Source organism: Lepidochelys kempii, chromosome 1 (genome assembly GCF_965140265.1).
Source record: "Lepidochelys kempii isolate rLepKem1 chromosome 1, rLepKem1.hap2, whole genome shotgun sequence".
Classification (NCBI taxonomy): domain Eukaryota; kingdom Metazoa; phylum Chordata; order Testudines; family Cheloniidae; genus Lepidochelys; species Lepidochelys kempii.
The window spans coordinates 215,790,942-215,848,001 of NC_133256.1; the positions used below are offsets into that span (position 1 = coordinate 215,790,942).

Here is a 57,060-nt window from a genome sequence, read left to right on the forward strand (position 1 = left end):
AAACTCTTGTTAGGGACATTCTTGAGGTTGGGGTGCTTTATCAGTAGCAAAACATTCTTTTTTTTTCTTCCCCCCCCCAGTTTTAGTGGTGAACTCCCTGAGTTTCACCCATGGTTGGTTTAATATGTGGTGGGGGGTTGATCAGGTCTCAGCCCTAGAGAGATGTCCTGAGTTTTAGGGGTATACTGATAACTGAATAAAATCTTTTTTTAGTGAAACAGTTTAGGGAAAATGAGTGGGTGCTCAGCACCCACCGGCAATAGTGGTGCTGTGGCCCCAGCCACGGATCGGCAGTTCCCGGGCAGCCCTGCCCACACTGATCAGCCCGGTAGGCGGCTGTGCTTATCAGCTGTTTGGCGGGCTCCCCTGAATGCAGCCCTGCCCCCCCATCAGCTGTTTTGTGGCCCCTGGGCTGGCTGCAGCAGGGGCTGACCCAGCCCTGCTTCAGCCCTGAGTGGGGCCTCTCCTCCAGCAGCCTCAGGGAGCTGATCCAGCCAGCGGTAGGGGTAGGCAAGCAGCAAGCACAGGACTCCCTCTGCTCTGCAGAAGCCTGGCCTGATCAGCAGCAGTGAAATGCTGCTGACCTGGGTCACCCCACCTCCTACCCAAATCTCCTGGGCAGTCTCCAGCTCCCAGCCTGTTCCAACTACAGGCAGCACTAGATGAATCTCCCTCCAGGCAGAGGTAGCTTGGCTGGGACCCACTGCAGCGTCAGGAGAGTTCACCCAGGGGTGCAGTTTGGGGGGCTCCCAAACAGAGGCAAGGTGTGGGGGGGGGTACATGCAGAGCCACTGTTACTGCCTTTCTCCATTTCTGTGAGTGCTGAGCGGCTCTGAATGAGTGGGGAGGTGTCTGTCCTCAGGGGTGCCACTTAGGGGGAGAAAGGAGGACTGTCCTGGTCCCCCAGGATAGTAAAAATTTGGGGGCAAATTTGTCTCTCTCATTCCTTCCTTGCACCCATGCATCCTTTATCCAAAATACTCATTTGGCACTGAAGTTAAATAGGTGTTAACAAAATCAGACAAAACAAAGAGTTTTTTCAAAGTGTGATTTAAAATCCCTTACCTTCTCCATTGTTCAATTTTCTGTCTCTTGACTCTTGTGATGTTATCATTTCACTAGTTCTCATGTTATCATAGGCTTTGTCTGGACTAGGGTTTGTTTTCCTGTTGTAATTGATTGCCAATTGCTTGTTAAATGATTGTAAATGCTAATCTAGATCCAAACATTTGCAGAGTATCAGGACATGGGAGCTTAGCTCGGACAAACCACAAAACTTGGTGGTCCAGAAACAACATTTGTGGAGAGCCTCAGTTATCAACATAATTAGCATTTACAATCAACTAGCTAAAATTATAACAAGACCACCAATTCTAGTCTAGACAAAGCCAAAGCATGAGTCCTCCAGGCTAGATGGGACATGGATTTTTAATATAAAAGGAGGCAACATAAATGTATCTTTCCTCCCACCAAAAACCCAAACAAACATACAAACAAACAAAAACCCACCTAGGCCCCCAAATCATCATGCCTTCTTTACACATCAAAAGAAAATCAAACAATGGCACAGTCTTAGTTATTGTCCCTTTATAGATCACCTTTAAAAATGAAATTATCCTTTACATTCCTAATTCCTCAAAATCAGGGTAACTGCCGACTTTGTGGGGCTGAAAGACTGGAGCTGGATTTCCACAATTGCATGTACATATAGAATAGCGTGCTGGGAGCACAACAGAATAGGTATGAGTAAGAGAAAGTTGATCAGGGGAAGGGCCCTCAAAAAACCCTTGTCTTGAAAATAGCCACAGGGTTGGTTTAGTAGTCAAGATTTTTTATGTTGTTTAAATGAGATACAGTCTGTCATAAATATAGAGGGAAGGGTAGCAACCTTTATGTATCTAGTAGCATAAAATCCCTCCTTGGCAGCTATACTGGATTGCTTTACCTGTAAGGGGTTAAGCAGTCCAAATAACCTACTTGGCACCTGACCAGAAGGACCAATGATGAAAGAAGATACTTTCAAATCTGGGGGAGGGTGGGGGAAGGATTTGTTGTTGTTCTCTTTTGTTGTTCCCTCTCTGGACAGAGGGAGAAGCCAAGTAGACACAATATCTCCTGAAAATATACCCGGAATTAATGTTCCCTCTAATTTTTGACAAGCCGTGTACACAAAAAATTTCTTTTGTGCAAATTTTTGACATGCCGTCTGCACAAAAACTTTCTTCTGTGCAAATTTTTGTGCACGCGGTGTTTCGTTGTGTGCATGGGGTTTAGGATCTGTGTGCACGTGCACACAGCTTAGAGGGAACAGTGCCTGGAATAATCCATCTAAAACCACAGAAATTGTAAGTAGAGCAAGGAAATGCGTTAGGTTACCTTTTGTTTTGGCTTGTGAATTTTTCTATGCTACAGAGGTAGTTTTATTCCTGTTTTTGTAACTGTGAAGCTGAGTCCAGAGGGGAATCCTCTGTGTTTTAAATCTTTTTATTACCTTCTAAAGTTACCTTCCCTCCTGATTTTCCAGGTGTGATTCTTTTACTTTTTTCTTTATAAATAAAGTTTTTCTTTTAAGAACTTGATTGATTTTTAGTGTCCTGAAGACAAAGGGTCTGGTCTGTGCTCACATTGCTAAGGCAATCGATTGGTATATTAGTCTCAAGCCTCCCCAGAAAAGGGGATGAAGCGGCTTGCGGGGATATGTTGGGGGGTTAGGGATTCCAAGTTACCCTTCCCTGAATTTTTGTGTAAATCACTTGGTGGTGGCAGCAATACCATCCAAGGACAAGGAAAGGAATTTGTGCCTTGGGGAAGTTTTAACCTAAGGTGGTAGAATATAAGCTTAGGGGGTCTTTCATGCGGGTCCCCACATCTGTACCCTAGAGTTCAGAGTCGGGGGGAATCCTGACACAGTACCACTAAAAAAATTATGTAACATCCAAATTTTACACTACTTATAACTTTTTTTTACACATACTTGGGGCCCAAACTATGGGTCTGATCCTGATAATACTCTCTTGGGATCAATCGTGGATAATTTCCACCATCCACTTCCCTTCTGGGAAAGCAATAATGAAAACGTTATTTTGGGGCTGGGTAGAATTTATAGTGCAAATTTAGGTAATTTGATCAAGCAAATATATGTCCTCCCCCCTGCACTTGACCTTCTTTTAATTTTCAAAGTACTCTAAAATCCACATGCATAATGAGATTATCGAGGATATTTGTATGCCACAACAGGGGCAATGCAAGTTTGGAGTAATTTGGTTCAAGCATTCCTCAGATACTGCCCCCCACACACACACACACACTAAAAAGATTTTAATATTCCAAAACTGATATGCATAGTGAGATTACCTTGAACAGTGGTATTCCACAACTGAAACTGAGGTAGAGGGGGACTCCCATTGCGAGGAATGGGTCATTTCACACCACCCACAGCTATTGTGTTAGACTATTCGTCTCTTTGGCATGTCCTAATTCATCTGAGCACACACTACTGAGATGAATGGGCCATTGCACACATCAACAGTTCTCCTGTACTGCAGAGGGCTATGCAGAGCCCCTTCCTTTACACTAGCTCCCTGCTATTCCTCTTGCTGCCTCCAGCTGGTAGATGTGCTCCTAAAAGCCCGTCAGTTACCATCCTCCTTTCTTCCCATGGCCTGTCCAGCCCTACCGCGGGCATGGGGGGGCCAGGAGGAGGGCAGAGCTGGTAGTTAACGTGACAGATCATCATTCCCCTGCCACAGGTGCCCTCCAATCATGCCCCCTCACTAATACCTCTTCCTTCAGAAACAAGGGAAATTAACTTCCCAAAAACGTGGTTAATGCAGGCCTTGTTTACACTATAGCGTCTTTGCTAGTATAGCTATGCCAGCATAGCTATCCTGGCAGAGCCCCCCTCATGGAGACACAGGGAAAGCTGACAGAAGTTCTGTTGACATAGCTACATCACCTTGCCAGACAACATTAGCTAAGCTGACACAGAACCATTCTTCTCATAGCATAATTGTGTCTACAGCAGGGTTTTTGCTAACATAGCTATGTCAGCCGGGGGTGTGAATTTCTTTTTCACACTTCTAGAGGACATAGCTATGCTGGCAAACTTTGTAGTGTAGATTAAGGCCTGCAAAGTTAGGTCAATGTAAATCACCTTGCATCAATCTAGTTGTGCATGTGTCTACACTCAGATTTGTCTCCTGCTGATGTAGGTGCCCTGTTACAGTGACAAAGTAACGCCACCTGTCAGGGTTCCCTCCCCACTCTGAACTCTGGGGTACAGATGTGGGGACCTGCATGAACAACCCCCTAAGTTTATTTCTACCAGCTTAGCTTAAACATTCCCCAAGGCTCAAATCCCTTTTGTCCTTGGATGGTATGCTGCCACCACCAAGTGATTTAAACAAACATTCAGGGAGGGCTACTTGGAGCCCTAGCTTCCCCAGAATATCCTCCCAAGCCCTTACACCTCCTTTCCTGGGGAGGCTTGAGAATAATATCCTAACCAATTGGTTACAAAGTGAGCACAGATCAACCCCCCATGGGTCTTAGGACACTGAAAATCAATCAGGTTCTTAAAAGAAGAATTTTCTTTAAAGAAAAGTTAAAAGAATCACCTCTGTAAAATCAGGATGGAAGATAACTTTACAGGGTAACAAAAGATTCACAAACACAGAGGAACTCCCTTTAGGCTTCGTTCAAAGTTACAAAAAACAGGAATAAACCTCCCCCTAGCAAAGGGAAAATTCACAAGATAAAACAAAAGATAATCTAACATGCCTTGTGTCATAAATATAAAGGGAAGGCTAACCACCTTTAAATCCCTCCTGACCAGAGGAAAAAACCCTTTCACCTGTAAAGGATTAAGAAGCTAAAGATAACCTCGCTGGCACCTGACCAAAATGACCAATGAGGAGACAAGATACTTTCAAAGTTGGGGGGGGGGGGGAACAAAGGGTTCTCTTTGGCTGTGTGTTTTGTTTTTGTTTTTTTTGCCGGGACCAGAGCAGGAATGCAGGTCAGAACTCCTGTAAAGGGCTAATAAGCAATCTAGTTAGATATGCATTAGATTCTGTTTTGTTTAAATGGTTGATAAAATAAGTTGTGCTGAATGGAATGTATATTCCTGGTTTTGTGTCTTTTTGTAACTTAAGGTTTTGCCTAGAGGGATTCTCTATGTTTTGAATCTGATTACCCTGTAAGGTATTTACCATCCTGATTTCACAGAGGTGATTCTTTTACTTTTTCTTCAGTTAAAATTCTTCTTTTAAGAACCTGATTGCTTTTTCATTGTTCTTAAGATCCAAGGGTTTGAGTCTGTGTTCACCTATGCAAATTGGTGAGGATTTTTATCACACCTTCCCCAGGAAAGGGGGTGTAGGGCTTGGGGGGATTTTGGGGGGAAAGACGTTTCCAAGAGGGCTCTTTCCCAGTTATATTTTGTTAGACGCTTGGTGGTGGCAGCAATAAAGTCCAGGGACAAAAGGTAAAATAGTTTGTACCTTGGGGAAGTTTTAACCTAAGCTGGTAAGTATAAGCTTAGGGGGGTTTTCATGCAGGTCCCCACATCTGTACCCTAGAGTTCAGAGTGGGGAAGGAACCTTGACACCTTGCCTGGCTTTACTTACTATTTTTGTAATATTAGAGACTGGTTCAAGATTGGTTGGAGGAGATAGATTTCGGCCTGGCCTCTTTCAATCCCGGGAGAGAGAACACCCAACAAAAAGCACAAACAAAGCCTCCTCCCCACCCCCACCCCCGATTTAAAAGTATCTTCTTTCCCCATTGATCCTTTTGGCCAGGTGCCAACCAGGTTATTTGAGCTTCTTAACCCCTTACAGGTAAGGAGGAATTCTAGGCTACCCTTAGCTGTATGGTTATGACACCACCTCCCCTGGATGGTGTTGAGTCATGGTCGACCCTACTGTGGTTGACGCAGTGCGAGTATAGACATTGTATGACCTATGTCAAGCCTACCAGTCCTCCAGCAGCTGTCCCACAATGCCCAACACTGACCGGTCTGGTCGCAATTGTAAATACAATTCCCAGGGGTCACATACACCAGAAGCCAATTCCTCCCCTTTAAAAAGCCCACATATATTTGGAATGATTGTCCAGCTTGGTGAGCACACCTAGCAGCTCTCCATGGCTGTGTGCAACTGCCCGACTGATTGTGCCAGCTACAGATGAGCCTCACATAGGGAACAGACAGGTTAGGAAAACCTTGTTCACCAGACCTTAACACCCCACAAGGAATTTCCCTCCATCTGAAATAGATAGAGATACAAGCTAAACAACACATTCAACTCGCTAGAACGCAAAACCTTCACTTCTGGCGTCAGCAACACTAACATATTTATGGCTGACGCATATAAACTGGCCATAAACTGGTATATGGGACCATGGGGAATATATGAGATTCATCCCTGCTTGCTTAGTACCCTCTTCAAAGCAAGCACTGTGTTTCAGAATCCTGCTGGCAATGCCAGTCTAACCTGCCTTCTCTGGCTTGTCAAATTGGGTTTCAGAGTAGCAGCCGTGTTGTCTGTATCTGCAAAAAGAAAAGGCACCTAAGGTGCCACAAGTACTCCTTTTCTTTTTCCAAATTGGGTTTATAACTGCTGGTGAATCACAGTACTATGCATTAGACTGCTTCCCAGGGTGGTGAACCACCTGTGGTTCATTAATTTTATACTGGTGTAACCCCACTGATTTCACTGGGGTCGCTCCAGATTTACACTGCTACAAGTGAGGAGAGAGTCAGGCATAAGCGCTGAGTCTATGGGTGCTCTGGGGCTCAAGCACCCATGGGAAAAAAAAACAGTGGGGGTGGTCGGCACCCACCAGCCACAGCTTTTCAGCTGAGCTGCCGCTCAGCTGTTTGGCAGCTGGTGTGGAGCCTTGAGGGAGAGGGCAAAGTCAGGGCAGGAAGAGGCAGAGTGAGGGCAGGGCCTTGGTGGGGGGGGTGGAGTGGGGCTGGGCCTTGGGGTGGAGCACCCACTGGGAAAAATAAAAGTCAGTGCCTATGCTGCCAGCTCAACAATACTTAGGGCTACAATGTAGAGGTGGATGGGAGCGTTTTGTGCATGTACGCATGCATGTGTGCACATGCCCCATCTCAACGCTCCCTCTGCTGAAATCCTCACCTCTGCTTCCCTTACCTCTTGGCTGCACTATTCCAACTCCCTTCTCCATGGCCAGCTCATGTTCCCATTCTCAAGACTGCTGAGACCCACATGCACACCATACTCATTTTATGAGTAAAAAGATGTTTTTCCTCACTGCCAGTGCCACAAACTTCTCCAAACTTCCTCTGAGAGCCAAAATGGGCTCTCTCCTTCATCACCTGCAAGGGAGACCCAGCAGGAGAAATTCTGCCCCCAGTGTCTTCACATCTCCCCTCAGTTACACCTGCGCCATGCCACTGACTTCAAATGTCATTGTGGATAGAGTTTGGCCCTGCAACTGGAGCTTAGGCCAAGATCATCCCCAGTGCAGGAAACGGGATAGGAAACCTCCGAACTTCCTCAGGATCATGCCATCGGGGAAGGGTCTGTTCCCTGCCTGCACAACTAAACAGGCCCACGTGATGCACAGATCTTCACAGATCACAGGCACCAGGGCTGTTCCCAGAGAGACCCTCTGTCTTAAGTCATTTCTGATGTCCTGTCAACCCCTCCTTGGCACCGATGGCTGGGGACGGCTCTGAAACTGTTTTAAGGTTGAGACTATTCTGCAATCTGATCCCAACAGGGGAGAAGGGATAAGCCTTAGTAACCAGGAAAGAGGCCACAAGCATATGATCAGAATCATGACAATTTATTTATAACATTAATTATATGGTGCTGAGGGGTTTTCCTCAGCACTATATCAAACCACTTTGCCAGGGGGAATTGCTGCATGAAGAGATGAGCAGAGAGGATCCAGTAGGGCCCAGAATACAGCTCCGTCACTCACGCATTTTCCTGCTCAACATTAGCTATGATGGGGAAAAGAGAGTGTGAGAGAGTTACAGAGGAATCAATGACTCACAGAGGGGCAGCTTTTCCTCTTGTAGGTCACCTCATTCTGAGCATAGAAGCTGCAGAGACACTGCCCTGCCCAGGCTAGGATTTCTCTGCCACAGTGGCTGGACGTATCCCTAGAATATTCAGGGCTTCAGCCCTGAACCCCTTCCCAGCAGTGTTGAGTCATCCCAACCCTGGAAGATGGTTTTTCATTAATCTGTTTTGCTTTGCAGCCTGTTTAAAAACAGCCCTGATGAGAAGAGGGATGCCAAGCGTGGGTTTTGGAAGGACTTGCTCTTGCTCTGTCCCAGAGACAGGTACAGAAAGCAGAGACTTGTTTTGACTGAGTGGGAGGACGTAATCTTGGGACTAACCAAGCCTGCTGCATCAGACTCAAGGCCTGAATCTGGAACTTGACAAAGCCGGGGAGTTGGCGTTCCCCTCTTCCCTGAGCACCGAGGGGAGCTGGCAGACTACCCCAGGACATGGGGCAAAAGAGAACAGCAACTTTTACAACCCTCCAGACAGGCTGAGAAGACTCAGGCTTGATTTCTGCTCTGTTCTACCTCAGCAGCACTGGGCAGTCTGAAAACCTCACAGTCATCTCTTCATACGCTACCTTTGCTGCAGGGGGCACTGTACTCGGCGATGGCAAATTCATCTGGAAGGCACAAAGGGAAGGGAGATGTGATCAGGGCTGTGTGAGACCCAACCAGGACTCCTCACACTTCCACCAGGCCCTCTGCAGAGAGCTGGCACCGCACCAGAGATCTCAGGGAGGAGGGGAGGGAGCCCTCTCTCCAGGGGCACTGGGGAAACTTGCTGGGCTCCATGGGAGGAAGGCAACGGTTACCCCAAGGCTACAGCGCAACAGGCATCTCCAGAGGGTCTGTGCCAGGTGCCCTATGTCCGTTTGCACCTCGTCTGACACACGACCGCCGGGGTTGCTGCTGGGCTCTGGTTTTGTCACCTCAATTTCCTAGCTGGGAACAGATGCATGAATTTGCCTCCTCTGGGTCACCCCCAGAGCTGGGATCTCAGGGCAGGATCTGAATCCAGGACCCTCCCAGATCCCTTTGGCTCTAACCTACCTGGATTAGCATCTTCCCTTTACAGTGCGCGAGGGGTCTGGGGCCTCAGAGACTCCCATGGTGTGAGCATGATGTCAGTGCAGGATGATCCCTAGCATGTAAACTCTGTGTGCCCCACATTCTTATCCTGGAGCAGGTAAACGCTCAATCCCATATCCCAGCAGGTTCACTGTGACTCTGAATGCACCTTCTCCCCCCTATGATAGGCCCACAGCCTCCACTGCTGCCAGCCCCACCCGCACACGCACCCGTCTCGTAGTAATCATAGACTTTCACCACCGCCGGCTTCAGGCTCTGCACGGGGAAGTCCTGCTCCACCGCGAAGGAGAAACTCTGAGTCACGTTGCTCACCTGAGAGGGAAACAGACAAGGCACAGGAGGCTCTGAGCTACTTCACCCCCTCCTTCCACATCTCTTCCCCCCATTAGTGCCGCCCATGATCCTGCAGGTCCAGCATCTGCCCCCCTTGGCTGCAGGGGCTGGCAGGGATTCAGGCCCTGAGGGAGGTGGGATGAGCCCCGCCCGACCCCCTGGTACTTGTAGGTATGAGGGCCCTGGCTCTGTGTTGTGGAAGTATAACATTGTATAAGTATAACGTTGTATAAGGGGACATGCTGGATACATTGTATATGAGAGGGCATGCCAAAACATGTTACAAAGTATCTGAGGGAGCACACATAGGGACAGTTAGCTTTTGAATGGAGAAGCAATTAAGACAGAGCCAGCACGTCTAAGAAGCAGGCATCAGAATGGAAGGTGTGAAGGGCAATTAGTTAAGTTAACTGGAAGCTGTTAAAGGAGATTGTTAAGGCTGGCAGGTAACTGAAGATATGTGACTGGTCTCAGGGATCTCGCAGGGTGGTGACTAAAATCCTTTTCTTCTTTTGTCTGTAACTTCTCTGTAACTTGTTCTCAAAAAAACTGTATAAATTAAGAGACACAAGCCCCACTCGGGGGGCTCACTTCTAAATGTATTAGCAGAGCAGCTTTGCTAATAAAACAGAGTGGTCTGATAAATTGTGAGTCTGAGTCAAACTTTGACAGTGTTGTGGGAGCAGGAAGTGCTGAAGGGAAATGCTGGGGAACAGCAGCTGCTGGGGGGGGGGGATACATAGGTTTGTCTTTCCCAGCTGAGGCTTCGGAGATCCCCTCCCTCCGGGCACTTCTATTGCGGTACATGGGGGTGACTCTTCCTGGCCCATCCCGGCCCCGTGTGGCTTCTCACCTGCTCCATGTAGAGCAGCACATGGTTGGTGCTCAGTTCTGTGCGGTGGATGTGGTGACGTCCTTCCAGCTGCCAGCAGCCAAGGGAGAGAAGCAGGGTGTTACTGAGCTCCCCTTCAAACTACCCCAGAGCCCTAAGGAATGGGATTCTTTCACAAATGCATAGAGTCCAAGGCCAGAAGGAACCATTAGATCATCTAGTCTGACCAATATAACCATGGGTGTAGTTTGGGTACATTGGGGAGTGTTGCCCCACCAAACTGCAATCCTTAGGCAGGTGTGGAATTTGCCCCCTGCAACATGTGCAACCCCGTTGCCTGGACTGGAGCTGCCCCTCCCCCTCTAATACAGAAGTCAAACTACGCCTATGTGTGTAACACAGGCCAGAGAACTTCCCCAAAAGAATTCCTAGAGCAGATCTTTTAGACAAACATTCAATCTCGATTTTAAAATGGTCAGTGATGGAGAATCATCGGGATCTCTTTCTCCTGGTGATGTAAAGGTGGAGTATGTGTCCCCACCCAGCTGGTGGACTGAGGTGTAAAGTGCACTTGAGGGTCCGGACCCCAATCAAAGGCAGCACCAATTCCAGTATACTCAACCTCAGTCAAACAGACCTAATAGTTCTTCGTCATTCTCTCCACCTTAGACTGGCTAACACTGTTTGCAATGCCAGGGGTCACTGCACAAGGTCTCCATAAGCCCCAGGCTGGAGTCAGACATGGAAGGAGCTGCTGCCTACACGATCTTGCAGCTGGGAAATCTGCAGGTGAAAGACTGATCTGAACTGGCCCCTGTGATAGAAGTGGAGTGGGGGCTCTCAGATCCTCCAGGATTCCAGTGGAAAAGAGGAGATGGGCTCCGAGAGACAGAAGACATGGGGGGTCCGACTGCTGGAGATGAGACCAGGCTGCACCCATAATATGAGGGGTCAGGAACTGGAGCCCACTGGGGACCAGATACCCCTCAGGTGGGGCTGAAGGCAAGGAGCTCGGGGGGGGGGGGGGAGAGGCTATTGCCCATACACACAATGGGCTATTACCTTCCTCACTGATGACTTCACAGGGATGAATCCTGACAGCATCTTAACGTCAACGATGACCATGTTGGAGACGGGGCGTTTCCCTGTGTAGCTGGGAGACCAAGCGGGAAATGAAACAAGGTTTAATACATCTCAGAACAGAGTTGATACACCTCAACTCTGATTGGCACAGATTGACACTCCCCCGACATGTAGCATCTCCCACCCCACCTGCTTGTCCACCTGCAATCTCCTGGAGTGACTCATCCCCATCCCTAGGGCTCAAAGGCACTGACTCCATGGGATCTCCAGGGCTGGAGCACCCCCAGAAAAAAAGTGATGGGTGCTTAGCACCCACCAGCAGCCCCCCCCCCAGTGCCTCTCCCTCCCCCAGCACCTCCTGCCAGCCTCAATTAGCTGTTCTGAAGCATGCAGGAGGAGCTTGAGGGAGCATGTGAAGCAAGGGTGGGGCGCGCTTGGGGAGGGGGTGGAATGGGGTGGGAAGAGGTGGGGCGGGGGGCGTGATGGGGGTGGGAAGAGGCCAGGTGGTGGTGGGGCCTTCAGGGAAGGGGTGGAATGGGGGCAGAGCCTGGGGGAGGAGCACCCCCTGGCACATTAGAAAGTCGGCATCAAAGCTAGGGCTGCTCCGGAAGGCCTGGGCCTTTGAGGGGAGTTACCTGATGTTTATGGTGATGCTAAAAGTCCTGTAGACCTGGGGGCTGTCACACGTCTCGGGGACCGCGTGCACCTCCAGCGCGAACGGTGCCTCTTCTGGCTTGGGGAGCACATTGTACCTCAGGCTGGTCTGGAAGAGAATACACCATTCTATGTGGGCCTGTGCGTATCTCCTCTCTGATTATCTCCTCTGCCTCCTTCCCCCGGTCCATCTCATTCCCTCCTTTGTCTTCTCTCTCTCTCCTTCCTCCTCTCACTAGCTCCCTGTCATAAATATAAAGGGAAGGGTAACCACCTTTCTGCATACAGTGCTATAAAATCCCTCCTGGCCAGAGGCAAAACCCTTTCACCTGTAAAGGGTTAAGAAGCTAAGATAACCTCGCTGGCACCTGACCAAAATGACCAATGAGGAAACAAGATACTTTCAAATCTGGAGGGCGGGGGGACAAAGGGTTGGTCTGTCTGTGTGATGCTTTTGCCGGGAACAGATCAGGAATGCAGCCTCACAACTCCTGTTAAGTTAATAAGTAATCTAGCTAGAAATGCGTTAGATTTCCTTTTGTTTAATGGCTGGTAAAATAAGCTGTGCTGGATGGAATGTATATTCCTGTTTTTGTGTCTTTTTGTAACTTAAGGTTTTGCCTAGAGGGATTCTCTCTGTTTTGAATCTGATTACCCTGTAAGGTATTTACCATCCTGATTTTACAGAGGTGACTCTTTTACCTTTTCTTTAATTAAAATTCTTCTTTTAAGAACCTGATTGATTTTTCATTGTTCTTAAGATCCAAGGGTTTGGGTCTGTGTTCACCTGTACAAATTGGTGAGGATTCTTATCAAGCCTTCCTCAGGAAAGGGGGTGTAGGCCTTGGGGGAATATTTTTGGGGAAGACGTCTCCAAGTGGGCTCTTTCCCTGGTCTTTGTGTAAGACGCTTGGTGGTGGCAGCATATGGTTCAAAGACAAGCCAAAGTTTGTACCTTGGGGAAGTTTTTAACCTAAGCTGGTTAGAATAAGCTTAGGGGGTCTTTCATGCAGGTCCCCACATCTGTACCCTAGAGTTCAGAGTGGGGAAGGAACCTTGACACTCCCCATTCCCTAACTCTGGCCGTTCTCTCTCCTCACACCTTTTCCTATTTTCTCAACCTCATCCCCATCTCTTTCTCCCTTCCCTCCCCTACCCATCTCACCTCACCATGCTATCTCCAATAGGAATGAGATGGGCTTCCCTCAGCAGCAGCCTCTCCCTCTCCACCTGCCCCAGAGCCCCATACCTGCACGTAGACACATCCTTCTCCTGTCACCCCCATGCTGTAGTCCCCTGGCACCTCTGGCAGTGCCATACGCTGGAGCAGCAGACGGTTTGTGTGATCCACCTGGAACTGGGCCTGGAAGTTCCCTGTGGACTGCAGGGTCACTGTGGACGCTCCTCCGCTCTTGGTGTAAGTAGAGGCTCCGTATTGGGACAGGGCCTGGAGTGCCACCACTGTGTCCTGACAGACAAGAGATGGGCCAAGGTGCCCAAGGGAATGAATGAGCCATTTCTATGGGCCTGGAGCCCCTACCACACCGGCTCCTCCCACACAGCACTGCCCTGCTCAGAAAGGTCGGCTTTTCCCATTTCCACCCATCACTCCCAGAAGCCATTCACCTATTCCCTGGGCCCAGACCCTCAAAGGTATTTAAGCACCTTTCTCCCACTGAAAGCAGCCAAGTGTCTAAGTACCTTTCGGAATGTAGGCCTTGGGATTTCTGACACTCCACCACAGGGAGCTGAAGGAAGAAGCCACCCACCCTCCTGTGAAGGACCAACCTGAAGGGACAACTGAGGGCAGACAGATAACAGAGGCAGATGCACCCACATGCCTCAGCAGCAGGAAACCAGAATTACAACCCTACTGTGTTAACCAAATCCCTCCATGAAGTAGTCTTCCAGAGGGCAACACTTTGTGCACTGTCTTCAAGAGGGATATGTTTTGGGCTGCCTTTAATCAGGTGGCACTTTCTGGTTCTACATCACTCGGGATGGTGCCCCCACCCCACCAAGGTGTGTCTGGCAGTGACTGGCTGCTGCTGCTTCTCTGGGAAGGCCTCAGCTCCCAAGCTGGATTGGCCGGGCTGGATGGGGTCAGTGCTGGGGGGAGCTGGGGAAAGCTCATAGATGCTCAGGGCGACAAGTCTGCCCTCTGTACACAAGAGCATCACTTGTCCAGTCTCCTGCCTCATTAGCCTGCTAAGGCCTGTGGGGATCCGATGTAGCCATACTCCATGCTGTGACTATCCCATGATCTAAACCCCTCAGAAACAGAGGTTCTCTAAACCCTGCAGCGAGGGCACTGTCGCCCCATCCCCCTCCCCAGGAGACGTCTGTCTCCTTTCCAGTGCTGGGTTATTCGTCCTTCTCTGGCAACCTGATATATATATCTCCTGCCTCCCCCTCCTGCCCTGGGTGTCTGAGGCTGGCGAGAGGAACCACTCACCTGGGTGGAGGAGAAGCCCCCGTTGGGATTCTGCTGCTTGCTGATCCACTTTGCAATTTGAGCTGCTAATGACAGGTCTCCTTGGGATGGTGCCGGCTGTGCGGTGAGGTAAGCAAGGAGCACGTAGGACGTCATCTCCACCTCAGCGGAGGGAGCACGGGGGTGATAGAAGGGGAGATCGGCCTCTGGCTGCTTTCCGGGCCTCTGCCAGTGAACGGAGCCATCTGCAGTGGGAGAAGGGAGAGGGAGGAGAAAAGGAAGTGTTTATTACCGAATATCTGGCTGTTGCCAAGAGGGTTACTGACATACCATCACTGAGGATGGAGAATGGAGTCCCAACCCTTGCTGGGCATGTCAATACAAAGCATAAAGATATTAATAATCCCTCTAGTGGGTTGATACATTCCTGGTGTGGAAACTCTCAGTGACTAATTAGATTGCTGCACCTGTGCCTGTGTCTCCCACATTTTATGAAGTCAGATCCCAAGAATGGCCAGTGCCAGGGTTTTTAAGGCTCATTGATCTAAAATGTGTGAAGAGGCTAAATAATCCCGACCTGCCGCAGTACAGACTGAAGGTTATAGCAATAACAATCTAACCCTTCTCCTGCCACGCTGCGTAAGGCCAGTGGGCCAGGATGCAGAAGAAGGGCCAATAAACAGCTCTCACCCTCTTTCACAGCTTCCTTGTCAAGTGAGTCCAACAGTGCCCTGCGCTTCTCCTCCTTCCTTGCCAGGGTGAAGGCGTAGGCCATCAGTGCCTTCGTGTACACATGCTTTCCTCCCTGGTCTGTGGCCGTCTCCAGGCAGAATAAAGCACTACGGACTATAGAGTGCTGCAGGGAGCATAGAGGGGAAACAATCAGTGTTTGCAATGTGATGATACGAGCTAGGCTTTGGGCACTGCCTATGCAGGCTGTCATCTCATGGCCACAGAGCACAGCTGGATTTAAATAAGAGGTGCAGTGGATCTAACATAACACAGATGCTGGCAATGGGATGAGTGACTGTTTGACACCCGTCACTTGCATGGTCCCAGTGAACTCAGGCTCTTGTAGTAATTTGGTCACCCCATCACTGAGGGCCACCGAGCACAGAAATGTGGCTTTAATGTGTCTAGCTGAGACTGCCTCAGCAATTACAAAAATCACATTCCTGCCTTCCATGGGGTAGCCATGTTAGATACGAGGCCTTCACAACTTGGAGAAATTAAGGTCATCTGAGGTGTCTAGGGCTATTTATTGAATTTTAACCAAGAAAATATGTGGAAGACAAATGAAACAGACTCTGCCATGGATAGCAATGGGCCAACAGCTGTCAACTAGTCTACAATCCCTCCTAGTCATTCATCCAGTGGAAAGCATGACTAGACCCCTAGTATGTTTACAGAGACTATATAAAACGAACAGGAATAATGAAGAAGGGAGTAGCCACGCTGTCAGGCTGGAAAGCTTCCATTGGTCAGACCCATCTGAGCTGCAGCCAGACACACAGGAGACAGCGACTGAGCGCTACAGCTTTTTGTGACATGACTTCTGGAGTCTTTATTTTTTTTTAATACGTACCAGAGCCAGAGCCAAAGCCTTTCCAAACTGTTTTTTTCCCTCCTTTCCTTAGAGGTCCCTTTATCAGGGCAGCAGGCTGCCACTATCAGGACTCGGCTGGATATAGGGAATGTGGGAGAGGGGAGGCCGCTGACCCAGGGGAACTCATGAAGGGGACTTCGTGCGTGTGAGTACGTACAGTGATGGGCAGAGGAATCTCCAGCAGTGCGATGGTGATGTAGGCAGAGAGCGTGACCTCATCGTCCACCCCGCCCTGCAGGGAACCACAGAGAGAGACATTAACCCCATGCAGCACCCAAAGCCTTTCCTCCTCTGGGCCCTGCACCACAGAAGCTCTCTACATACTACATCCTCATCCCCTTTATCTGCCCACTTTTGCCATGCCCCATGATAGCTCTCCCAAATGGGTATGTCCACACTGCAGCTGAGAACGTGCTTCCTAGCAAGGCAAACATGCACACACTAGCCCCGGCCAGGCTGGCACACTAACAAAAGCAGTGTAGCCACGGGCGGCAGCTCTGTCTGGCTGCCCAAATACAGTCATGCTCAAGCTTGGAGTATGTATTTGGGCAACTAGCCTGAGCTGCCATGGCCACACATGGCCACACTGCTATTTTCTGTCTACTGTGGTGGGAAGTCCACTCCCAGCTGCCGTGTAGACACCCTCTGTGTTTCTGTCCCCATTTACCTCCCATGGTAGTTACCATGGATCTGCCCTCTCCTTTCTCCTCCCCATAGTAGGTCCCATGTACAGTACAGTATCTGCCCATCCGTATCTCCATGGTAGTTTCCAGGCCCATGTCATCCCCTTCTCCTCCCACCCTGGTCCCATGTGCTGAAGTGTCTGAACTGTTCCCATGCAAAGTTGCAGCTCTCTCCATGGCACTGGAATCCTGTATGAGGCCCATGGGAAGCCGGCTGGGTGGATACATCACCTTTATGGCATTGTTAAGGAGCATCCCAGAGCTGCGGAAACAGCCATTGTCCTTCTGCTTGCCAGCGAGCCAGGCCAGAGCATCCTGGATGTGCTTCTCCTCGATGAAGACATGAGAGCGGGCCTGCGCAAAGGACTTGAGCACGAAGGCCGTCAGCCTGCAACAGAGAGCGGGCAGCAGTGAGAGCTCCCTCCCATGCCCTGTGCTCGCTGGAGGAGACAGGGTCCTGGGGCATCACCAGCCTGAGGGGAAGCAACAGGGCCCAGAGAGCTGGTGGCCATGGGGCAGAGAGCATGAATACATTGCCTCCACCTTCATACACCTCCACAGTCTCCTTCACACTGATTTCAGGTTCCAGTTCAAGCTCTCTCTTCCTGTTTATAAAACCCTCCCTGGACACAACCAGTCTCTCAAACTTATGGGCCCTCTTCATGCTAAATGCAGCTCTTATAGTAGAGGGTCACAGGGTTGCAAATGTTGAATCTATATTTAAACAGAGCTCCATGAGAGATCCAAGGAATTATACACCAGTTTGCCTGTACTTGGTAAACTAGTCAAAATGACAATTAAAAATAGAATAATAAAAGACTCAGAAGATTATGATCTGATAGGGTCTAACCAGCATGGCTTCTGCAAAGGAAAATTGTGTCTTACTAATCTCTTAGAATTCCCTGAACATGTCAATAAAGCACTGAATGAAAGAGAACTGATTGACATAATTTCTTTAGTAGTCTCTTATGAAAGACCTTCTCAAATGCCTTTTGTAAAGTCTAAATGAATTGAATAATCATGGGATGAGAGTCAAAGTGTTGTCATGGATCAGAAATTGGTTCAGGGATAGAAAACAAAGATTAGGATTAAATGATCAATTTCATCACAGCACAAGGCGAACAGTGGGGTGCTGCAAGGTTCAGAACTAGGACTGGTGTTGTTCAATATACCTATTAATGATCTTGATAATGGGCAATCGATGGCATAGCAATTCCTATGGTTCTCTCTAGCACCAGGATGTTCTCTACCTCTAACCCAGTTCCACCACTATGGGTACGAGAGTCTGCTCCTCTGCAGCTCCCTCTCTGGAACAGCCTCCCCTGGATCTCTCCATCTTTTTTCAAAAATGATCTGAAACCATCCCATCCCCTTTGCCTCTTCAGTTCTCTCTCTCCTCAGGCCAAGTGGGAACAGGTGCTTTTTATACACAGCAGGCTGATGAAGCCTATTCCCTTTGGTGTGATCTATGCCAAGGGACTGTGAAAGATCCAGCGAGCCCTCAAGCCTTTAACAGCATCACCAGTTGACTAACATTTAACATTTCCTTCATAACTATATACCAGAGGAGGTTTAGGGGAGGCGTGACTGGCAAGACATCTCACCAGGTATTCCCCGGCTGCCTGAAATGCTCCCCAAATGTGCTGTAAGAGCCATCCAGGTGCTTGTAATTCAGCTGCCTCTGATAACCTGAAATGGAGAGTTAAAGCAGGATTTATAGATCAGAAAAAACACCGTAGGGGTTGAGAGAGCAGCTCACCAGCTCAGCCAGTAAAGGGGCTGCTAGGTACAGGAGTAGACCTGATGTGTACCAGCCAGCACCTGTATACAAACATACACGTCTCCATCCCACAAGCTAGTCAGCAGAGGGAACTGACATACAACACATGGGCAGCACTATCGCACTCCAGTAGAGGGAGTACCCCACATTCTGGTTAGCTAGAGCATCCAGGCTGAGAAGCCATTTCACCTGGCTACTGTGTGCAGTGTTTCCACACTATAGGGGTGATTCATAGGATGGACACAGCGGCCAGTAGCTCTCGTGGGGCAATGGGTGCGCATAACAACAGTGCTCAGACAATTGACAATAGTGAGCCAAGAGCGTGTCAAATGGGGACCCCAGATACACAACCCAGTCCATCTGTCCTCAGCTGAGGGAAGCTCTCTCTGCCAGTCAGGCAGAAGCAGAAAGCTCCCAGCACAACCTTGGAAGGGAGCAAGTGAAGAAACAAAAGCCCCATCCCTCCTCACCACTGACTAAGTATCCGATGGCCTTGGATTTGGTCTCCTCGCTCAGCTGCCCTGTCTTATTCAGATAGTCCAGGATGTAGATGTTGGGGGCAAACAGGACCATGTTCTGCTCCCCACAGCCGAAGGGCATCTGGAGAAGCTGCTGCAGGTTCTGCATGGCTGTGCCCAGGATATCGCCTGGAGGTGGAGACACAGGGAGTGAGTGTCGCACAGAGGTGGACTGCGGAGGCAGAGTGCACCGCAGAGCACAGGCAGTAACAGGTTAGAGAGAAGGACAGAGGGAAAAACAGGGCAGAGCCATATCCTGAAAGAGGAAACACAGAGTGAGAGAATGGGGAGAAGGAAGGGTAGGAGGATGGCTGGTATAGGAATAGGGATACTTAGACAGAAAGGCCAAGACACAGGGAGACTGGTAAAGGGAGGTCAGGGAAAGGAGAACAGGAACAGGAAAAGAGACAAGAAGAGATGAATGGAGAGATGATGGGGACACTGATGAAGGGAGTGAGTAGCTGACCAGGTGGAAAGGCTGGCACGGCAGGCAGACAAGAAGCAGTGGCCGCAGCTGCCAGGGGAGGTCCTTTCTGAGTTGCTGCACTCACCCAGCACTGTCACATAGGCTCTGGCAGAGCCCTGCACCACGTTCGGTGGAAGCTTCAGGGAAATCTTCCCTGCTTCTGAATTTCCTGAGGGAAAAGATCAGACAGATAGGATAAAATAAAATGCCCCCATGCTCAGCAGTGAATGGGTCCCAGAGCAGAACCTGGAACGCCGCCTTCCACCCATCCCCTGTGTGGGGAATCCCTGCTTTCAACAGCTCCATTCCTCCTAACTGGACAGTAAGACCCCCAACTGTACCCTCTGGCTTGGAGTTCTCTGACCCATGGGGAAAACTCAGCTCTTTCTATGGAGTGAGGTGCCACCATATGGCCAGATGGGAAACTGCCATCTCCAGTTCTTTGGCCTTTCCTGTTTGCTGGCAATTAGCAGATGGTAGAATCCAGTTTGTAATTTCATTCCATAGAATGAGAATAAGAGATTAGAGATGGAAAAGTCCTATTAAAACCCCTTTAAGCCCATGCCCCGGGGACTTGGGCCAGGATTGCTCATGCAGTCTATTCTCCTGGGCTTTGTCAAGCTCTAGATCTCAATGTTTCAAGCAATGTCCTCATGATTAGGAAATGTGTCTTGACTCGCCACACAGAAACATCCCCACCATTGCTTAGTCTCTATCCTGACACCCCAAGTTCTCACCTCACCCTCAGAGCCTCCCAAACAATCCCACTCCCTCCTTGGGGCTGTCACTCTTCATCCACTGGCAAAGGGCATAGATGAAGAAGCAGCAGAAAGGTCCTTACCATTTGCACAGAGCAGAGAGTTGAAGGTTGCTTCCGTCTCAATCCCTTCGGGCTTGGGAAGGAAAGGAAAATAAGAAAGGTGAGAAGCTGCAGATAGACTGAACATCTGGCATCAGGAACAAAGTTTGTGTGGGGACAGGGTGGGGAAACTTCAGAAAGGGACAGAGAGGCAGCAGGAGAGGTGGGGAGAAGAGAGAGTTCAACAAAAATGGACAATGAATGAAGACAGAGAGAAATGTAAAGGGCCAAGTGGGTGAATTAGAGAAAGAGCGAGATTTGCAAATTTCCATGGACTGATGCTTGTAGACTCATAAAATAATAATCTGTTATAATAAAATAAAAACCAGCTACAAATAAGTTATTGTCTCTTCACACCCAGGGGAAGAATAGTGCAGCTCTATCGCATGGGTTACTCGTTACCTGTAGCACACTGTGCAAGATGGTACCTTAATGCCCCTATAACAGAGAGGACATGCACTATGTGTCATTGCTAACATCAGGTGATGCAATAAGTTAAAGACAACTTACTACATAGTGGAATATCAGCAATTCTACACACTGTAATGCTGCAGATTTTCTCTCTCCATTTAAGGACAGCAATAGGGTACATGGATAATAGGAAGGGACGATATTACACATTATTATAACTGATGTTACAGTTGGTATCATGAAATGTCATTAGTTATCGTTGCTTTTTCATGACACACGGAGAGGCTATGCAGCTTTATGTATCATTTCTTACTGATTATAGGTGCTGTATAATGAGCTATTGCTTTCCTGCAAAGGTGAGGGTATGCAGCATTACCCTGTGCTATTTCATTTCACTGTGTAATGTCAGCAACCATTGCTGCCCTAGAAAGAGAGAGGTTATGCAATGTTACCATGTTATGCTTATTTGGCACACTATGCAATGTTTTTTCTGTAAGAGAATATACAGTATTGTATCTTATAGTGGGTGGGATTTTCCAAAGCACACCTAATTCCCCTAGGTGCTTTGAATCTCCCACCCATGTGCTTCTGTTAGGCTATATAGCAAGTTGTCACAGCTACCCGATGCCGACAGGGACAGCATGTTAACCAGTGAGTCTGAGGGCTCCTCCATCTCCTCTGCCTGGAGGTGGAGGCTTGCTGCCACCCTCTTTAAGAGTTCTTGATGGGCCCTGAAGTCCTATAACAGAGGAGGCATGGACAGTTATAGTGTCACAACTCTGTAAGTTATTACCGTTTTCCTAATCTACACAGAGCATCATAGCACGGCTTTTTGCCTACATCACACTGTGTGAAAACTTACCACTTCTCTATACCGCAGGGAGTAAGCAGCCCACCTACCTCCACTAACAGCTGTTTGATCACCGTGTCCCTCCGTCCTGTCTCAGGGAGCACTGCTACCTCGTTCCCACAGGACAGCTCCGTCTCCAGGGCCTCTGCACTCACCGAGAAATTCACAGTCCCTGGAACAAAGGGGGATAAGGGTTCTGCCAGGCACTGCAGCTACAGGGGTGTCAATGTCATTTCCATGGTGCTCCACTCTTCAGCACCATTGATTACATGGAAGCCTCTCTGTAGAGGGAGAGCTCATGTCATATCTCATGTAGGCCTGGTCTCCACTACAAACTTAGGTTGAGGTAAGGCAGCTTATGTCAACCTAGTTGTGCATGTGTCTACATTTCAGTTTGGTTCCTACCGACGTAAGTGCCCGGTTACACCGACCTAATAACATCGCCACCCCGAGAGACATAGAGCCAAGTTCGATGTGCTTAGGTCAACGCAGTGATAGTGCAAACACTCCATTACTTATGTTGACAGTTACTGTCCTCCAGCAGCTGTCCCACAATGCCCCACGCTGGCTGCTCTGGTCACCATTGTGAACTCTGCTGGCCAGGGGTCACAGAAACCAGAAGCCTCCCCCCCCCCACAACACACACACACTCTTTGAAGCCCTGCAAATTTTTGAAATTCCTTTTCCTGGGTGCCCGGCTTAGTGGGCACACCTAGCAACTCTCCCTTGTCGAGTGCAACTGCCCAGCTGACCATGTTTGCACTTCAGACATGTTCCTGCCTGGAACAGACAGGAGAGATCGGCTCTCCTGGGCCTGGGGGGAGAAGAGGCTGCACAGGCACAGCTATGGACCAAGCACAGGAACATGGATATCTATGAGCAGATATTATGCAAGACACAGCATTGGGCTATTTTCCTCACTGAGGTCCCATCTGTGAGTGAACAATGCCAGTGCCCCTTCCAATGACCAAAAGGACATTCAACTGTCATTCTGCACCTGCTGAGCCTCTCGCTGAAATATTCCTTGGTGCTGTCGAGGTGGCCGGTGTATGGCTTCATGAGACAAGGGAGCAAGGGTTAGGTTGTGTCGCCCAGGATCACAACTGGCATTTCAGCATTGCCACTTGTAATCCGCCAGTCAGGAAAGAAAGTCCCTGCTTGCAGCTTTCTGAACAGTTCTGTGTTCTTAAAGATGTGAACGTCATGCACCTTCCCTGACTGATGTCAGTGATCCACCAACACCTGAATAACCACAGAAAAGTAGCCTCTTTTGTTGATGTACTCTGAGGCAAGGTGGTCTGGTGCCAAAAGTGGGATGTGTGTGCCATCTGTCACCCCACCGCAGTTTGGGAACCCCATTGCTGCAAATCCATCCATCAAGCTCCTGCACATTGCTGAGAATCACAGTCCTGCATAGCAGGGGGCGATCAATGGCCTTTCATACTTGCATGACAACAGCCCCTGCAGTGAATTTCTTGACTCCAAAGTGATTCTCAACTGACTGATAGCAATTTGGCATAGCTCGTTTCTACATTGCGATCATCACTTGCTTCTCCATTGTTAATGTAACTCTCATTTTGACAAGTGGCAGTGGAATACCTATCCATGGGGCACCACACTCTGCATCGATACAAGCACACCTGGGGAAGTACACGCATCTCTGACACAAGGAGCCAGGTATGCATGCATACAAGTAATGTGCTAACTGAGGCAGCTGTATGCCGATGTAACTTGAGTCAACATAAGTTTGTAGTGTAGACATGGTAGTAGTATCTTAGACCATGCCTCCACTGGGTTTTTCACACAGATATAGCTGCACCAAAGCAAACCCTGAGAACAGCCCTGCTTCCCTGGTGTGAAAAGTGACTCACCCCAGTGAAGAAGGACTGTTCTAAGGGTTTGCTCTGGTGCAGCTACATCTGTGTGAAAAACACCAGTGCAGGCATGGTCTGACAAGGATTCTCACAACAAAATTTTTGGTGGCCTCAGAGTACAGCCACCAACTCTTGCTGGTGGCTACTCTGACACTCTCATTTCAAACCAGGGCATGTGGCACTAGTGCAAGTCACAGGTTACACCAGATAGTATGTCTACACTAAGAGTTTGTTCTGGTGCTGCTACATCAATGAAGCTACAATCATGAAAAAAACAAAAAAACAGTGCAGAAAAGACATGAGGATCACTCTGCAGCAGCCTTCCCAGTCCTGGCAGGAATTGGGCAAGATGGATAGGAGTGCAGGGAGTAATGGATCTGATTTCTGGCTGAGGACAATGGCCTCTGTTACACAGGACTAAAGGGTCATTATAGCCCCTTCAGGCCTTAGAATCTATGAATCTATGATTCTATCCATAGAGCCTTGGCTGAGTCAAGCAAACAGTTAATGCTCCCATTTAGCCCATCAGGGCCATGAGGGGAAGCAATAATGAAATTCTCCATCAGATCCACAAATTACTTAACAGGGTCAGCACACTTATTCCAGATGTGCTCACCTGAGATGTTTCCCAGGAAATGGTCTTAGCCTAATAACAGTGAATGGCAATGACAGCTGCTGAATCAGGATAGTATTTAAAAAAATTCTGCTCCTTGGGGATGCAATTGGCTAGTACCAAGGAGTTAAGTGGAGAGTAGTCAGGAGTTTATTAAGGGCATGTCTACACTACAAAATTAAGTAGACCTAAATTAGGTCAACATGCAGCCACGGCAGTAATTAAATCCGTTTTGAATGTCCACACTATGCTCCTTGTATCGGCAGTGCACATCCTCACTAACAGTGCCTGAATTGAGGGCAGCAAGCAGTGCACCCTGGGTAAGTATTCCACTGTGCAACTCACAACCATCTAGCACAGGGTATTTTGGGAAGGGTTTGCAATGCATCATGGGGGCAAAAAAGTCGTGCAGGAGTGATTAGAAACATGGTTTCAACATCCCATGATGCAATTTTCTCCATCCCATAATAATATCTGCATCCCATAATGTTTTGCGCCTCTTTTCAAAAACACCGCAAACCTGCGCATCCGCCATCTCTGTGAGAAGCATGGATCCTGCAGAGCTCTGCACTATTGTGATGAGCATTGTGAACACAACACGCCTGATCCTGCAGCATTTCCGGAGCCTCAAGAGGAGCATTGGGGAATATGACGATTCCTTGCAGGCTAGCTTGTTGTGAACCATGGAAAGAAACAATTCAAGGTTGTTGTTGGCAGTCATGGAGCAGCTGCAGATGGTGGAGCACTGTTTCTGGGCCTGAGAAACAAGCACTGACTGGTGGGAACACAACATTTTGTAGGTATGGCATGACGAGCAATGGCTGCAGAACTTGTGGATGTGCAAGGCCACTTTCCTGGAACTGTGTGCAGAGCTCGCCCCAGCTCTCCAGCACATTGACACCAAAATGAGAGCTGCACAGAGTGGTGATCACTGTGTGGAAGCTTGCAACACTAGATTGCTACCTATCAGTTGGGAATCAATTTGGAGTTGGGAAATCCACCATGGGAAGTTGCTGTCATGCAAGTGTGCAGGGCCATTAATTGTTTCCTGCTACACAAGACTATGACTCTCAGCGGTGTGCCGGACACAGTGGATGGTTTTGCAGCAATAGGGTTCCTGATCTGCAGTGAGACAACAGATGGTACACATATCCCTATTTTGGCACCAGACCACCTTGCCAGAGTACACCAAAAGAAAGGGCTACTTTTCTATGGTAATACAAGTTGTCGTGGATCACTAGGAACGTTTTACTAACATCAACATGGGATGGTCAGGGAAGGTGCAGGACACATGCAGAAAGCTGCAAGCAAGGACTTTCTTTCCAGAACAGAGGATTACCAATGGGGATTTTGAAATGCCAATAGTGATCCTGGGAAATCCAGCCTACACTTTACTCCCCTGGCTCACAAAGCCATACACTGGCTACCCCAACAGCAGCAAGGAGTGCTTCAATCACAGGCTCAGCAGGTGCAGAATGATAGTTGAATGTGCCTTTGGCCACCTGAAAGGCTGCTGGCGCTGTCTACTCAAGAGATTAGACCTCAGTGAAAAAAATATCCCCATAGTTGTAGGTGATTGCTGTGCACTTCATATCTGTGAAGCAAAGAGGGAGATATTTCCACTGGGATGGAGGGTGGAGGTGGAATGGCTGTCTGCTGATTTTGAGCAGCCAGATACTAGGGCTATAATAAGAGCTCAACGGGGAGCTAGACACCTCAGGGAGGCTTTGAGAAATGCTAAGCTTTGATTCATTACTAACAAAGCTGCCAAATGAAGAATGAAAGAAGAAACAAAGATCAAATAAAGGAGAAAGGTAACGAATCTCATTGTCACACTTGTATTTGTATTCAGTGGAGAGATGAGCTCAAACCACAAAGCTGAATCCAGATCTGAACTGGATTTCAGATACCTCAGAGTTCAAAGCTCTTTTGGATCAGTGGATTGGCTTCATGCCCTTCTCTAAATCAGCACAGGATTTTACAACAATTTAAGTCCTTTCAGATGGGCTCTTCTCTTAGTAAGGATGGCCATTTAACCAGAACTTTAAGTTTTCTATGGGGTGTCTCAACTAAGTGGTTTCTCCACTATGTGATATGGGCAGGGGTGAAGCAGATGGGTGATAACTGTATTTCAGGCTTCCAGTCTCAGCACAAATCACCCTCATTCTGGATGACTGTCCTGGCCCATGTGAGAACCAAGGACTATAACCTGCTTTTCTTGCTGAAAGAAGAGACCCAGCCAGCTCTCATCTTTTACTGGTGTGTTAGAGAGGAGTATGTGGGTGGAGGTCCTCACTGAACAGACAAGTGTCTTTTGAATGGAGGGGTCCAACAGCTGAAAACCATTTAGGGTTCTCTGTCTTGTCTGAGGAGGAGCTTTATCACTCCCCAACCAAGGACTGAAGTAAAACACCCCAAAGAAGTGTCTTGGGGAAGTTGAATCCCCTACCAAGAGATTTTTGAGCTACCAGGTCCCTGCCCCCTGAGGTTTCTGTGCCACTCCATCCAGCCCCAAAGATATCAGAGCTATAATGCTTCTTACCCAGAGATTTTGGGGTCACAGCCCAGGACACGGTTTTTCTTCCATTCGCACAGAGACAATAAGAGTCCTCTTCCTTCTCCACGGGGGTAGCTCGGAAGTCAGCAGATGGAGCCAGTGAGATGTTGACCTGTCAATTGTCCAGAGACGTGTCATCAGGGAGGGGGCTAGGGAAATTGGGAGTAACTAGAGATGCAGACAGTACAGCAGATGGGATGTGCAGAGAACTGGGCAGAACAGGGTTTGTGGTACTATATGGGACAGAGGGGGTTGAGGGAACACATGGGTTTAGAAATGTAGATGGTTACAGGGGTGTAGAGATTTGGAGTTACAGGGGTTTGGGGTGGCATGGGAGTTACAGGAGCATTGAGGCTTGGGTGTACAGGTGTTTGGGGAGGACAGGGACTGCAGAGAGCCCGAGGGCTAAAGAGAGCTACAGACACAGGAGTTTGTGATGCAGAGAGGTGTGGCCTGTGGGTTTGGTTGCATGGTGATGGTGTGAGTGTCCCTTACCCTGATGCAGCGGGTCAGGTAGTTGAAGACAGTGGCCTTTAGCGTGAAGGCCTCGCCACGCACCACGGAGTAGGGCAGGGTGAGCTCCACAAAGAAGGGCTGGAAGGCTCTGAGGGACACGGTTGGGGACAGGCCAAAACCAGTGTCACTCGAGGTGCAGAACATGTTGGCTTTCCATTCTGTGATGGTATCGGGGATTGTCAAGGGCAATTCAGCACTTCCATTGGAGCTGGTGACAAAAAGAGAGATAGGATCATGATCACAGCCTGGTCAGACACTGAAGGAAAACCCAAGTGTTCCAGGGAGTGATGTGGGGAACTCAGTAGGGAGTCCTCTCCCCTATGAATCAGCACTGACCCCAATGCTCCAGTGTGGTGCTACAGAGTGCTGTGACGCGGGGAGTGGTGTGGAGAACTCAGTAGGTAACGCTCTCCCCTCTGAGTCCACACTGAGCACAATGCTCCAGTATGACGCTGTGCTGCAGGGAATGATGTGGGGACTCAGTAGGGAGCGCTCTCCCCTCTGAGTTAGCACTGAGCCCATTGTGCTGGGAGGTCATGTGCCATGGGAGGTTCTGTCATTCAGATAACACAGCTGATATTTTGACAACTTGTGATCATTAAAGACTCCACAACCCTTTTAACAAGAAGAGGGGGGCTCACCCCAGTAATCCCTGGGTCATTACAATCCAAATGCTTAGATTCCCCCTGCAATTTCAATTGGAAATGGGGCTCTTCTTCACTTTCCTTTCTAGAAGCTTGTGCAGTGTTGTTCTGCACTGTAAACACCTGCCAATGGGGAACAGCCTGCAGGTGGCTGAGTGAATCCTGCATACACAGAGTTTGAAAAGCACGTTGGGATGATGAAAGAGGCTCAGTAACCATCAGGAATTCATATTATCATCACAAAAAATAATGGAATGTTAGAACAGCAACAGCCAGCTACTCACTTCACAGACACTAAATCCCAAATCCATGTCTCCAGGAAATACTTTCGAATTGTCTCCGCCTCTGTTGGAAGGGTCTCAGCCATGGCAGGGTAACCTGAGAAAACTAGCTTTGAATGTCCTGGGTGGTGTGAGTACAACTGATTAGCACAGATATAATGCATCAAAACCAGCCTGATGCTTCCATCGCTGAGGGTAGGTCAACGCTGCAGCTGGACGTGTAATTTCCAGCTTGGGTAGATGTACATACGCTACACTACCTGTGATCAAGCTAGTGTGCTAAAAGTAGAAGTGTAGGAGTGAGGGCATGACAGGCTAGCCTCCCAAGTACATACGTTGGGTCCCAAGCGGGATCGCGCTGGGGGTGATTAGCCCAACCAGCCATCTGTGCTGCAACAGCTACGCTTCTCTTTTTAGCGCACTAGCTCTTGATCAAAGCTAGCACGTGTATGTCTGTCAGGCCTGGAAATCACAGGCGGCGAGTTATATGGGCCCGTGGTTCTCGAACTCCACCAATATTCAGGATCTTGGGCCCAGCTCCACCAAGGTTTGGGCTTATAGTCTCAGAGCCGTCCCATCCATAGGATAGACTGGGGAAACCGCCCAGGCCCTGTGCTTTGGAGGGGCCTCATGCTTCAGGGGGATGTGGGGTCCAGGGCAGCCTGGAGGGTTAGCGGGGGGCCTGGCGACAGCACCAGCAAACAACCTTGCCCCAGCCCACCCTGTTTCACCCCCACTCCACCCCTTCCCCCAGCCCCTGCCCCACCTCTTCCCACCCCTTCCCCGCCCCACCCCCATTCCACCCCTCCCCCAAGCCCCCACCCTTGCCTCTTTCTGGCTTCCGCCCCCTTCACTGAGTGATGCTGGGAGCCGGCGGGGTGGGCTGGGGCCGAGTTGCTTGCTGCTGCTGGCACCAGGCCCCCCGCTAACCTCCCAGGTTGCCCTGGACCCTGCATCCTCCTGAAGTGTGGAGCCCCCCAAAGCATGTGGCCTGGGGCGGTTGCCCCTGGTCCATCTCATGGAAGGGACAGCTCTGCTTGGACCCGTTCTGGGCGCCACCAAAAATTATACAAACCTGGCTCCCATGCTGGAAATTACACCTCCCACTGCAATTTAGACACACCCTGGACACTTTCCCCTCCAGCTACACTGATGCAGTCAGACACCCAAATCTGTTGTGGTGGGAAGGGTGGGAATGGAAAGTTCCATGTCTGAAGCATGTTTGAGGGGTCATCAGGACTCCAGCATGTCATTTTCTGCTCCATCATCCCTGCAAAGCCCCCAGCCTTTCAAAGGATCGGCCTTAGAACTGGTCACGACAATTTTCTCAAAGATTTTATTTTGGAAAAAACCCAGCTTTTTGACTCAATGGAAATTCTCATACAAAAATTTCTGTTTCCATCAACAGTTTCTGGGGGGCGGGGTTGTTGAAAAACTGGGGCGGGGCGGGGGGAGACTTTTTATTTTGAATGAAAATTTAAAAAAACCCAAAAAATATGTTTTAAAAAATGATTTCCCCATTGTCCCTTATTTTTGTGTGTGTGGAAAATAACAGCCATTTTTTGCTCACCTGTGTATTGGTATTGTTAAACTAGGCATTAGAGTTATAACAATGTGTTCAGTGTTTAGACTTTATGCAATCCTTGTGAGTGGCTGCAGGCATTACTCTCACTTATAGTATCTGTATCCCATGTTCTGAGGCAGTGGTTCTTAACCTGGGGTGCACGCACCACTGTGGGGATGCGAGATGCCCTTTCTGGGGGTGCAAGACATGCCAGATTTTTTTAGAAGGTAAATCATAGAAAACAAAAATTAAGCACAGGCATGTAAGTATAACTACTTTGTTTCATCAAACCTATGTTTATATGTATATAATTCTCTCTCTTTCATTCTATAGTTATGATATATCTAGGTTTAAAGAACTGACCTACTTCAACGATTTTTGATAAGGGGTGCGAGAACATATTTTGAGAACCAAAGGGGTGCAGGCTGCAGTAAAGGTTAAGAACCACTGTTCTAAGGTAATATTTCATGTTTGCTCTGTAACTGTGAATCACCAGACAGAAAAGAAGCATTAACGAGTGTGTAATACCAGTCTGCCACAAAAGAAGGCCCATCAACACCAGACAAACCATTGTGGAACATCAGCTGATTGCTCCCCCTCCACCAAGAAGAGGAGACAGCCCACTGAATTCCTTCCAATGGCTGAATTTGCAACTCAAAGCAGAAGGGGCAAAGGGATAAAAAGGAGGAACTGTATTTTTTATGCTGCTTGGATTCTGAGGGGCAAGGATCACATAAGCAAAAGATCCCCAATGCTTGGCCTGGGCTAGCCCTAAAGGTCATATAGATATTGCTTATCATAGAAGCCACTATTACCATTTGAACAGGACTGGACTAGCAAGGGGCTGCAGGGCAGGACTGAGGGGCATTGGCAGAGCTGCGTGGGGAGCCGGGGACCGGAATGGCAGGGGGGCTGCAAGGCAGGACTGAGAGGCATTGGCAGAGCGGTGTGGGGAGCCCAGAATTGGAATAGCAGAGGCATCAGAGTTTCTGCCTACAATATGTTTAACTAGCCAGATCTATTGGTACCTCACCGCTATTTATTTATTTGGATTTATAATACACACAAAACCCCACCAATCCAGTGCTCTAGGCTCTTTGCCATAAATTGAAAATGCACTTCTGAAAATCAGATATACACCAATTAACAATCTCTCCTGCTGGTGAGAAATGTTCAAATCAGTCACCAAGCAACAAGAGCCCAGATGTTTCCAGACTACCCACCACTCCAAAAAAAACCACTGACTCTATGGTAGTGGCAAACAATCTCTTTTTTGCCCCCTGTACAGCTATGGCATAAGAGTTAAGAAAAACTTTATATTGGAATTGGTCAGCTTCAACCTCTCTAATGTCTGGTGGTGGAGGCAGTCCAGAGCAGTGGTCAAATGTGGGCAGATGATGGGGCAGCTGGGAGGTTGATCAGTATCAGAGGCAGCCTGGGGCAGTGGTCAGAGTTCTCTCAAGGGTCAGTAGCTGGAAGGTCCAATCCAAGGGGTCAGGTCAGTGCATCAGGGAGGCCAGACCAGGCAAGGCAGCAGGCAGGGTCAGGCAAGGCTGTCTAGGCAGCAATCAGCAGACAATGATCTGTTGCTCAGACAGCTTCCTCTACCTGTTGGGGCTTTTAATAGCCCAGGTACTCACTGGGAGTGCTGTCTGTCCATCCAATCAGAGGACCAGGGCATGGCTGCTGTGGGTCTATAGGCCTTTAGCACTAGAGCTGTTGGTCAGGGATAGCAGCTAAGGATACCACCTAAAGACCTGGGTTCACTATCAGGGTCTTACAACCTGAGGGCTATTGGTGCCATAAAGAGACAGTGGCAGAAGCCCCAGGCTGAAGCTGACTAATTCCATCATCAAGATTTTCCCCTTCCACTTCAATTGTCCCTAATCGTCCGTAAACCCTGGTTGTGATCCTGACAGACCAGGTGCCAGCTCATGCCAGAGCCCCCGGCCAATTCACTTGTGTGTTCGTATAGAACAAAGCGATTTTTAAATGTATCAGAGTGTATGTGGTGTTTCAACTTCATGAAAATGAGTGGGATGTTACTTGCTTTGTTTTCACTTATCTGCATCCGTTATAATGCAATAGCAAACATTTACATTATGTGTACCCTGTAACTAAATAACCCATCAAACAAAAAAGAAGCCTTGTGCAATGCAAATGAAGAACTTTAACAGAAAAGTGCAGGTTTCAAAGCAAGTGGGCATTGTGTGTGATGATCAGAGGCAAACACTCTAAATGCATTCCTCACTCTGTCATCAAAGAAAAACCCCACGTGGGTAGTGACCCTCCCAGCTTGTTCTTGGTGAGAAGAAGCTGTAAGTATGGATTCAGGGAAAGATCCTGCATCTCTGGACTGTTTGGACTCTTACAGGGAAGTGTACCAGATGCGAAGCGGAGATCCCCAAAGACAATCTGGGGATCCTGAAAAGACTTGGGAAACTGGCAGTTTATTACATCACTGCCACCATTTGGAATTACAGACTGACTCACCTATGCATATATTTTATCTGCTTCAACCTCTCAATAACTCTCATTTCCTTTTGTTAGCTAATAAACCTTCAGTTAGCATACTATAGAATTGGCTACCAGCATTATCTTTGACGTAAGATCTAGGGATAAGTGACTGGTCTTTTGGGACTGAAAGCCACCTAAAATGTGAGGTGATTTTTGGTATAAGTGACTTTTTAATCACAGTTTGTCTGGGTGGCAAGATAAACTGGAGACTCTAAGGGGACCATCTGTGACTCCATGGTAAGACTGGTACAGTGATCCACGAGTTCACATTTGTCACTGGCTTGATGAAATTTAATTATAGAACACACCAACAGTTTGGCATGTTGCTCTGCTTTCTGACAATCTGCCTTAAGGTAGACAGTGATGGTTGTGAGCCACTCCAGACAGCGTGACAATGGTGACTCTGTAGAAGGCTGTGCTTGGGGAACTCTCTACTGATGCCTGAGGACGGAAGATCATTGTCTGCGAGCTACTCACAGATTTGTCTGCCAGCAGCATAATATTCTCCCTCAGAGCCCCCAGAAACAATTTGGTTCCATTAATCTCCCAGGCGAGGGTATCAAAGCAGGCCCCTCACTCTGTCAGGAGAAGTGTGCCCCAACCTCAAACTTCAGGAGGGAATGGTCATCTCATGATGTGGGAAAAACTTCCAAATGCTCAATCCACAACCCCAGTCCCAACACTAGAGCTAGCATGCGGCCAGCGATCAGCAATAGCGTTCACCCCAAAACACAGATGCTCTCTCTGCTCAGAACAGAATGCTTGCGTGGCCTTTGGCCTTTACCAGTTCTCCTGAGTCCTTGTGCTGGTGTCCTGATTTCACTGCTAAGTCCTTCAGCACTTCTGTAATCCCAAGCAACTTGAGGGAAATGGAGGCAGTAATGTGGCTTTCTCACCTTGGAGTTTGTGAAGACCTTTAAACCCATTTCCTGTAGGGAAAAACCCAACATACATTTTGTTATTTATTTTTGTTGAGGTTGAAATTCCAGAACTGACACCAGTATTAGGGAGACAAGGTGGGTGAGGTGATATCTTTTATTGGACCAGCTTCTGATGGTGAGAGAGAGACGAGCTTCTGAGCTTACACCAGTTGGCCCAATAAAAGATATTACCTTATTCACCTGGTCTGGAACCGACATGGCTATAACACCACAGCATACACCAGTACTAGGGGTTTAATGAGCAAGGGGGAAACTTTGACACTTTTCCTTGATGGGATATGGAGCCTATCACGCATAGATAAGGCTACGATTTAGTCACGGAGGTCACAGCAATCACGGATTCCATGACTTCACCGGACCTCCATGATTTCTACACTTCAGGAGGTGGAGGCGGGACTGTGCGACCCTGCCCTGCAACTGGGGCTGGCTGGAACCAGGACCCTGCAGCCCCAGCCCTGCGGCGTCCCGGGCTTGGTGGGGGCTGCAACCGAGGCCACGCACCCCTGCCCGGCGGCTGCAACAGGGGCCATGTACCCCCCTTGCAGCTTTCCAGGGCCATGCGCTCCATGCCCCCGCTGCAGCCAGGGCTTGGTGGGAGCTGCAGTAGAGGCTGCGCACCCCTGTCCCGCAGCTGCTGCCAGCTCCAGAGCGGGGCTGTGTGCCCCCCATGGCTGCACCCCCGCTGCAGTCGCTGGGACTCCATTCCCCCTCCCACCTAGCCCTGCCTCCCCACCGGTAATTTTTAGTAAAGTCACAGACAGGTCATGGGCTCTGTGAATTTTTCTTTATTGCCCGTGATCTGTCCGTGTCTTTTATTAAAAATAACTGTTACGGAATCTTAGGCTTACCCATAGAGCCCAGGGTGACAGTCTCAGGTCTGAGGGACTGGATGGCTCAAAAAGATACGGGAATAGGATACAGGGTCCTTTTATCTCTAGGGCACTGGTTCCAATTTCCAATCCAACTCCAGGTCTGAGGCCTGGGTGAACCAGGGAATGGAATACAGAGTCTGATCTCTAGATGTGTGGTTCCAATCTAGCTCCAGCTCAGAGGGCATTCGTTAGTCTTGGGGGATGGTAAGGGCACATGGATTATTTTACTTCTAGTTCACCAGTTCCAGTCTAGTCTCAAATCAGCCCTGAATCCAAGACGTTCCTATATACTGGTCATTCGTTGGGTTATGTGAAATGAGCTGGTGCGTATTAGGCCAGTTCTTAGTGGCACAGGTACCCACATCACAAAGAACACCTTCACCATAAGCACTAATACGCCCCCTGTTAGCAGCCTCAGAAGAGAGGTCAAGGATTGAAATGCCCATGAAGACAGCATTTGCCTCACCGTAGAGGTGCTCATACCTGATCTTTCCAGGTCAGACCTGAAGCACATTGATGAGGGACAGTGCATGGTGGAAGTTTGCACCACCATTGTACTTGCTCCAGATATAGATCAGTGATCAGCACTCCAGAGCAGCTAGCCCTGCCCCACATGCCACTCACAGCAGGTTTAAATGTCCTCATCTCCCCACAGCCACAAGGACAGGATGAGGAGACTTTACCTTCAAGATGCTATAAGTGTCCTCTTCATCTGGCTCTGACACTGGAGCATAAGTGACTCCATTCACAATTATCTTCTTTGCGGCAATGCACTCCTCCTGAGGATCCATCGGCAGTACGTCTGTGCCATGATGATATCCCTGAAGTTCCTTCACTGGCAGCAGGTTATACACCTGGGCAAACAGAACTGTGTCACTTGGCCTCATCAGTGCTGAGAAACACTGCTGGGGGAGACAGACAGGCAGAGGCAGACAGACAGACAGATATATAGAGAGAAGGTGGAAGTGATAGAAAATAAACCAAGAGCGGTAAATACACTACAGAGCAGGGAGCAGGAAAGAGGGATGTGGGAAGCTGCTTCTTTGGCTAAGGGCAGTTTGTTGCCCTGGCTATTATGATCAACTATATCAAAGTATCTGCTAAAGGTGCTCGTGCTCATATCAATGGCCCTTCTTTCTTAGCCAGGGACTGTTAATTATAAAGTGCCTGAGACGATGGGGAACAACCTGGTCTAGGCCTGTAAGCGCTACACCAATATCAGTAAATAAATAAATAAATAAATGGATGAATAGGCCCTGAACAGGAGAAAATCTGCAGCCCCATTGACCAGGGCTGTTTCCAGACATAACAGCATCCCAAAGGAGTTGAAAAAGTTCCTGGGGTCTAAATGGTGCCCAGTTCTCTGCTTCTCACCTAACTGAAAGAAGATAAGATAAGGGCAGGACAGCATTAAGATATCTGCACTGACAGAAGGGATTTTTTTTTCCAGTAGATGCCACTCCTCAGCACCAAGCTGGTCTTGATTGGACCAGGCTGCATCATTTTCTTCTAACATGGCCCCTAAGAGAAGACCAGCTCTTGCACCTGCTGATCAACGGACCAGGCTGGCACTTACAGAGCTGGGCGAGAGCTCAGCTTCTGGCTTCATGAGGAGGACGCTCTTGTCCACAGCACGGACAGCGCACAGGGAGCCCGGGGAGGCTCCGACCCGGAGGTGAGTGTCGGAGGCGGGGAGGCCCTCGGCTGGTGAGAAATGCAAGTCGACCTGCAACCCCAGGAAAGGTGTTAGAAGAGCTACTTCTTCAGATACCTTCACATGCTGCCCCGCAGCACAGCTCAGTCCTGGAACCACCTCACCCAGCTCTGCTAATCCCCCTCAACTCTGCTCTGCAGTCCCCTGCTATTCCAGTCCTGGGCTCCCCACACAGATATACATTATTATCTACTGACATTCAGTTACTCTCTAAGGTGGCAGTGGAGCAATCAGTGCTTGGTAAATTCTCCGTTCCCATTGATGACTCAGTTCATGATTTTATGGCTACCATGAACACCATGACACTACCCCAAGTAGTTGCTGGCTCAGCTTGTACAGTGGACACACCTGTGCTCTGGGCCCAGAGCCTATGCTGCATCCTGGATATACCAGGAGGGATTGTGGGCCATCAGGGAGCTGATTTTACTGCAGCCCTGGTAAAATGAAGAACAGCCTAGGACCTGAATGCTGCAGATGGGTAATGGCTCCCAAGAAGCCATCCACCAGCTGGAGATTGCCAGAGCACTCCAACAAGGCCCACTCCTCATTCTATCACCTGACAAACACTAAGCCCTGCCCTTGCTGAGTTTAGGCCAGTGACCCTCACTGAGATTCTAGAGGTATTGGGAATACACTGAGGCACACAGGCAGTGCTATGGACCCGTGTCTTCATTGGCTGATGAAGGCCAGAGGGCAAGGACTGGGGCCACAGCTGGGGCCTGGTGGAAACTGTCAACCAGTCCCAGGCTGTCAGCTTCTCTTAAGGAAGCTACTGTGTGGCTTTCACTTGTCACTTGATGCTGACAATCTGGCTGACTGGAGGCCAGTACCTATTCTTCCATTTTTGGTTAAGATTATTGAGAAGGTTGTGGTGAAAGAAGCTCTCACAGTATCCAGATGCCTTGGCTCCCCTTGACACTGGCCAACCTGGGTACAGACCTAGATCTGGTATAGTGACTGCACTAACTGCTTAGGTAGATGATCTCCAGATGATGAATAAAGATCAGGGCCCAGATCCTCAAAGGTATTTAGACCCCTAACTTCTATTGAAATTAATGGAAGTTAGGCACCTAAATACCTTTGATCTGGGTACAGGTGTCCAAGCGGATATTATCAACCACCTTTGATACCACTGATCTCAAAGAGGCATTAATTTTCCTGTGAACCCTAGGAGAGGAGGGGCTGCCCTTCAGTGGCTTGATGCCTGTCTCTCAGACGGGTCCCCAAGGGTAGTTTTGGGCAATTGCTCTTCTGCTCTGAGGGCTCTCCCATGTGGGGTTGCACAGGGCACATCTTGTCCTCTCTCTTCTTCAAAGAGTATATGGGGTCATTAGGAGGACATGGACTATGGTCTTTCAATGGGCTGAGGACACCAAGCTCTCCTCTGTCTCATCCGATCTAGTCAGTGCTACTGAATACTTTACTGATTGCTTGATATAGCGTGTGGCCTGGATAAGGGTAGGCTGGCTGGAGCTCACTACGGAGGAGATGCAAGTGATGCTGGTAGGATGGAGGGAAGCATCCAGAAGATAAAACAAAAATTAGATCTGTCCCCTGAATGGAGGCTGTATGGCTGTTACCTGTCCTTCATGATCTTCACTGGTTCCCTATCAGTTACTGGGCTGCGTTTAAGGTGATGGTAGTAAGGTAACTAGATTATGACCTGGTTACCTGACAAACCCACCTCCCTCGCCACCCACAGTGCCACCGTGGAGATCAGTGGAGGTGCTAGAGCTGGAGCCCTGTCTGTTTTGCAAAGAGGGGCTCTTGGTAGTGTGTTGTCTGGGAGGACCCTTTGGCTATGAAATCTATTCCACTTCCTCACCTCGTCTGAAATACCACAAATCATTTAATCTTAGGGCTATTTTTAATATATGGTAAAATCACCAAGAGCATTTGATAAGTGACTGTTTTAATGTTCGTAAACCTAAATAAAAAAATACAAACTGCTGCTGCTCTCTAATCAGTGACTTCAAGGAGTGAATTGGGGTTTCTCAATCAAGACACCCACCTTATTGGCAAAGCAATTTTCGACCTGGAATTTGACTGAATCAGCAATCGGCTCCTGACTGGGTGAAGTGGTGTATATGAGCATCTGTGCAAGGGGAGCAATATCAGACTCCACGGGGAGCATCAGTGAGAAAGTCCCATTAACTGGCAAATAAAACAAGAGAGAAAGGCTAAGTTACAGGAAGTTGGCTCCAGGCCAGGGCCACACACCTCTCTAGAGTCTCTAGGCTTCCCTTCATGCCAAACTTGTTACAGCTGGGATTCCAGCCACATGGAAACATAGGGAATGGATCTTGATTTACTGATGAGAACATCAGCTCTTACTGCCAAAATCTGGATTCAAATCCTGCTTTGGCACAAACTGGACACATGAGTTTGGTGAGACTCAATCTAGTTTCTAGACCTTCATCATTAACTGTGTCCCTTAGGAACCCAGAAGCCCTGCATGCCCTGGAAAATAAAAGGGAGGATTTTGTAAGAGCCTGGTGGCTGAGGGAAGGATGCAGAGTGGATGGGATTTCTACCCAAGGGTTAAAGCAAATCCAGCCTGGATTACTCAAGATGAGAGTCTCCTGCGACTGACATGAGTGACAAAGAATATATCAGTCAGGAGATGTGAGGAGCTGGGGGGATTAGAGCTTGGCCGGAGCTGCAGAGCTAGAATGGCTATAGAGGAAAGAAATTCGTTCTCCCCCCATTTTTTCCCCCATCTCAGGGGATGGCACATGATGATCCTCTCACTGCATATGGAAGCAGCCTATGTTTCAGTCACAGTGGCCTAGCCTCCCGGAACAAAGATAACGGAAGGGGTGGTGAGAGCTCACCATCACCATGCTCCACAGCCAGAGCCTGAGTCCCTGCTCGCACAATGCCTCCTTTGGCCATCACCTGCATGAAAGAAGAAACCTTCCTGTTATGGGTATTATGAGTAGGAGAGGCCTTAGAAGGGGGGAACCTGTGAGAGGAATTTCAGGAATTTTGGGTCTCAGGCGACTGGAGCCAGCAGAGCTGCTCTGTTGATCTCTGCTAGCAGAATTCTTTGTGTTTAATCAGGGGCAATAGAACCCACTTCCTCCTCTTCTCCTCATAAAATATTGGTATCCAATATTGGGGCTGAGCAAAGAGCATCAGCCCAAGGAAAAGAGTGTGAAGGGTTATGGGTAACATAGGTACAAGTTCTTGCCCCAGGCCACACACAACTTGTGGCCCCACCTAGAATTATTGTCCAGAGGCTGATTGTCTGGCAGGCCTTGGGCCTATCTGTTGGTGTCACCTATATGGAGACAAAGATTAGTATGTCCAGGTTTACCAAATAGTAAAAGACGATTTCCTTCTGCTCCCCTACGGCCTCTGGCTTCAGGATATAGTGCACCCGGACTTCCTGAGTATGGCCACAGCTTAGCGTCTCTGACACAAGCTCTATTTTGAGAAAGCTGTTACTCGAAGAGTAAAACCGCTTTGCTCTGAAATAGCCCAATTCGTATGAAGGACTGGTCCAGGAACGATCGTAACAGTAGGTGCCTGTTTTATGAGTTGCCTGGTAACAGAGAAAATATTTATATAAATCATTAAAAAATGAAATTGAAATTCACAGCATGTGTTTAAAGGAGCGAGATAATAATGGCCTGCTTCTGGAAGGTGCGGGGGTGCTTTGTTCATCAGGGAGTCAATAAGAAATCAGGGTGCTCAGCATTTCATAGGATCAAACCCACAGAGGACATGGGTTCCTTGCCTTGTACGAAACAAGACACATTATTTATTTATTTGGTAGTAGAACAAATCCAAAAGGCCTTACTCAGCCAGAGCTCCCATTGATATCAATGGGAAAGCTAGTCCATTATTTTTATGACATATTATTTGTATAGCACCAAAGGCGTGCTAAGAACTTTACAGACAACTACGAACGATTTACCTTGTACCCACAGAGTTTAAAATCTGAACTGAACAGCAGTTTTGGAGATGAGAGAATTTTGGTCCGAGAGAGGAGAGAACTACTTTGTATTTGCAGGAGGAAGTTGTTTAATGCCTTGAGCTTGCCCCATATACTTGCCTTTCTTTATTTTTCCCTATCTGATTTGAAATTCTTGAAATTTTTCCCTATAATCCCTGAAAATTTCAAAAATGTCCCTGGTACATTGTGGACATTTTCAATGTTTTTAATTTGGGACAAGAGAATTAAAAAATCAAGCATCATAGAATATGCCCTCTTTGAGGGTGAGATAGTGGAGAACTAGTCTATTTTCCACCTGTTATATGTTTGGGCAATAAGATAGGCCACATATTAATCCTTGTTTATTCTGATGTTGCATCTCAAGCTAATGCAATCTCAGCAGGAAACTCTACATTTGGGGCAAAGAAACCATTTGTGTGGCAGGTTGATTTTTTTTTTATGGCAGCTCAAAGGTTTTGAATGTTGGAATCAGTCCTGCGGGGATGGGGACTGACAGGCAGAGTGAGATGGTCAAAAGTATAAGATAAATACAATTATCACATTTGGCTACACAACTGATGGCAGGGCTATTGCCACCTCACGGATATGAAGGAGATATAGATATATATACACACACTCCCTGGGTGAGGGGATATCTGTTTTCAGCAGAAAAGCTATATAAACAGATATCCTAACAGATACTCCCTTTGGAGCCCCATCAGTAACTCCCCACCCTCCCCCAGCCACTCACTCTGAGCCCAATGGAGGCAAACTTGAACTTAGATGTGTCCAGGGCAAACCGTGCTCGCCCCTGATCATCCGTCGTGTAGTTGACTTGATAGTCGCTCTCTTCCACAGAAATCTGGACTGTTTCATTGGTGATTGGCGCATTGGTCCCATCCACCAGCTTCACCTAAAGGAGATACACCAATGCTCCATATTTACACTAGGCAAGGAAGGTGGTGCCCACAATCTTACTGGCCGTTTACTCCATCACCATGAAAGGCGCTTGCTGTGAAACACATTGTGGTTGGGGAATCTGCTGAGGGACTCTCGGAAGCAGGTGGCAGTGAATATGCCAAAGGATACTAAAGTGTCTGCGGTGAGGACAATATACCCTGTGCCCAAAGCGGGAAATGCAATCTCAGAATCCAGTTTCACGGTATCTTTCTCATCCCTGTGGGTCAGATGAGTGCGCAGTGGGCTCAGAGGTCACACATCCCAGAGCTGCGAGTCTCCCAAACAGCTGGAGAGTTAGAAAAGCAGCACCTTGACTCAACCCAGCAGGAGGCATCCTCAGAACAGAAAGGGGTAGGCAAAGGGCCAGAGGGAAAATTCTACCACAAGCGTTTCCTCTGGGCCCTCAGGACAGTCAGGGAGAGTGGCTGGGGTCTCACAGAGATAGGTAAACTCTAGCTCAGTTTGAGCATAACCAACTTTGCAGAACCCCAGGTCCTATGCTGCAGAGATGCTGGCGCCAGAACTTGTGATGAAGAAGCAAAGGCACGGGGTGTTAAAAATGCTCTGATCCAACAGCTCCCAGAGAAGGAGAGGAGATATCACCGCCCTGTGACTGCAGATTCTGTGGCACACTCATTTGATGCTCACATGTCATTTAGCTGCTTGTGGTTTCAGAGGTTCCCTACCTGCCCAAAGAAGGGGACCCCAGGTTTGTAATGGGAGTCCACCTTCTCAAAGGTGACTTTGCTAATGATGGATGTGAGTTTGCAGGAGCCCGTCCCAGTTAACTCCACCCCTGCAAGAGAAGAAAACAAAGAGGGGGCATGAACTAACACATCTGAATCATGCCTTGCAGCCCACTGCTATTCCAGCCCTGGACTCCCCACATTTCTCTGCCAATGCCCCTCAGCCCCCAGCTATTCCAGCCCTGGGCTCCCCACACAGCCCTAGCAAGTCCATAAAATTCATACCGGTCTCCTCCTCTTTAATGTTGGCTTCCACGTGGATTTTATCCTCGTACCCAGATCGCCTGAGCTGGAATATCTTGGTCTTTACCACTTCAGAAATGCAGCCGTGGCTGTCTGCCTGATGGACAAAGAACAACAAAATTCTTCAGGACTTTGTCTCTCATTCTCCTGTTTGTAAGGTTTACCATACTCAGAAAACCCATTCCTGCCCGCTGAACTGAGAAAAAAGAAATTGGCAAACACCACATTTTCACTGTTCAGGGTTTTTTTCCCAGATTTGGAAAGCCCATAAATAAACTGACAATGAACATTCTGAAATATACAGCAACATTGCTGCCAACACCACCCAGTACCTGCATGCTCATCTGACAACCAAAATTAGGGAGACTAGACTATTATGTGCCACAGGCAAAGAATAAGAGGGACTGGGGTGCACCAGTGCCTCAGGCCACTGAAATGGCAAGGAGTCCAGATCCATTATTACTGGTACATCTAGTCTGGTATCCCACAGTGTTTTCAGCGAAAAAACCCCATTAACCTATCCAGTCCAGCTCCCGGTCAGTGCAGGATTGTACCCATAGCATATATAGTTTTATTATCCATGCCCCCTCACACCACTCCACGCACCAGAGTAGCAATGACCCACCTGTCCAGAGTATTCCTCACACACTGCCTTTGCATCCTCGCCATAACAGGAGGTGCCTGGGTGGTTATATTTCCGGCACACACGGAAGTTCACAAGGCCAGGGACTGGCTTTCCAAAGGTGTAGCTATAACCAGGGAGGGGTAAAAGAAAACCAAGGCCATTAGTGACATGGAAGAGATGGAGAGATGGTTAGTCCATCCCCACAAGGATCAGGGCAGGGCTGTTTATTCTCCAGGATGCAGCCTAGTGATAAGTGGGAAGTCCTTGGTGGCCACAGCTTTGTTAACATATTTAGTCTCAAACTCAGCTATGGGGTAAGCCCTACCTACATCAGGCTGACTTAGCCTGTTAGCTCTTTTGTCTTTCCTCATGAGTCAATCCTTTCAGCCCCTCCATTATTTGTGTTACTCTTCTCTAAGTCCCCTCCATTTTACTTGGATAGTGAGTGCCCAAGAAATAAAAGTACTGTTCTGGGAGTGGCCTCAACAAAGCCAGATAAGGTGTACATCTATATGAGGGGCAAAACAATGCTGTCAGCTGTCCCTCTGTAAATCCCATCCAATGTCACTGAAGTAATTTCCCATGTTTCTTGTATAGTCGAGAGCAGAACTCAGTCTTGAAGAACCCATTGCAAGAATGCCGACTGCTGGAAATGCTTGGCTGAATCATTTGTCTGCATGCTGCATAGTGTCCATTTTGACAAAACTACTACACATCAAACGTCTTGCAATTCAATGGCGCAGTGCATTCTGCCGTGCATTTCAGAGCGCCCACCATGAACTCTGGACATTGCCAAACATGAGACACTGCACTGAGGGGCAGCACTAGGTGAACTAGCTGAACCAGGGTTGCCTTGTAGTTTCCTCATCAACAATGATGGAGCAACCTTTGTTAAAAGCACCAGTCCTACTGGACCTGAGCCAAACACCTCACCACAGTCATTGCAATCAACAACTGCCGAACACCTGGGATAGCTCTTGTGTTATGGCCACAAGGGGTGGAGCTCAAGATGCTCCAAGCAGCGGTTGATGAAAAGCTTGTGAGCCTATTATAAACAGGGCCTTACAGGAAGCATTTCACTTCTTGGTCCTGGGCCATGAGGCCTTTGTGTATACGTCCCAAAAACTGTAATAAGAAATATTTTAAAGCATATTGATCTCAGCTCCCAGCTAGGGCTTCATTAGCAACTGGGCTGAGAGACACACCAAAAAAATGGAGTGAATGAAAGAATGATACTCACAGACCACAGACTGTCACCTTCAACTTCTCCTCCAGGATGCTGACCATCTTGGGCAGCTTCACCAGCACTTCAAATTTGGGCAGCACTGCAGAAAAGAGACCAAAAGGAACCACAAACTCAGTGGAAAGGGGGTAACATGATAAGGAGAGCTGGTTATTGCACCAAGGCCTCTTTCTCAAGCAGACCCAAAGCACTTTCTCATTGGCCTGATTTTCTGAGGTGCTGATCACCTGCAACTCCCACTGACGTCAATGAAGCTACGGTTGTTTAGCACCGTTTAAACTAATGCCATATTAGTATGGAGATTACTTCACCTGCCACCAAAACACAGTTGCCTCAGAGCTGGAACATGGCAGCCAGTCTGTCCCACAATGGTGTCTGACAACAGACATATTTACTAAATAAATCACACACATGCATACGTGCACAGAGGGAGCTAAGACTAAACCCGGGTTTCTTCAGTTCCAGAATTACACGCCTCTAGCCAAAGGAGATCTCCCCTAGCTGCTGGTAGGGAAAAAGCCTTTTTTCTTCACTGTGAGCCAGCCACTAGAGGGCAGCATCACACACACCAAGCCAGCCACACTACACAGCAGTGTCCTAGGAGGAGCAATGAACAGTTTCTGTGGTGGGACCGCCAGAAGGCGTTTCAGGGAGGTGGAACGGTAATGGAACTGGAATGAGGTCAGGGTAATGGGGTTCACACCCCTGCTCTCGCAGAAAGTTCCTCAGGACTTTTATTAACCAGGAGGAGTCAGGGCCTTGGCCTTACAGCAGATCTGAAACCTCAGGACTCCAGCAGCACAGTGCCATTAGCTCCAGGCTGCTGCACCGGTGTCAGCACTGACTCAAAGGGGAGCAGCATATCCCTGTCTGATTGGAGCCTTTCTAAGGTGGCTGTGTGACACATGGCTAGAAAGGGTTAACCATCCCGCAAAATAAATAACCCTCAAAAGACACGTGGGGAGATAATATGTGTGGTTTTGTGAATTTACATATGTAATGTAATCAACAGTCCCTGTCTATGCTGTAATCTGATCATTCATAGGTCAAAAGAACATCCTAGCATTTAAATGAATTGTAAACACGGGATATCTCAGTATTCATCTCTCTTTGAAATGTACTGTGAATGGTGAAGAAACAAGCAAATGGCCCTATGTTAATTCTATGGCCAAGTACTGGTAATGGACCTCCTTCAAAGTCATCCTAATTACCTTTTGTTCCCAAAGCAACTCCAAACTTGCCAAAGAGGACATGAAATTGTATAAAAAATCCTTGGGTCCTGATTCTGTCATCTCAGATCTGCTTAAACTTCATTGGGGGAAGTTTGAGTCGCAAGACTGAGGTCCCAGTTACACTGGTATGCCCTGAATATGATATTTGGACATTGGACTATAACCTATGAACTATTTCTGAAAGAACTCTTTGCAACTACAAAGCTCACCATCTCTGCTATGAATCTGAACCTCAATGAATTGAACTCATGTCTGTATGTATATTGATCTTTTAACCTATAGTCTCTCTCTTTTGTTTTTTAATACATTTTAGTTTTGTTCATAAGAATTGACTGTAACCATGTATTTGGATAAGATCTGAGGCATTCATTAACCTGGGAGGCAATGTGTCCGATCCTTTGGGATTGGTAGAACCTTTTCTTTTATATGATGAAATAAGATTTTCAGAAATCATCATATTTGGCTTAGGTACTTGGATGGAGGCCGGAGGCTGGATCACTTTAAGGGAACTGTGTTGTTTGGACTTCTGAGTAACCAGTAAAGTAATAAAGAAGCTGTTTTATACTGGCTTGGGAAATCTAAGTATTGGAATATCCACCAGCTTTTGGGGGATTGTCTGCCCCATTCTTTGCAGTTCACCCTAATTGAGTAACCACACCTGGCCCCCACTGGGACCCTGATCACAGGGCGTCTACCACTCCAGCAGTGAAGATCTTGTACTGATGGTGCTGGGTTTCACACCCTGAAATCCAGGGCTGGGGTGGAGAATTCACTGAGTTCTCTGGTACTCAACCCTCAACATAGGCAGTAAAGGACAACTCTGAAAAAGGCACTACCCAGCCTGTGGGAGTACAGACTCCTCCCTGCCCCATTCCAGCTGTACAGAAAATGCTTATCAGATCAACTGACCCATTCAATCCAGCCTTCATTCTCCATTGTCAACACTTTGGATCAGCTACCAGCAACTGGCTTGACACTATGAAAGCAGCCATCCTTACCATATTCCTTCACAGTAAAGGGGTGTTGCACCTTGTCCCCAGAGCCCTTTTGCACCACCACTTTGTAGGTCCCTTGGATGGGCTCGGAAGCGAGGGGGAAGGAGAGCTGGGTGAAGCCCCCTTTTAACTCAACTTCTTGCCACTGATACAGGCGGTTCCTCTGGGGGTCCTAGAGATGTCAAGACCACAAGATTACCTGGACAGCAAAGGGTGATGCCGGTGAGAAATGAAAAGCATTGGCAGAGTTGTGTGGGGAGCCCAGGACTGGAATATCAGGAAGGTTGCATGGCAGTATTTGGATGCATTATTGGCGCTATGGGGGGTAAAGCGTATCCCTCTTCCAGTTAGCATTATGGGTCTAAATAAAATCAGCAAGAAGCAGCTTGAGGCAGCCAGGGGCTGATTGCTGCCCATGGTGAGATGTGATGGTTCTGAACATGAAATAAATTCCTCTACTTACCTCGATATAGGCCAGTGGAACCTGGAAAAAAGTGCAAAAGGGAGAATGAGTTTAGAATTCATACCCCAGATGGAAAAGTTAGCAAGTGTTGAAAAGGATCAGAGACATTAATGTACATAAGAACAGCATCTTGAGTGACACCAGCTAGGCTACAAATTACCAGGGCTATGGATCATCGTACTTTAGGCATAAACCAATCACCAGCTAAACCCTGGAAAAAACATCCCTCCGTGGGACAGCACTACATAATGAGATGCATTGTGAGAGTTTTAAAGCTTTCTGTGAGGCATGGGGCACTGGACCCAGACAGAGGACAGGATTGAAGTAGATAGACTATTGGTCTGTTCAGCTCTAGCAGGGAGGCAAGATAGCAGCATGGTAGACTCAAGGTTGTGAACTGGTATAGCAGGGAGGAGGAATACCAGGATATATGGTCCAATTGCAGTGATCTGGTAAGGGCAGCTCCTACGACCCAAGTAACAAGGGAGTTTTGCTTAGTGCTGAGGTGGCTAACGGGATGTTGTCTGTGTGTCACGTCATTCCCAAATCTTTCCAAGATTGTAATGAGAATACTTTATGAAGTAGCCTAAAGGAGGAGTCCTGGAGTATCAGAAAGCACTGGGATACCCCTGGCACTAAAGCCCCACCTTAATCGGGGGAACACCTCCTCTCGAAGGGATGTTTCTCTCATCCCTTTCCCCACCCTGATGACTTAATGCCTAGCATACTTACCAACCTATTCAGAGGATGGAAGTTTTCATCCAGATAGACAACTCGAAACAGGACTGAGAGAGACCGACAGACAGACAGACAGACAGACAGAGAGATTTCCATGATGAGACATTCAGCCACCAAATCAGGAAATGTCCGTCATATGGCATGATGGGAAATGGGATATAGAGTCTTTCATCTCTATGGACTTGGGTTCACTAGAAAATTAGGTCATGTTAGAACAAGATCTTGAGGAATCATGTTAATTAACACAATGTGAAAAGCAGCTTTGCAGTCAGTGTAGACATGGACAAGTCATATTTCACATGGTGGCTACTGGTCATGGGTAAATGCTCCTGGAACCGTAGGATTCACCAGGACCAGCTGACACAATGTTAAACACGGCTTGTTTAACTTCTACACTGATTGTATGTAACATCATGTTAATTAACACAGTCCCTCAAAGTCATGTTCTATATAACAAGGTCATGTTAGAAAAGACAATCCCTAGGAAATCAGCTCCATTCCAGCACCAGATTGATCGTCCTGAGCCATTACTCTTAGGCTGAGAATACTGGCTCAGGATGATCAAGGAAAATAGTACAGAGTTTTCCACCTTCAGGGTACCAGTTCCAATTCAGCTCCAAGTCATGGGGATGGATGGCACAATCAACATGACTTATGGAATTCTTTCACCTCTATGACAGGTTTCAGAGGAACAGCCGTGTTAGTCTGTATTCGCAAAAAGAAAAGGAGTACTTGTGGCACCTTAGAGACTAACCAATTTATTTGAGCATGAGCTTTCGTGAGCTACATCTGATGAAGTGAGCTGTAGCTCACGAAAGCTCATGCTCAAATAAATTGGTTAGTCTCTAAGGTGCCACAAGTACTCCTTTTCTTTTCACCTCTATGGCACTTACTCCACATCTATAGTGAGCAAAGTCAGTTTCCATCCTGAAGGCTATTTGATTGCCTGTATGAAATGAATGCATCCGATGAAGTGAGCTGTAGCTCACGAAAGCTTATGCTCAAATAAATTGGTTAGTTTCTAAGGTGCCACAAGTACTCCTTTTCTTTTTGCGAATACAGACTAACATGGCTGCTACTCTGAAACCTGTATGAAGTGAGTTGATTGGGCCTCGGTCTAGTTCATAGTGGGACAAGTATCCAAGTCATAAAAATACATCATTGCAGTGAGTGACATCTCCTCTTTGGTGGTCTCAGTAATGAGGATGAAAACTGCATAGGCCACAGAGTTTGAACTCCCTCTAGGCACGCAGGCAGAATGTGCGCTTGTGTGTGTGGTTTACATTGGTGCTCCCCAAGCTGTACCTATGCAAGGGATAAAAACATTCTTCATTCTCCAGGGACTATTGATCTGGCACCTTCAGTGCACTGCAGAAGTCAGGTCAACATGGATCCAAGGCTTATAAGGGCTTTGAAGGATTTCCTGAATGCAATTCCCCACCCGATTCCCTGTACCTGTTTGTCCCGGTTTGTACATGGGTTTGTCTGTCTGTACAAAGACCAGGCTCTTTGAGTTCTTGACCAGCACCGATTTCCGGCTCCTGAACTCCAGCGTCGGCCCCTTCACCAGCACCGTGAGAAACGCTGCTGCCGAGCTGTTAGATTTGGGAAGCTAGAGAACAGTAAAAGAACCGCTGCCTTAGAGACTCCTCTCAACAGCCTCTTTAATTGAACCTGCCTTTGAGAGATGAGGGCTTTGTGGGAAGCCATCACAGGCCCAACCACAGCAGTGACAAGGATTAGAGCAGGGGGCAGGGGCACCCACGGTGACCTCCCCTATCTCCACACTTCCACTAACATCCCCTCTAACCTGCTGCTCTGGGTGCTTTGCAGCAACAGGGCCTCCATCAGCTTCCTCCACCCCAGTCGCTCTGACTCTGACAAATTTCCCCTTCATGTCTTAGCCCAAAATGTATCTTCCTTTTTTCTTGCCATCCGCAGAGATTGGGAATAAACCCCCTTCCTCCTGTTATACTGTTCCCCTAAATTAATTCATCCACTGCAATCCTGACTCTGTGGAAGTGTCTTTTCTAGATTAAACATATTGACTCCCCGCTCACGTTAAATCTCAATCTCCAGTCCATGTGTGACAAACCCTGGCTCTGTACACTGTATTCATCAGCTGGGATTTAACATCAGACCCAAAGGCCATGTTCCTGTACTCTTGTTAGCTCTCAGTTAGTAGCAGGGTGTTAGTCCCCGAGGTAGCCCGTCGGAGTCATGATCACACACAATACACCCATTTATTACACCCACAAGACAAGCTATTCCCAAGCATCTGAGGTCCGATCTGAAGGGCCATTTGTACTTAACTGCAGCTGCTGTAAGTACAGTGAGATGAACCTGCTGAGTGGCTGCCCACTACCACCGAAGGGTGAGATAGATCAGCAGGAGGGGTAGAGCAAACCCAGTCCCCTCTCCTGGCCAATAATATGAGGGGATTGGAAGGCAGCTTGCTTTCTGAGGATGCAGCAACAGCCACTGCCAGCTGAGAGAGGCTCAGGAGCATTCAGCAGAGAGCAGACTGCTGCTGGCAGCAGGATACAGGATTACTGCGTTCATCTTTGGTTGTAACTGACTATGCTGATGCCATTTGCATCCTTTCTGCCAACCTTACTAAATAACCCTTTCATTTGAGTTGGCATTACAGTATTGCCCACCTCAAGAGATCAACCATCAGTGTCAGACCCCAAAAAATCACAAGATGGTTCCAAAATTATGAGACCAAAAAAACCAAACAGCAAATCATGATTTTTATTGTTTTTTCACTGTTCAAAACTCCCCTCTACTCCTCTGGCTATGTGTGTAGTGATCATTTCAGGTAGAAAAGTCCACCTTTCATGCACCCAGAACTGCACACCTCTCCCATAGCACCCCCTACTCCAGCAGCCCCGACTCCCTCCTGTACCCCCATTCCCACCGCCGCAATCCCGGAAAGTCCTTCTGCCTCCCTCATATGCCTGCTGCCACTGATCAGTGGGACCCTGAAGAGGAAAGGTCAGTGATTCTTTCTCACCATTGAGAACTATCACATGAGGAGCCACTGAGAGCCTGGCCACTGTTTATGAGGCACTGCACTGTGGGGTACAACTCACACAGTCATCTGGCCCAGGGCCGCTGAAACCCTTGTAGCTTCCTGTCCACACTGGCTAGAAACCATTGCAGTAGTCATCTGGATAGCATCTGTCTTGGATGGTTTAGACACAACAAATCCTGCCTCTTGGTGGGGGGTTAGATAGATGACCCTTGCAGTCCCTTCTAACCCTATCGTTCTGTAATTCAACAGTGCAGTAGCAGCTGGTGTTGAGCGAGAGATCTCGTCCCAGGTGTTCCAAAGGATTAAAGAGAATTTCTAAGAATAAGAAGGGGAGTGACTTTGCAGGGAGGACTGAGAAAGTTTCCAGCAGCAGAGAGGTGGATCTTGGGGGCTGGGTGTCCAGCAGTGGGGGAAGGAGTTGCATATGGAGTGGGAATTGGGCAGGTCAAGCATACGGCAGGGCAGGCCCCAGTCCAGGCAACCTTCTCTATTCTCAGACTAGCTCCACTTAGTTAACCTTGCTAAACAACCAGAGCTCCAAGAGTTAATCGCTCTGGTTACTATCCTTATTGCTTTACTGTTGACACACACAATAATCGTTGTGGGGGGGTCAGAGACTCACCGTGAACGGGATGCACTTGAACACGTCCTTCTCCGACACCACGTCTGCGATCAGGCTCCTGTTCGCCCCGGCGTATTCCAGCGTGGCGCTCAGCGTCACAGACTCGTTCAGGTGGGTCAGCTGGATACAGACCTTTTCAGGAACGTTGGTGTGGATCAGAAAGGGCACTAGCACCATGTACTGCCTGGGAGGGGGAAGGGCACAGGTCAAACAAACCAGTTTGATGGTCTCAGCCTTTGCCTTCCAACGGGAGCTGTATATTTTATCCAAATGACGAGGACTTTTCCCTTGTGTCTCTAACGTATTATCCAAGGAAGGTGCTGGTGTCGGAGGAAGGGCCAAGGTGACAAGTGGAACAAGACTGACAGCTGTTAATGCTAGCATCTGACATTGATCCACTGCCTGTACCCTGGTACACCAACAGTGGCATTGGCAACTCCACGCCACACCCTGACTGCAGGGTGGGTATTAGAGAGGAGTGACAAGTGCCAGAAAAATGACCACAGCTGTCCCATTTGCTAGATAATGTAATCAGGATTTACAAATGCTCTTTCCAATTGGTAAACAATAACAGAGTGTTAAGTCCAGAGCTCTTTTGAACAGTCTGAGACGTGACCTTCAAGGCAATAGATACTAGAAACAATGTGGCAGAGATTATGTACTAAATAGTACACGTTATTTAGTACAGTTACTGCAAATGGCCACAAGGTGGTGATAGATCTTAAGAAAGGACCAGAGCAAATGCACTTTACATGTTCTCCCTGGGACAAAATTTCTTCCTTCTCCCCCACCTCTTTGCATCTCAGCCAGAGCTCTGGGACTCTGCCAGGGTCAAACACTGAGCCCTGGTCTACACTACAAACTTATGTCAGTATAACTATGTCACTCAGGGAGTGGGGTGGGTGGGAAATCCCACTACTGAGCAACACACTTATAACAACCTAACTCCCGGTGTAGACAGCGCTATATCAACGGGAAGGTTTCTCCCATCAGTATAGCTACCGCTTCTTGGGGTGGTGGAGTACTTAACGCCAATGAGAGAAGTTCTCCCGTCGGCATAGGTAGCGTCTTCACTAAGTCCTACAGTGGTGCAGCTGCAGCTCGGTAAGTGTAGACAAGCCCTGAATCCAGGTCTCCCATGTGGCAGAGCAGCATGTTAACAAGTAGGTGCCACAATGCTCAACCCCTTGAGAGCCCAAGTGCTAGCCTGAGTCACAATGTCCACACTGCTAGTTTTTGTGAACTAGCAGGGCTCACGCTAACAACACAAGTCTGTAGACCCAGCCTGGGAGGCTCCTTCCCAGATGTAATGTAGACATACATCAGAGAGAGCCTGGGAATCAAACCTGCCTCTCCCACGTGGCAATGGAGAGCACTAATCTCCAGGGGGCAGTAATAGGCTTAGCCTTCCCAGTACTCCCAGTGACTGCCAGCCCAAGAGTAGTGACAAGGAATGGAGCCCTTGCATATCAGCACAGAGCATTAGCCCTCAGAGATCTCTCTGCTGGCTGGTATGTGGGGGGGGGGGCGGGAGGGGCGGGGGGGCTTGTATGTATCTGAGAGGGACCTGGGGTCAGTGCTAGCAACACTGTTATCTCCTTCAATCTGTTTGCACAGAGGAAGCACTGACCGCATAGCTGCCGTCTTTATCCGTGTTTGTTAAAACCTGACAGCTGCTTTGCAGTTGCCCCCAGTGATTTTCTCGCACCGGGGAGGGAGCAGTATTGTCAAAGCCCCAGGTGAGAGTCTCCCTTGTGGCAGAACCACTCACTTTTATCTATTAACAAGTGGGAGGGAATGCATGGGCAATGAGAGAGAGGGAATGCATGGGCAATGAGAGAGAGAGAGAAAACACAATATAATGCACTGACCTGCTGCCAGCCATCCAGGGATCTCAAAGCACCTTACAGGCATTAACAAATTCAGCCCCCCCCCATCCTCACACATACATCCCCATGTTAGTGATGGGAGGACAGAAGCACAGAACGGTGCAGTGACTTCCCCAAGGTGATAGAGTCAGTCAGTGGCAGAGCCAGGAATAAAACCCAGGATTCCTGATTCCCCAAAAACAGCACGAGCCCCCTCTGCGTGTGCAGCTTACGGTTCGGTGGTGGGCGACGTGTCTCCAGGGAGGAGGAAGAGGAGCAGGAGGAAGATGTTCGGGCCACCGGGCAGCCTGTCCTTCCCCATGATGCAGAGTCAGGATGGTGAGTGAGGCAGACACACAGCCTTGTCCTCTGGCTCCCTGCACCCGGGCTGTCCATTGGGTCCGCCCATTTAAACCTCTCTCTGCAAACAGCCCCCGGAGGGCAAGATAAGGGCAGAGGGCCAAGACCATCACCATCTGGGAAATGAGAAGAGGAACGTGAGGAGGAGCCAGAGCCAACAGCTCTGAATCAGGGCACAGAGAAGGATCTAGCCAGTCCCTGACAAACTAGGGGAAGGGGGTGAAGTAGGCTCTGTCTGATGGGGGAGGGGGACAGAAAGGAAGGTTGGGGGAAATGCGGAGATGGCAGAGTGGGCAGTGGCAATGAGAATCTCCTTTCTGATGGAGCTCAGCATGCGGGGCTGGCCACTTACCCAGAGCCAATGCTAGACGAGGTGCTGTGGGAAGAGGAAGATGCTCCTTCAAATTGGGGGTGCAGCGGTCGAGATGTTTTATGGGAAGCAATGGGGGATGGGCCTGAGCCCGATTTGTATAAGGAGGGTGAGAACAGTCCCTGCTTGGTTTGAGAATGGGGCTCTCTGTTGAGCCCCCTTCCTTCCTCAGAGATCCCACCCCCACACATCTGCTTGCTCTCTCCCACGCACAGACCTCTCCAGGCCTAATGCAGGCAAATGGGGCCAGAGAGAGGTTGGGCAATCACCTCTCAGAGATAACCCGGCCTTTGCCTCCCTGCCCAGGCACAGAGGGAGGGTAACAGGGTGGGATGGAGACCGGAAGCTGCCAACAATTTCACACATTAACAGTCTGTAACACATTAACCAATTCCCCAGGACTACAGCTTAGCTATCCCCACACAGCACATGGGTCACTGACCTAGAGCAATGGTCCACCTAGTGTAGTCTCCCACTTGCTTACACACTGGATCAGCCTATTGGTCTGTTTAGTAGAGTACCCTATGCTTGACAGTAGCCAGTGCTGGATGCTTCAGAGGGGGAGAGAAAGCCCCATAATGCACCCTGACCCCTCGCTAGCAATCTGCTCCTGCCTTGAGCATGAACATCCGTAGCTCCGGTAATGATTACCCTAGCAGCTATTGGCACCATGAATGCTCCTCTGAGTCATAGTCTCAAACAAAAGCTATGCTAAGAGTTAGTTATGCTAAAGGGAAGTGTGTATGCATAATTTAAGGGGGAAAGCTTCACAGGGATAGAGTGATTATCCGAAAAACAAGCATTATAAAGCCAAGCAATTCTGAGTTAAGGTTGCATTTAAAAGAAAACCAAACATATTTAGATCAGAAGGACACAGCTAGGGCCCCCAAACAATCTTCACTCTACCCTGTAGTTACACAAGGTGAGAAAGAAAAAGGAACCTTGAATCACTCTTAAAAATCAGTTTAATCTGCTTTGGGACTGCAAACCCTGAAATGCCAGGCTCATTCTAATGATCCAACTGAGTGACTAGAGGGCAGAGCTAAGGTGGTTTGAATGGCCTAGTTGTGCATTTCCCATAGCCAGAGGCAATGCTGGTGGGGGGAGGGAAATCAGGGTCTCACGCCCTCCCAGATTGCTCGATCACATGGTGCGTCCGGGCCTACTCCCTGCACTGCAGCTGAGCCAGTGAGCTGCCCCAGGCAAGGAGAGGCAGGAGTGGAGGAGCAGCTGGGAGGCAACCCAGCTTTAACTTTGCCTGGAGAGGCAGAAGAACAACTGGGAGCTAGACTGAGGGGCCGCTGCTTTCTGGAAGGGGGAGGGCTGCCAGGAGGGTGAGGGGGCACGACTCCAGCTGCTCTGGGGTTATGCCCCCACACTATCATCAACAGGTCATCTATGCCCATAGCACTTGTCAGGGGAGTGTGCTTCCCACTTTCCCCTTCTCCCTGTCCCCCCCACCACCTAAAACATCGAGGGGAGGAGAGGGCAGGGAGAGGGGGAAACTGGCAGGCAAACTCGCCTGACAAGTAGAGCTCTGAGCTCCATTACTGAGCCAGCTGCTGGGCTGACAACTGTGCAAGTTTAGGCTAGAGGCGGCTACTACCAGTTATCAAGAGCAAACGGGACAAATGACCTGTTTTGCCAAAAAGGAGCTTGGGGGAGGAGGGGGAAAGGGAGAAGGGGCTCAGAGCCGCTCCACGCCGGGGAGGGGAGTTGGAAAGAGAGAGGGGCTCAGGTGAGCTCTGTACTGCATGGGCTGGGGGTGGGGAGAGGGGCTCGCTCCAACCCCGCATGGGGGGCCCCTCGGTCCAGTGCTGCACCATGCTGAGCAGGGGGAGCCCTTGGTCCGGCATGGGGGGCACTCAGGCCACTCAGGCTTGAGATAGCAGCTTTCAGCCAGCTGTGCCTGGGGGTGGGGGGAATTGCTCACCACCCTTCCACAGGCTTCCCGCTGGGCTGGAGGCGGGGCCTCAGGGAGAAGAGGAGGAGCGAGGAGGGGGAGAGAGGAGGAGCAGGGGGTGGGGCCAGAGTTCCAGCCACTCCTGCGGGGCCCCCGAATTGGCTACGGCCTCTGGGCACGGTCCCCGTCGGCCCATATGGTAATCCGCCACTGGTTTAGCCACAAGGGAGAGCTGTTCTGTGACAAACTATGGGAAGCTCATCAGCCCACGGGTGTCACAGATCATCATGGTAAGGGCGGGCAGAGAGGCGGGAATTGTGGTGAGGACAGTGTGGGAGAGCCATACAAGCGGTGTTACCAAACACATGCCTTCCAAAGTCGTGAATTGCACTCCACTCCCAAATCATCAGGCTGGCTTAAAATTGTGAGTTTGAAACAGGAAATAAACACATCACTGCTTATTTGGTCTGCCCTTCCGATTCTGGAGCCTTTCGGGTCCCTTTGCACTGCTCTGCTGGCACAAAGGAGCTGCAAGCCTGGAGGATCTGCCCTGTTGGACATCCCCCATCACAGGGGAATCCTTGTGTAGAGCAGAGCTCACACAATAGCATTGACACTCCACCTTGCAGCCGCTTGGGTAGGGGGTCTGGCTGGGTTTGGAAATGTGGGTGGCCAGAGCATCTCTCTGCTCCAGCTCTTGGATGGCTCCTTGGCCCCTAAATCAGTGGGGTTTAGGTGCTTAAGTGACTTTTGAAAATAGGATTTAGAGTAACATCTTCAAAAGTGGCTCAACACCAGGTATTTAAAGATCTTGTTATGAGCTGGGAGAGATCTTGTTATGGGTTAAGTTAAAACCCCATGGAGATTGGTAGGTGTGAACTCACCCTTCAGCTAACATAACTGTAAACGTAAGCCCCACCTAGGCCAAAGGGTTTGTGTCACCCCGCCTAGTAGTTTTGGCTGAGCGTTGTTTTGAGTAAGCTTATGTGTCTGTGGCCATGTCTACACTACAAGCTTTGCAAGGTACATCAGCATAAAGCCACCACAGCTAGTACAAGGCTATGTCTACACTACCGCCTGTGTCGGCAAAACTTATGTCACTCAGAGGGGTGAATATTCCACCTCCCTGCGTGACATAAGTTACACCGACATAAGCGCTAGTGTGCACAGTGCTATGTCGGCGGGAGAGCTTCTCCCGCCGACATAGCTTATGCCGTTCGCAGGGGTGGGTTTTTTATGGCATAAAGCATCCTCACCACACTTGCTGCAAGTGTAGAGATGCCCTAAAGCTGGTGCCCGAGTACACTTGGCTCCTTGCGTCAGTGCTGGACACACTCACCAGGAGCGCTTGTGTCAGGGCACAGTGTGCTGCACACTCTTCTGGGAAGTTTTGGCAGTGCGTGGTAGGGCAGCAATGAGGTGCACAGAGGTGACTAGGAGCAAGGGGTCAACTTTCCAGCATACAACTTTCTCCACCCCCTAATATCATCCACAGTCCGGAATTTTTGTGCCTTTTTAAAAAAATCCCATGTACTCGTGCGGTCCTCCTCATTGTCCATCTCTGATGGAAGCATGGAACCCACACAGCTCTCCACTGTTGTCATGAACATAGCAAGCAGAGGGCACACAATCCTCTGGTATTTGCAGAGCCACAAGAAAAAATGAATCAGCAGGGACCATGACGATTTCTTGGAGGACAGATTGCTGTAGGATACAGTGAAAATCGGTTCAAGATTGGTGGTGGTGTTCGTGGAGCAGCTGCCATTTCTGGACCCAAGAAACAAGCACTGACTGACGGGATCACCTCATAATGTAGGTTTGAGATGAAAAGCAGTGGCTACAGAACTTTCGGATGCAAAAGGCCACATTCCTGGATCTATGTGCCAAGCTTACCCCAGCCCTCCAGCACAGGGACACCAGAATGAGAGCTGCCCTGACAGTGAAGAAGCAAGTGGTGATCAGACTGTGGAAACTTGC

General features: G+C 48.7%; 1 protein-coding gene across 1 annotated transcript; it reads right to left on the reverse strand.

Annotated features, from left to right (window-relative positions):
• Positions 1 to 7,802: 7,802 nt before the first annotated feature.
• Positions 7,803 to 53,466, reverse strand: LOC140898950 (alpha-2-macroglobulin-like). Its single transcript, XM_073313584.1, is given in 37 exon segments — positions 7,803 to 7,978; positions 8,626 to 8,667; positions 9,346 to 9,448; positions 10,323 to 10,391; positions 11,364 to 11,454; positions 12,020 to 12,147; positions 13,288 to 13,506; positions 14,494 to 14,717; positions 15,163 to 15,328; positions 16,236 to 16,310; positions 16,993 to 17,149; positions 18,366 to 18,450; positions 19,012 to 19,188; positions 19,611 to 19,694; positions 20,367 to 20,418; positions 21,696 to 21,817; positions 26,675 to 26,801; positions 27,185 to 27,413; positions 28,134 to 28,227; positions 32,996 to 33,140; positions 34,708 to 34,878; positions 35,601 to 35,750; positions 37,750 to 37,892; positions 38,573 to 38,636; positions 39,058 to 39,285; positions 40,430 to 40,591; positions 41,325 to 41,434; positions 41,610 to 41,724; positions 42,253 to 42,376; positions 43,493 to 43,577; positions 45,726 to 45,894; positions 46,186 to 46,206; positions 46,918 to 46,970; positions 48,379 to 48,535; positions 50,583 to 50,766; positions 52,684 to 52,926; positions 53,163 to 53,466. Coding segments are annotated over 36 exon segments (4,527 nt in total). The 5' UTR covers positions 52,860 to 52,926; positions 53,163 to 53,466; the 3' UTR covers positions 7,803 to 7,952.
• Positions 53,467 to 57,060: the final 3,594 nt, after the last annotated feature.